General features: G+C 55.0%; 1 protein-coding gene across 1 annotated transcript; it reads left to right on the forward strand.

Annotated features, from left to right (window-relative positions):
• Nucleotides 1-2,228: 2,228 nt before the first annotated feature.
• LOC140192776 (adaptin ear-binding coat-associated protein 2-like) lies at nucleotides 2,229-44,726 on the forward strand (the record flags this gene model as incomplete). Its single annotated transcript, XM_072250262.1, has 7 exons — nucleotides 2,229-2,418; nucleotides 8,644-8,748; nucleotides 16,137-16,218; nucleotides 17,244-17,352; nucleotides 20,569-20,707; nucleotides 23,140-23,230; nucleotides 44,347-44,726. Coding segments are annotated over 7 exons (765 nt in total), but the record flags the coding sequence as incomplete, so codon positions are not given.
• Nucleotides 44,727-53,686: the final 8,960 nt, after the last annotated feature.

Below are 53,686 nucleotides of genomic sequence, written 5' to 3' on the forward strand. Positions count from 1 at the left end.
ATGTTGCGTGCTTCGATTTTCAGAAGGCCTTTGACAAGGTGCCACACATGAGGCTGCCAAACGAGCTACGAGCCCGTATTATTACAGAGAAGATGGATGAAGCAGTGGCTGATTGGCAGGAGGCAAAGAGTGGGACGAAAGGCAGCCTTTCCTGGCTGGTTGCTAGTGACTAGTGGTGTCCCACAGGTGTCTGTGCTGGGACTGGTTCTTCTTACGTTATATGTCAATGACTTCGATGACGGAATTGATGGCTTCACGGCCAAGTTTGCAGATGATATGAAGACGGGTGGAAGGGCAGGTAGTTTTGAAGAAGTACGGAGGCCACACAAAGACTGAGACTGGGAAAAGCGGCAGATGGAACACAGCGCTGGGAAGTGTATGGTCATGCAGTTTGGAGGAAGGAATAAAGGTGTAGACTATGTTATAGGCAGCCAGAAAATTCAGAAGTCTGAGGTGCTAAGGGACTGGAGTCCTTGTGCAGAAGTCCCTAATTTGGCCGAGTCGGTGGTGGGGAAGGCCAGCTCGTCTCAAGAAGAGTCGAATCAAATATTTAATGTCGAGGATTTAGTTAAGGCACCGGTGGGGCCCGGCTTGGGGTAAACCACTCAGAGGATGAATTAGCCGCGTTGGATTGGTGGAGGAGAATCCATGGGCCAAATGCGGTGAATCTGCGCCTGTGCGGTAGGGCGTTATAATGGAGGGGAGAGTCTGGCGAGGGAGAGGGAGCAGGACAGGGAGGGAGAGATAGAGGGAGAAAAAGGGAGAGGGAAATAGAGGGAGATAAAGGAGAGGGAGAGGTAGAGGCCGAGGGAGAGATAGAGAGGGAGAGAGAGAAGGGGAATAAGGGAGAGATAGTAGGAGAGGGAGAAGGGGAGAGGATGAGTGACAGATAGAGGGGGAGAGAGGGAGATGGAGAGATGGAGGGAACGGGACAGTGAAAGGAAGGGGAGGGGCTACGGCGGAAGGGTGGGATTGAAGCGTGAAGGGAGGAGGGAGTGACGAGGAGGGGCGGCAGAGGGAGAGGAGGAGCCGAACCTTGAGGGAGGTTCTGCCCGGGGGTGGGGGCTCTGTGTGCGAGGACGGGGAAGGGCTACACGGGGGGGGGGTGGAGTCGACTCACAGGACAGGAGGGGGGACCAGTACGTAGAGGGGAGGGGGGAGTGGCTACACAGAGAGGGAAGGAACTACGGGGGAATGGGCGGGGCTATGCAGGCAGGGGAGGGGATGCGCAGAGGGGGCGGGGCCACAGAGGGAGAGGGAGGGGCTATTCTTCGAGTGGTGGGGCTACAGGGGGAGAGGGAGGGGATACTCTGCGAGGGGCGGGGCTACAGGGGGAGAGGGAGGGGCTATTCTTCGAGTGGTGGGGCTACAGGGGGAGAGGGAGGGGATACTCTGCGAGGGGCGGGGCTACAGGGGGAGAGGGAGGGGCTACTCTGCGAGGGGCGGGGCTACAGGGGGAGGGGGGCTATCCTTCGAGTGGTGGGGCTACAGGGGGAAAGGGAGGGGATACTCTGCGAGGGGCGGGGCTACAGGGGGAGAGGGAGGGGCTACTCTAAGAGGGGCGGGGCTACAGGGGGAGAGGGTGGGGCCACTCTGAGAGGGGCGGGGCTACAGGGGGAGAGGGAGGGGCTACTCTGAGAGGGGCGGGGCTACAGGGGGAGAGGGTGGGGCTACTCTGAGAGGGGCGGGGCTACAGGGGGAGAGGGTGGGGCTACTCTGAGAGGGGCGGGGCTACAGGGGGAGAGGGTGGGGCTACTCTGAGAGGGGCGGGGCTACAGGGGAGAGGGTGGGGCTACTTTGAGAGGGGCGGGGCTACATGGGGAGAGGGAGGAGCTACTCTGCGAGGGGCGGGGCTACAGGGGGAGAGGGAGGGGCTACTCTGCGAGGGGCGGGGCTATATAGGGAGAGGGAGGGGCTACTCTGCCAGGGGCGGGGCTACAGGGGGAGAGGGTGGGGCTACTCTGCGAGAGGCGGGGCTACAGGGGGAGAGGGTGGGGCTACTCTGAGAGGGGCGGGGCTACAGGGGGAGAGGGTGGGGCTACTCTGAGAGGGGCGGGGCTACAGGGGGAGAGGGTGGGGCTACTCTGAGAGGGGCGGGGCTACAGGGGGAGAGGGTGGGGCTACTCTGAGAGGGGCGGGGCTACAGGGGGAGAGGGAGGGGCTACTCTGCGAGGGGCGGGGCTACAGGGGGAGAGGGTGGGGCTACTTTGAGAGGGGCGGGGCTACAGGAGGAGAGGGAGGGAGCGGCCGCGGAGCGTTTGGGGGAGGGAGGAGAGCCCCTTCGTGACACCCTCTCCCCGCCCCTCTCGGCCCACAGGGCCTCGGACTGGAACCTGGACCGGCCCGACTGGACAGGCCGCCTGCGGATGACCGGCAGGGGGGACCTGGTCTGCGTCCGGCTGGAGGACAGGATGACCGGTGAGTGTCCGACCCGTAATCCCCCCGCACAGGGAGGGAGGGGCGGTCGTGTACGGTGGAGGTCGGTCTCTGGCAGGGGGGACGGGCAGGTCGTGATTCCCTTCCCCCCCTCCCTCCCCCCCGCTCCGCGCTCCGGTTGGGATGTGCGCGCGGCGTGTAGTCGAAGGGGCAGGTGTATCTGCCCTCCAAATCTTCGTCATCATTGGAACATTCAAGGCGATCGCCGACACTTTCAAATCACCTGTAGCTCCCGACTCGTTGAAGGAAGGAAGTCGAATCGTTCTCACTCCTTCTGGCTTCTCCAAGCCTGAATCCCACAACCGTCTCTAGTAACACATTCCACAGATTCACCCACCCTACTCCTCATCTCCGTTCTACATGGATGCCCCTCCAGTCTGAGGCTGTGTCCTCTGGTCCCAGACTCCCGCACTGTAGGAAACATCCTCCCCACATCCACTCTATCTGTGTCCTCTGGTCCGAGACTCCCCCACTACAGGAAACATCCTCTTCACATCCACTCTATCTGTGTCCTCTGGTCCTAGACTCCCCCACAATAGGAAACATCCTCTCCACATCCACTCTATCTGTGTCCTCTGGTCCTAGACTCCCTCACAATAGGAAACATCCTCTCCACATCCACTCTATCTGTGTCCTCTGGTCCTAGACTCCCCCACTACAGGAAACATCCTCTCCACATCCACCCTATCTGTGTCCTCTGGTCCTAGACTCCCCCACTATAGGAAACATCCTCTCCACATCCACTCTATCTGTGTCCTCTGGTCCTAGACTCCCCCACTTTCGGAAACATCCTCTCCACATCCACTCTATCTGTGTCCTCTGGTCCGAGACTCCCCCACTACAGGAAACATCCTCTCCACATCCACCCTATCTGTGTCCTCTGGTCCTAGACTCCCCCCACTACAGGAAACATCCTCTCCACATCCACTCTATCTGGGTCCTCTGGTCCTAGACTCCCCCACTACAGGAAATATCCTCTCCACATCCACTCTATCTGTGTCCTCTGGTCCCAGACTGCCCCACTACAGGAAACATCCTCTCCACATCCACTCTATCTGTGTCCTCTGGTCCTAGACTCCCCCACTACAGGAAACATCCTCTCCACATCCACTCTGTCGAGGCCAGGTTTCAATGAAATCGTCCAGCTCGTACTCTTCTAAACTCCAGCGAGTTTGGGCCCGGAGCCAACAAGAATGCTCCTCCTGTGTTAACCCTTTCCTCCCTGGCATCTTTCTCGTGAACCTGCTCTGGACCCTGCCTGGTCTCAGCACATCCTTTCTGGGATCAGGGGCACAAAACTGCTCAGAGTACTCCCAAGTTGGGCCTCCCCAGTGCCTTATAAAGTTTCAACCTTGCCTCCTTGCTTTCCTGTTCTGGTCCTCTGGGAATGAATGCTAATCCTGCATTTACCTTCCTCTGTATAATATAAAGACAAGTGAACGCAGCAGGCCAGACAGCATCTGCAGGAAGAGGTGCAGTCGACGTTTCAGGCCAAGACCCTTCGTCAGGACTAACTGAAGGAAGAGTGAGTAAGGGATTTGAAAGTGGGAGGGGGAGGGGGAGATCCAAAATGATAGGAGAAGACAGGAGGGGGAGGGATGGAGCCAAGAGCTGGACAGGTGATTGGCAAAAGGGATACGAGAGGATCATGGGACAGGAGGTCCGGGAAGAAGGAAAAGGGGGGGGGGACCCAGAGGATGGGCAAGGGGTATAGTGAGAGGGACAGAGGGAGAAAAAGGCCAGAGAGAGAAAGAATGTGTGTATAAAAATAAATAACGGATGGGGTGCGAGGGGGAGGTGGGGCATTAGCGGAAGTTTGAGAAGTCAATTTTCCTGTCCAGCTCTTGGCTCCATCCCTCCCCCTCCTGTCTTCTCCGATCATTTTGGATCTCCCCCTCCCCCTCCCACTTTCAAATCTCTTGCTCACTCTTCCTTCAGTTCGTCCTGACGACGGGTCTCGGCCCGAAACGTGGACTGTACCTCTTCCTAGAGATGCTGCCTGGCCTGCTGCGTTCACCAGCAACTTTGATGTGTGTTGCTTGAATTTCCAGCATCTGCAGATTTCCTTGTGTTTGCGTGTGATATAATGACAATTCCTTTTAGTTTTATACGTTTTTCATACGATTATTTTACGGTTTTGCTATATATAAGGTAATACATTGTGGAAGTTATACAATATATGAGTTTTTTGCATGACCTTTTTTCTCGCTGTCTTGAATGTGCTGTGTACGTTTTGCACTTTGTCTCGATCAGCTGTGCCCACGTGTGCTCGAATGATAATTACATTTGATTGGATTTGATTCAATTGGCAGTATACAGCCGATTCCGGTTAATTGGGACCCATTGCGACCAGTGCGTCTTGGCTCAGTTGATCGGCCGCCCCAGAAGTTTCCTGGAGGTTGTTCAAAAGGTTTTAAGATGCCAAAGCTTAAGAAGGCTTATGGGGGGTTAGCTTTCATAAGTCAAAGGATAGAGTTTAAGAGTCGTGATGTAATGATGCAGCTCTATAAAACTCTGGATAGGCCACACTTGGAGTACTGTGTCCAGTTCTGGTCGTCTCACTATAGGAAGGATGTGGAAGCATTGGAAAGGGTACAGAGGAGATTTACCAGGATGCTGCCTGGCTTAGAGAGTATGCATTATGATCAGAGATTAAGGGAGCTAGGGCTTTACTCTTTGGAGAGAAGGAGGATGAGAGGAGACGTGATAGAGGTGTACAAGATAATAAGAGGAATAGATAGAGTGGATAGCCAGCGCCTCTTCCCCAGGGCACCACTGCTCAGTACAAGGGGACATGGCTTTAAGGTATGGGGTGGGAAGTTGAAGGGGGATATTAGAGGAAGGTTTTTTACTCAGAGAGTGGTTGGTGCGTGGAATGCACTGCCTGAGTCAGTGGTGGAGGGAGATACACTAGTGAAGATTAAGAGACTACTAGACAGGTATATGGAGGAATTAAAGGTGGGGGGTTATATGGGAGGCAGGGTTTGAGGGTCAGCACAACATTGTGGGCCAAAGGGCCTGTACTGTGCTGTACTATTCTCTGTTCTATGTTCAAACTGCTGTTTAATTAAGTGACACATTAGGTATTTGCAAGAAACAGAAAGCAACTTAGAACTCTACCAGGACTACAAATCTGTAATCATCATCATTACTTGCCGTGAGGCATGACATCATCACTGCGTGCCGTGTCATATGACGGAGGCAACCATGATTGTTCTTGGCAAAGTTTTTGAAAGAAGTGGTTGGATCGGGGGCGGGGGGGGGGCGTTGGTGGTGTGGGGGAGGTTAGCTAGCTGAGTTAGTTTTGGCTTAAACCTTCCCCAAGGGTGACCTGCAGGCTAGCGGAGAGAAGGAGAGCCTTACACCTCCTTTCCTATCTCCGGCCGCCCACCCATTGCTAGAAACCCGCATCTTAGTTCCTGATGCTTATCAGGGCTGCGTACTGTGTACCTCCTTTACCCCCTGTATGCCCCACGACCGTGTGGCCCCCCACGGCTCCGATCTGCTGATTAAATCTGCCGACGACACTACACCGATCGGCCTCGTCTCAAAACGATAACGAGGTGGCCCGCGGGGAAGAAATCATCTCTGTGACGCGGCGGCGTCAAGAAAACAACCTCTCCCTCAACGTCGCACGAACGAAGGAGCTGGTCGTGGACGACAGGGGGATCGGAGACGGGCAAACCCCTATTGGCATCAATGGCTCGGCGGTTGAGAGGGTGAACAGCTTCAAGTTCCTCGGCGTAAACATCACCGAAGATCTCGCGTGGTCTGTACGCACCGGCCGTGTGGGTGAAAAAGGCACCGGCAGCATCTCTTTCACCTCGAATTTTTCCTGGAAGTTTGATATGGGCCCTGAAATCCTCAGAACTTTCTGCAGGGGCACAACTGAGAGCATCCTGACTGGCTGCATCACTGCCTGGTACGGGAACCGTACCTCCCTCGATCGCAGGGCTCTGCAGAGGGCGGTGCGGACAGCCCGGCGCATCTGTCGACGTGAACTTCCCATAATTTATATTTATATTATGTAACACGCTGTGGAGATTCAGTTGCTAGTGAAATGGCTTCGCTGTACTGTTTCACTGCTGAGGGAATAGCGTTTTCTCTGTAGCAGCAATGTTTGGGTTGTGGCTGGAGATAACAGGATTGTGGTTGTGCACGTTGGCCAACCAGGATTTTGTTGCTCCGCCCTGTGGATCAGGAAGGAGACTTTTCGCGGTCTTCGGCCGGGGAGAAGACGCGAATGGAGGGAGTTGGTAGCCCGCCGGACGGGGTGGACTCGGAGCGTGGGTCTGAAGGGCGGCGACGGTCGGAGGAGGTCGATGGTGGACGATCGACTTACCAGTGAGGTCCAACTTTGCGCCACAGACTGTTTCATAAGATCGGGCCCTTACTTCTTCGTTTCTCTACTAACTATATCGTCATTGTGGCTATCCCTTGAGGTCGAGGACGACGGACTTCGTTTCGTTGACCTACTTACGGGCCCTCAAGTGCCTAACCATATAGTATGGTTCTGGAAAACGTTGTCTCATTTTTGCTATGTTCTGTACCCGGGTGAGAAGATGGCGGCACGAGGGCAGCGCGCGCGGCCTCTCCGGTGATGAATATCTGTTATCTGTCAGGTAGGGGACCGTGCACAATCCTGATTTGATGGAGACGGACGTGAGAGCGCGGGGCAACATCTGGAAAACTTCTGAAATGCCCGCTTGGCTGCCGCTGCTACTGTGTGGTAACCGGAATCTCCGGTGCAGAAGGCCCCGAAATCCTCGGCTTTGCGTGTTTCGGCGGCCGGGGACAGGTCGAAGGCGCTGGGCAGAGGATGGAGCTCGGGAGCCTGTATCGGAGAGGAAAGATGTCAACAAAATTGAGAGAGTACAGAGAAGATTTACTAGAATGTTACCTGGGTTTCATCTCCTAAGTTACAGAGAAAGGTTGAACAAGTCGGGTCTTTATTCTCTGGAGCGTAGAAGGTTGAGGGGGGACTTGATAGAGGTATTTAAAATTATGAGGGGGATTGATAGAATTGACGTGGATAGGTTTTTTCCATTGAGAGTGGGGGCGATTCAAACAAGAGGACATGAGTTGAGAGTTAAAGGGCAAAAGTTTAGGGGTAACACGAGGGGGAACTTCTTTACTCAGAGAGTGGTAGCTGTGTGGAACGAGAAGTGGTCGAGGCAGGTTCGATGTTGTCGTTTAAAGTTAAATTGGATAGATATATGGACAGGAAAAGAATGGAGGCTTATGGGCTGAGTGCAGTTCGTTCCTCGGGAGCCCAGCTGCAAAAAACATATGAAAGAACGAGAAGGAAAAGATAAAAACAAACACAATTCGCACAAGAAGACAGATTTTAGACCAAGTTTCAGAGTTCCTGGCTGCCCAGCTTGCAATACCATCAACCCGCCACTGGAGGGCAGCACTGACTGGACAATATTTATATACCTGCACGTTTATATAAAATAGTAATATATGTTATACGTGCATACACATATGTTTAATGAGCAGTTTAATTGTTAGCTTTTTTATATTGCTGTTAATAATAATTTTATTAATAATAGTGTTGGCACGTGGCCAAGTGGTTAAGGCGTTCGTCTAGTGATCTGAAGGTCGCCAGTTCGAGCCTTGGCTGGGGCAGCGTGTTGTGTCCTTGAGCGAGGCACTTAACCACGCATTGCTCTGCGGCGACACCGCGTGGGTCCTAGTGCCCTTCCCTTGGACAACATCGGTGGCGTGGAGAGGGGAGACTTGCAGTATGGGCAACTGCCGGTCTTCCGTACAATCCTTGCCCAGGCCCTGCGTCATGGAAACCTTCCAAGGAGCAAATCTGTGGTCTCACAAGACTAACGGGTGCCTCTAAATAATAATTTTAACGTTAAACAAAACTCCCTCCTTCTGTGACCCTTTCCCCCCCCCCCGCCCCGTCGTCCCTTTTGACTGCGAGGGGGCCAGGGGTCTCCGAGGGGAGGGTGGCGAAGGTGGAAGAGGGTCGGAGGCCGATCGTGGCGGGGTTTCCCCGCTGTCCGTCCCCTGGGGTGACGACAAGCCCCCTCCCCACCGGAGGGTGGATCGGCGAGGCGTGCGTGGGGACAAGTGGGGGAGGGGCGCGGAGAGAGCCTGGTTACACCCGGGGGAGCAGCCGCCTCTCCCCCCCCATTACCCCCCACCCCACTCCGGCCCTCCCGCTGACCGCCTGCTCTCTCTGTGATACAGGGGAACTGTTCGCCGAAGCCCCCATCGACACGTACCCTGGGATCGCGCTGGAGAGCGTCACAGACTCGAGCCGATACTTTGTGCTCCGCATCCAGGATGGAACTGGTAGGGAAGGAGGGAAGGAGAGGGGGGGGGGAGAAAGAGAGAGAGAGAGAGAGAGAGAGAGAGAGAGAGAGAGAGAGACACGGAGGGAGATAGAGTAGGACGGAAAGAGAGACAGGCAGACTGAGAGGATGAGAGAGAGAGAGTGTGTGTGTGTGAAAGGGAGGAAGAGTAAGTCAGAAGGAAGGAGGGGGAATTAAATCCTCGATATTAGGGAGCCGGGTCGAGCTGGCTGTTCGCCTGTTCTGTTCCGGTGCCTTCCAGTTGGCGTAGCAGGCCGTCGGCCGCCTAATTTCACAGCAGGGAGCCAGGCCCATCGACCCCTCTTCCCTGCGCCGTCCCGCACACCCATTCAAGACGATCCCCCTCTGCCCCTGTTTGTCCTGTCCCCTCTAACCCGGCCTCTCCCAACCTCTTTTGCCCCGGAAGGAACTCTTGATTTTCCAGGCCGGGAACCCCCGCGTAAAAAGAATTAGTGAATCTAAAGCTCCCCGTATTTCAGCGTGATCAGCAGGTAACAACATTCCTCCCCGCAAAAAAATCACCAACGCTCTTTTGAGCAGAGAGCGAACTTTTTACCGACCTTTCTTGGAAGCAAAAAAAAACAGGTAATTAAGCCTGGGCCTCCTGCCCCATGATCCTCTCGTATCCCCTTTGCCAGTCACCTGTCCAGCTCCTGGCTCCATCCCTCCCCCTCCTGTCTTCTCCTATCATTTTGGATCCCCCATAACCCTCCCGCTTTCAAATCTCTTACTCACTCTTCCCTCAGTTAGTCCTGACGACGGGTCTCGGTCCGAAACGTCGACTGTACCTCTTCCTAGAGATGCTGCCTGGCCTGCTGCGTTCGCCAGCAACTTTGATGTGTGTTGCTTGAATTTCCAGCATCTGCAGATTTCCTTGTGTTGGCGTAGTTAAATTTTGCTTATCTCCCCTTCAAAAATTTTAAAACCTCATCGGGCAAACCGGATGAATTCCTGTGAGGCCGAAATTGCGATTTAATTTTTTTTCTTCCGGACGAAAGCTTCCCTCCAATTTCCTACTGCACCGGTAGTTTTTTGGCTCCCAGATGTCGGTCGGCTGAGGGTAAGGGGAGGTTTGGCGGGGTGGGTGGAATTCGGGAGGGAGGGGCTGACGTCACGTCCGAAAATGAACTCAAGGTTCTGCCTGCCCTCCGTGCAATGCGGTGCTCACCGATTATCACCCGACCGTCCTCCCCTCCGGGCAATACAGCGCTCACAGACGCCTGACGAGATTGGTAACGGCTTGGTCACTCCCCAGCAAAGCGAACGCTGGGGTTCAACGGAGTTCGAAAAACTATGTTTTATTCTTCCAACCACGGTCTCTCTCTCAGAACCCCGGTTGACACACCCTGCTCCAAACCTCTCCTATCCGTGTCCCTGTCCGAGTGTCGTTAATGTACCTGCCTCGACCCCCTTCCCCCGGCAGCTCCTTCCACAGACGGACCACCGTATCCCTCTAAACCTCTCCTATCCGTGTCCCTGTCCACAGACGGACCACCGTATCCCTCTAAACCTCTCCTATCCGTGTCCCTGTCCACAGACGGACCACCGTATCCCTCTAAACCTCTCCTATCCGTGTCCCTGTCCACAGACGGACCACCGTATCCCTCTAAACCTCTCCTATCCGTGTCCCTGTCCACAGACGGACCACCGTATCCCTCTAAACCTCTCCTATCCGTGTCCCTGTCCACAGACGGACCACCGTATCCCTCTGAACCTCTCCTATCCGTGTCCCTGTCCACAGACGGACCACCGTATCCCTCTAAACCTCTCCTATCCGTGTCCCTGTCCACAGACGGACCACCGTATCCCTCTGAACCTCTCCTATCCGTGTCCCTGTCCACAGACGGACCACCGTATCCCTCTAAACCTCTCCTATCCGTGTCCCTGTCCACAGACGGACCACCGTATCCCTCTAAACCTCTCCTATCCGTGTCCCTGTCCACAGACGGACCACCGTATCCCTCTAAACCTCTCCTATCCGTGTCCCTGTCCACAGACGGACCACCGTATCCCTCTAAACCTCTCCTATCCGTGTCCCTGTCCACAGACGGACCACCGTATCCCTCTAAACCTCTCCTATCCGTGTCCCTGTCCACAGACGGACCACCGTATCCCTCTGAACCTCTCCTATCCATGTCCCTGTCCACAGACGGACCACCGTATCCCTCTAAACCTCTCCTGTCCGTGTCCCTGTCCGAGTGTCGTTAATGTACCTGCCTCGACCCCCTTCCCCCGGCAGCTCCTTCCACAGACGGACCACCGTATCCCTCTAAACCTTCCCTGTCCGTGTCCCTGTCCACAGACGGACCACCGTATCCCTCTAAACCTCTCCTATCCGTGTCCCTGTCCACAGACGGACCACCGTATCCCTCTAAACCTCTCCTACCCGTGTCCCTGTCCACAGACCGACCACCGTATCCCTCTAAACCTCTCCTATCCGTGTCCCTGTCCACAGACGGACTACCGTATCCCTCCGAACCTCTCCTATCCGTGTCCCTGTCCACAGACGGACCACCGTATCCCTCTAAACCTCTCCTATCCGTGTCCCTGTCCACAGACGGACCACCGTATCCCTCTAAACCTCTCCTATCCGTGTCCCTGTCCACAGACGGACCACCGTATCCCTCCAAACCTCTCCTATCCGTGTCCCTGTCCACAGACGGACCACCGTATCCCTCTAAACCTCTCCTATCCGTGTCCCTGTCCACAGACGGACCACCGTATCCCTCTAAACCTCTCCTATCCGTGTCCCTGTCCACAGACGGACCACCGTATCCCTCTAAACCTCTCCTATCCGTGTCCCTGTCCACAGACGGACCACCGTATCCCTCTAAACCTCTCCTATCCGTGTCCCTGTCCACAGACCGACCACCGTATCCCTCTAAACCTCTCCTATCCGCGTCCCTGTCCACAGACGGACCACCGTATCCCTCTAAACCTCTCCTATCCGCGTCCCTGTCCACAGACGGACCACCGTATCCCTCTAAACCTCTCCTATCCGCGTCCCTGTCCACAGACGGACCACCGTATCCCTCTAAACCTCTCCTATCCGTGTCCCTGTCCACAGACGGACCACCGTATCCCTCCGAACCTTTCTTATCCGTGTCCCTGTCCACAGACGGACCACCGTATCCCTCTAAACCTCTCCTATCCGTGTCCCTGTCCACAGACGGACCACCGTATCCCTCCGAACCTCTCCTATCCGCGTCCCTGTCCACAGACGGACCACCGTATCCCTCTAAACCTCTCCTATCCGTGTCCCTGTCCACAGACGGACCACCGTATCCCTCTAAACCTCTCCTATCCGTGTCCCTGTCCACAGACGGACCACTGTATCCCTCTAAACCTCTCCTATCCGTGTCCCTGTCCACAGACGGACCACCGTATCCCTCTAAACCTCTCCTACCCGTGTCTCTGTCCACAGACGGACCACCGTATCCCTCTAAACCTCTCCTATCCGTGTCCCTGTCCACAGACGGACCACTGTATCCCTCTAAACCTCTCCTATCCGTGTCCCTGTCCACAGACGGACCACCGTATCCCTCTAAACCTCTCCTACCCGTGTCTCTGTCCACAGACGGACCACCGTATCCCTCTAAACCTCTCCTATCCGTGTCCCTGTCCACAGACGGACCACCGTATCCCTCTAAACCTCTCCTATCCGTGTCCCTGTCCACAGACGGACCACCGTATCCCTCCGAACCTCTCCTATCCGCGTCCCTGTCCACAGACGGACCACCGTATCCCTCTAAACCTCTCCTATCCGTGTCCCTGTCCACAGACGGACCACCGTATCCCTCCGAACCTCTCCTATCCGCGTCCCTGTCCACAGACGGACCACCGTATCCCTCTAAACCTCTCCTATCCGTGTCCCTGTCCACAGACGGACCACCGTATCCCTCTAAACCTCTCCTATCCGTGTCCCTGTCCACAGACGGACCACTGTATCCCTCTAAACCTCTCCTATCCGTGTCCCTGTCCACAGACGGACCACCGTATCCCTCTAAACCTCTCCTACCCGTGTCTCTGTCCACAGACGGACCACCGTATCCCTCTAAACCTCTCCTATCCGTGTCCCTGTCCACAGACGGACCACTGTATCCCTCTAAACCTCTCCTATCCGTGTCCCTGTCCACAGACGGACCACCGTATCCCTCTAAACCTCTCCTACCCGTGTCCCTGTCCACAGACGGACCACCGTATCCCTCTAAACCTCTCCTATCCGTGTCCCTGTCCACAGACGGACCACCGTATCCCTCTAAACCTCTCCTATCCGTATCCCTGTCCACAGACGGACCACCGTATCCCTCTAAACCTCTCCTATCCGTGTCCCTGTCCACAGACGGACCACCGTATCCCTCTAAACCTCTCCTATCCGTGTCCCTGTCCACAGACGGACCACCGTATCCCTCTAAACCTCTCCTATCCGTGTCCCTGTCCACAGACGGACCACCGTATCCCTCTGAACCTCTCCTATCCATGTCCCTGTCCACAGACGGACCACCGTATCCCTCTAAACCTCTCCTATCCGTGTCCCTGTCCACAGACGGACCACCGTATCCCTCTAAACCTCTCCTATCCGTGTCCCTGTCCACAGACGGACCACCGTATCCCTCTAAACCTCTCCTATCCGTGTCCCTGTCCACAGACGGACCACCGTATCCCTCTGAACCTCTCCTATCCGTGTCCCTGTCCACAGACGGACCACCGTATCCCTCTAAACCTCTCCTGTCCGTGTCCCTGTCCGAGTGTCGTTAACGTACCTGCCTCGACCACTTCCTCTGGCAGCTCCTTCCACAGACGGACCACCGTATCCCTCTAAACCTCTCCTATCCGTGTCCCTGTCCACAGACGGACCACCGTATCCCTCTAAACCTCTCCTATCCGTGTCCCTGTCCACAGACGGACCACCGTATCCCTCTAAACCTCTCCTATCCGTGTCCCTGTCCACAGACGGACCACCGTATCCCTCTAAACCTCTCCTATCCGTGTCCCTGTCCACAGACGGACCACCGTATCCCTCTGAACCTCTCCTGTCCGTGTCCCTGTCCACAGACGGACCACCGTATCCCTCTGAACCTCTCCTATCCGTGTCCCTGTCCACAGACGGACCACCGTATCCCTCTAAACCTCTCCTATCCGTGTCCCTGTCCACAGACGGACCACCGTATCCCTCTAAACCTCTCCTATCCGTGTCCCTGTCCACAGACGGACCACCGTATCCCTCTAAACCTACCCTGTCCGTGTCCCTGTCCACAGATGGACCACCGTATCCCTCTAAACCTCTCCTATCCGTGTCCCTGTCCACAGACGGACCACCGTATCCCTCTAAACCTCTCCTATCCGTGTCCCTGTCCACAGACGGACCACCGTATCCCTCTAAACCTCTCCTATCCGTGTCCCTGTCCACAGACGGACCACCGTATCCCTCTAAACCTCTCCTATCCGTGTCCCTGTCCACAGACGGACCACCATATCCCTCTAAACCTCTCCTATCCGTATCCCTGTCCACAGACCGACCACCGTATCCCTCTGAACCTCTCCTATCCGTGTCCCTGTCCACAGACGGACCACCGTATCCCTCTAAACCTCTCCTATCCGTGTCCCTGTCCACAGACGGACCACTGTATCCCTCTAAACCTCTCCTATCCGTGTCCCTGTCCACAGACGGACCACCGTATCCCTCTAAACCTCTCCTATCCGTGTCCCTGTCCACAGACGGACCACCGTATCCCTCTAAACCTCTCCTATCCGTGTCCCTGTCCACAGACGGACCACCGTATCCCTCTAAACCTCTCCTATCCGTGTCCCTGTCCACAGACGGACCACCGTATCCCTCTAAACCTCTCCTGTCCGTGTCCCTGTCCACAGACGGACCAGCGTGTCCCTCTAAACCTCTCCTATCCATGTCCCTCTCCACAGACGGACCACCGTATCCCTCTAAACCTCTCCTATCCGTGTCCCTGTCCACAGACGGACCACCGTATCCCTCTAAACCTCTCCTATCCGTGTCCCTGTCCACAGACGGACCACCGTATCCCTCTAAACCTCTCCTGTCCGTGTCCCTGTCCACAGACAGACCACCGTATCCCTCTAAACCTTCCCTGTCCGTGTCCCTGTCCACAGACGGACCACCGTATCCCTCTAAACCTCTCCTATCCGTGTCCCTGTCCACAGACGGACCACCGTATCCCTCTAAACCTCTCCTACCCGTGTCCCTGTCCACAGACCGACCACCGTATCCCTCTAAACCTTCCCTGTCCGTGTCCCTGTCCACAGACAGACCACCGTATCCCTCTAAACCTCTCCTATCCGTGTCCCTGTCCACAGACGGACCACCGTATCCCTCTAAACCTTCCCTGTCCGTGTCCCTGTCCACAGACAGACCACCGTATCCCTCTAAACCTCTCCTATCCGTGTCCCTGTCCACAGACAGACCACCGTATCCCTCTAAACCTCTCCTATCCGTGTCCCTGTCCACAGACGGACCACCGTATCCCTCTAAACCTCTCCTATCCGTGTCCCTGTCCACAGACGGACCACCGTATCCCTCTAAACCTCTCCTATCCGTGTCCCTGTCCACAGACGGACCACCGTATCCCTCTAAACCTTCCCTGTCCGTGTCCCTGTCCACAGACAGACCACCGTATCCCTCTAAACCTCTCCTATCCGTGTCCCTGTCCACAGACAGACCACCGTATCCCTCTAAACCTCTCCTATCCGTGTCCCTGTCCACAGACGGACCACCGTATCCCTCTAAACCTCTCCTATCCGTGTCCCTGTCCACAGACGGACCACCGTATCCCTCTAAACCTCTCCTATCCGTGTCCCTGTCCACAGACGGACCACCGTGTCCCTCTAAACCTCTCCTATCCGTGTCCCTGTCTGAGTGTCGTTAATGTACCTGCCTCGACCGCTCCCCCCGGCAGCTCCTTCCACAGACGGACCACCCTCTGGGTGAAAAAGTTGCCCCTCGGGTCCCTATTAAATCTCTCTCCCCCCTCTCACCTTAAACCCTGTGCCCTCTGGTTCTCGATTCCCCGACCCTGGGGGGAAAGGTCTGTGCACGTTCACCCTATCCGTACCCCTCGTGGTTTTACACACCTCTGTAAGGTCACCCCTATGCTCTTAGGAATAAAGTCCCGACCTGCCCGACCCCTCTCCGTAACTCAGTCCCTCGAGTCCCGGCGACATCCTCGTAAATCTCCCTCCGCACTCTCTCCAGCTCAGCGGCATCTTTCATACAGCGGGGCGACCGAAACTGAGCACCGTACTCCGAGCGCGGCCTCACAGACGTCTCGTACGACTGCGACGACTCATTCGTTTTTCTCTCTTCCCCCCCGTCCCCGTCCCTCCCTTCTCTCCCAGGCCGGACAGCCTTCATCGGAGTGGGGTTCAGCGATCGGGGGGATGCCTTCGATTTCAATGTGGCTCTTCAGGACCACTTCAGGTAGGTCGGCCGAGGAGGGGCAGCGAGGGGGGAGTTGCCCGGGGGAGGGGGGTGGGTGGGAAGGGCAGGGGAGGGAAAACTTCTGAAAGGCCTGGAGGGAGTGGACGTGTGGGAGAGATATAGAGAGTGAGACAGAGAGAGAGACCAGAGAGAGACAGAGAGAGTGTGTGAGAGAGAGAGAGACAGCGAGAGAGACAGACAGAGTGTGAGAGAGAGAGGGGGAAGAGGGACAGAGAGAGAGATAGAGTGTGAGAGAGTGAGACAGAGAGAGTGACAGACAGAGACAGAGAAAGTGTGTGAGAGAGAGAGACAGCGAGAGAGACAGACAGAGTGTGAGAGAGAGAGGGGGAAGAGGGACAGAGAGAGAGATAGAGTGTGAGAGAGTGAGACAGAGAGAGTGACAGACAGAGACAGAGAGAGTGTGAGAGAGAGAGACAGCGAGAGAGACAGACAGAGTGTGAGAGAGAGAGGGGGAAGAGGGACAGAGAGAGAGATAGTGTGAGAGAGTGAGACAGAGAGAGTGACAGACAGAGGGAGAGACCAGAGAGACACAGACAGAGAGAGTGACAGACAGAGAGAGAGAGTGTGTGAGAGAGAGAGAGAGACAACGAGAGAGAGAGAGTGTGAGAGAGAGAGAGAGGCAGCGAGAGAGAGAGAGAGAGAGAGAGAGAGAGAGAGAAATAGTTAAGAGAGGAAGGAGAAGCAGAGAGAAGACGTGTGAGAGAGAGAAAGAGAGAGGGAGGGTCTTATAATCCCAGAGGACACAGCCTCAGAACAGAGGGACGTCCCATTCAGAATGGAGACGGGGAGGAATTTCTTTATCCGGAGGGTGGGTGAGTCTATGGAATTCGCGGCCGTGGAGGCCGAGTCGTTGGGAGTATTTAAAGCGGAGGTCGATGGGTTCTGGATTAGCCAGGACGTCAAAGGTCGCGGGGTTGAGAGGGATAGTAACCCAGCCGCGACAGGCCGAGTGGCCTCCCTCTGCCCCTCCACCTCAAGCTCTCGTTCCCCCCCCCATCTGACAGGTCGCTGAGGGGGGCCTCGGGGTCCCCCGCGAGGGGCAAGGAGGCCGAGCCCGAGCCCAGTTTGGACCTGGGCTTCAAGGAAGGCGAGACGATCGAACTCCATATCGAGGTAGGTCGTGGCCGGGGGGGGTGGAGCTGCGTCTCTGGCGCGGGCGGCGGGTGTAGACCGCGAGTCCTGGTTACGCGACCACTGGCGCCAGGCGGACAGTCTCCGAAGAGTTTTGACTGGGGCCGAGAGGGGGGTGGGGAGTCGCCGGTCTTGCGAAGTCACTGCCCAGAAGCTGCCGATGGTAAACTTGCTCGTGCAGAAAAAATTCGCCAAGGACGATCGCGGTCATTAGAAAACCGCGATCGTCAGCCCCCCCCCGGTCACATGGCATGGCATGTTAACGAAGGAACGAGACGGGGGCGGCGGGAGAGAGCGTTCGACAGGCCGGCCGTCGTCAGTCAGGGCGCGCAGTACGGGAGTCGGGGGGACACGTCCCGGTTGTGCGAGACGTCGGCTGGGAGTACGGTGTTCGGTTTTGGTCGCCCTGATGCCGCTGAGCTGGAACGAGTGCGGAGGGAGATTTACGAGGATGTCGCCGGGACTCGAGGGACGGAGTTACGGAGAGAGGTCGGGGCAGGTCGGGACCTTATTCCTTGGACCTTACAGAAGTGTGTAAGACCACGAGGGGCACGGATAGGGTGAATGTGCACAGACCTTTCCCCCCAGGGTCGGGGAATCAAGAACCAGAGGGCACAGGGTTAAGGTGAGAAGGGGTAAGATTTTTAACAAGACAGCTTATTCACCCAGAGGGTGGTCTGTCTGTGGAAGGAGCTGCCAGGGGAAGTGGTCGGGGCAGGTACATTAACGAGGCTCGGACTGGTGTTTGGTTAGCCTGGACATCAAAGGTCACGGGGCGAGCGCAGGAGAACGGGGTCGAGAGGGATAGTAGACTAGACCGACGGGCCGAATGGCCTAATTCTGTCCCCCCCTCGCCTCGTGGCCTAACATTGCTGCGACACGCAGCACTGTGAGCACTGAGAGATTAGTGACTTGGCTTCCGATGGCACTGGTTCCGACATCGAACGTCACCGAGGCTGTCCGGGATCACCTGGAGAGACGGAAGCGAGCGGGACGGGAGAAACCCGCAGAGGAACCGTGCGGGTTCTCGGGATAACCTACCAGCCCACCTTCTCTTCAAACCGTGCAACAGTGTGACCCCACAGAACCGACGCCGTTTTTAAAAGCAAATATTGAACTGACTTTGTCTCTTACATCCTTCACCTACACGAGGGGTAAAGACCTTTACGTTACCTCTCCGTCGAAATGTACGCTCTGCAACTTACTAGCAATTTGTCGTAAATGGTACGTACAACAGGACAATCTGGAGGAACAATTTCTATCATAGTGCATGCATTACTAAATGACAATAAAAGAGGACTGTGTGTCCTCATAATCTTAATCTAAATCAGTACAACACAGAGATGCAATTATGTCAACGTGCGTTAATCAGTCTGATGGCCTGGTGGGAGAAGCTGTCCCGGAGCCTGTTGGTCCTGGCTTTTACGCTGCGGTACCGTTTTCCCGGATGGTAGCAGCTGGGACAGTTTGTGGTTGGGGATGACTCGGGTCCCCAATGACCCTCCGGGCCCTTTTTACGCACCCGTCTCTGTAAATGTCCTGAATCGTGGGAAGTTCACGCCTACGGATGCGCCGGGCTGTCCGCACCCACTCTCTGCAGGGTCCTGCGATCGAGGGAGGTACGGTTCCCGTGCCAGGCAGTGATGCGGCCAGTCAGGATGCTCTCAATTGTGCACCTGTAGGAAAGGATTTGGGGGCCCACACCGAACTTCTTCAACCGTCTGAGGGGAGAGAGGCGCTGTTCTGCCTTTTTCACACACACAGCCGGTGTGCACAGACCACGCGAGATCCCCGGTGATGTTTATACCGAGGAACTAAAAGCTGTTCACCCTCCCAACCCCGGATCCATTGATGCCAATAGGGGTCAGCCCGTCTCCATTCATAGTCAAAGTCATACTTTATTGATCCCAGGGGGAAATTGGTTTTCATTACAGTCGCACCATAAATAATAAATAGTCATAGAACCATAAATAGTTAAATAGTAATATGTAAATTATGACAGGAAATAAGTCCAGGACCAGCCTATTGCCTCAGGGTGTCTGACCCTCCAAGGGAGGAGTTGTAAAGTTTGATGGCCACAGGCAGGAATGACTTCCTATGACGCTCTGTGTTGCATCTTGGTGGAATGAGTCTCTGGCTGAATGTACTCCTGTGTCCAACCAGTACATTATGTAGTGGATGGGAGACATTGACCAAGATGGCATGCAACTTAGACAGCATCCTCTTTTCAGACTCCACCGTCAGAGAGTCCAGTTCCATCCCCACAACATCACTGGCCTTACGGATGAGTTTGTTGATTCTGTTGGTGTCTGCTACCCTCAGCCTGCTGCCCCAGCACACAACAGTAAACATGATAGCACTTTCCCCTCTGAACCAGGCAGCATCCTGGTAAATCTCCTCTGTACCCTTTCCAATGCTTCCACATCCTTCCTATAGTGGGGCGACCAGAACTGGACACAGTACTCCAAGTGTGGCCTAACCAGAGTTTTATAGAGCTGCATCATTACATCGCGACTCTTAAACTCTATCCCTCGACTTATGAAAGATAACACCTTTCTTAACTACCCTATCCACCTGTGAGGCAACTTTCAGGGATCTGTGGACATGTACCCCCAGATCCCTCTGCTCCTCCACACTACCAAGTACTCTGCCATTTACTTTGTACTCTGCCTTGGAGTTCGTCCTTCCAAAGTGTATCACCTCACACTTCTCCGGGTTGAACTCCATCTGCCACTTCTCAGCCCACTTCTGCATTGTATCAATGTCTCACTGCAATCTTCGACAATCCTCTACACTATCCACAACACCACCAACCTTTGTGTCGTCTGCAAACTTGCCAACCCACCCTTATATTAGGGGAAAGTTTTTTCACTCAGAGAGTGGTTGGTGCGTGGAATACACTGTCTGAGTCAGTGGTGGAGGCAGATACACTCGTGAAGTTTAAGAGACTACTAGACAGGTATATGGAGGAATTTAAGGTGGGGTGGGTTATATGGGAGGCAGGGTTTGAGGGTCAGCACAACATTGTGGGCCGAAGGGCCTGTACTGTGCTGTACTGTTCTATGTTCTGTGAAAGCGCCTTCACTTCACGGGATTTCCTTTTATTCCGCCTCGCGCGCGCGCCCCGGATCGACTGTTGGTGATCGCCCATCCGACGTTAATTCTGTTCCTCTCCCCCCCCACCCCCACCCCCACCAGAGCCTGCGGAAGGGCGGCCGCTCGAAGACCCGGTCTACCGGCGGCTCGGGCTGCCTGGCCCCCCTACCCCCGCCCCCCTGCGGGAGGCCCAGGGGCGGGGACCCCTCCCCGGACACGAGGACCACCGACATTGGCGCAGGTACGGGACAGATTGTGCCGGGGTGGGGAGGGGGAGGGATGTGAGGGTTTCCTACCGCAGGCCCCTCCGACTCTCGCTCGTCCCCTTCCCCCTCCCACCTCCCTCCGCTTACCTCCCTCCCACGAGCCTCGTACCTGCCTTGGCCCCCCGACAGGGCGTCTCACACACACACACCCACCCACCGCTCTCTGTGTGGAAAAAAAACAGCTGACATCTCTTCCCCCCACCCCCACCCGCAAATACTCTTCTCCAATCACCAGGAAATTAAGCCCCCTGCGCTTCCCCCCTCGGAAAGAGTCTCTGACCGTCCCCCTGCGAGGGGAGGCTGTGGGAGAGGGGGCTTTTCTCTTTGGAGCGAAGGGGGGACCCCCCCACTTCTCTCTCTATCTCTCTCTCTCTCTCCTCTGCCAAGACCACAGGAACAGAATGAGGCCGTTCGGCCCACCGAGTCTGTCCCGCCATTCCATCGCGGCTGATTTACTATGCCGCTCAACAGCGTTCTCCAGCCTTCTCCCCGTGACCTTTCACACCCCTGACTAATCAAGAACCTGTCAACCTCCGTTTTAAATACACCCAACGACTTGCCCTCCCCAGCCGTCTGTGGCGATGAATTCCACAGATTCACCCACCCTCTGGCTAAAGAAATCCCTCCTCATCTCCGTTCTAGATGGATGTCCCTCTATTCTGAGGCTGTGTCCTCTGGTCTGAGACTCCCCCACGACAGGAAACATCCTCTCCACATCCACTCTATCTGTACCCTCTAGTCCGAGACTCCCCCACTACAGGAAACATCCTCTCCACATCCACTCTATCTGTGTCCTCTGGTCCTAGCCTGCCCCCACTACAAGAAACATCCTCTCCACATCCACTCTATCTGTGTCCTCTGGTCCTAGACTCCCCCACTATAGGAAACATCCTCTCCACATCCACTCTATCTGTGTCCTCTGGTCCTAGACTCCCCCCACTACAGGAAACATCCTCTCCACATCCACTCTATCTGCGTCCTCTGTTCCTAGACTCCCCCCACTACAGGAAACATCCTCTCCACATCCACTCTATCTGTGTCCTCTGGTCCTAGACTCCCCCACGACAGGAAACATCCTCTCCACATCCACTCTATCTGTGTCCTCTGTTCCTAGACTCCCCCCACTACAGGAAACATCCTCTCCACATCCACTCTATCTGTGTTCTCTGGTCCGAGACTCCCCCACTACGGGAAACATCCTCTGCACATCCACTCTATCTGTGTCCTCTGGTCCGAGACTCCCCCACTACAGGAAACATCCTCTCCACATCCACTCTGTCTGTGTCCTCTGGTCCTAGACTCCCCCACTATAGGAAACATCCTCTCCACATCCACTCTATCTGTGTCCTCTGGTCCTAGACTCCCCCACTACAGGAAACATCCTCTCCACATCCACTCTATCTGTGTCCTCTGGTCCGAGACTCCCCCACTACAGGAAACATCCTCTCCACATCCACTCTATCTGTGTCCTCTGGTCCGAGACTCCCCCACTACAGGAAACATCCTCTCCACATCCACTCTACCTGTGTCCTCTGGTCCGAGACTCCCCCACTATAGGAAACATCCTCTCCACATCCACTCTATCTGTGTCCTCTGGTCCTAGACTCCCCCCACTACAGGAAACACCCTCTCCACATCCACTCTATCTGTGTTCTCTGGTCCGAGACTCCCCCACTACAGGAAACACCCTCTCCACATCCACTCTATCTGTGTCCTCTGGTCCGAGACTCCCCCACTACAGGAAACATCCTCTCCACATCCACTCTATCTGTGTCCTCTGGTCCTGGACTCCCCCACTGTAGGAAACATCCTCCCCACATCCACTCTATCTAGACCTTTCAACATTCGATAGGTTTAAATGAGATCCCCTTCCTCATTCTTCTAAACTCCAGTGAGTACAGGCCCAAAGCCATCGAACACTCCTCATACGTTAACCCTTTCATTCCCGGGATCGCTCTTGCGAACCTCCTCTGGACCCTCCCCGACGCCAATGCGTCCTCTCCTGGAAATGGTGTCCAAATCTGCTGACAGTCTGCCAAGGGAGGTCTGACCAGTGCCTTGCGAAGCCTCGACATCACCTTCTTGCTTTGGCATTCCAGTCCTCTCGAAATGGACGCTGAAATTCGCAACTCTGCTCACCCAACCCGCAAGTTAACCCTCAGGCAGTCCTGTAGGCGGACCGCCAAGTCCACTCGCGACCCCCGATTTCTGAATTTTCACCAGCCCGCCGCCCCCACCGTTCCGCCTCCTTCCCGATCACCTGCAAAGCGCCCTCCAGCGGTTCGCGCGCACACGCCCTCCCTCGCAGGCCCCTGCGTACCGCAGGAGGATAATCGTCTGTTGGGGGGTTGGGGAGCTCGGTACCGTAATTGCAAGCGTAACGCTGTGCCCCTGCGTACGGCTGCAGGGGTTAACGCAGGAGACAAAGAAGGACCCCCCGTGTCGCAGGACGCTGGGCAGGGAGAGGACCTGTGGGAGCAGTTCGGCCCAGAGGGCAGGTAAGAAAATGTCAAGAGCGACCCGAGGGGCGCCTGCCGCGTCCCCGTACGCACTGCACGATCCGCGGAAACTTTTCAAACAGTCCCCCCAGAGCCCTGTGGACAACGGCGCAGTCCACAGGACCCACTGAAAATACAGACAGGCTCCTCGAGACCCCTGTAAATACTGACACACTCCCCGGGTTCCCCTGTAAATACTGACACACTCCCCGGGTTCCCCTGTAAATACTGATACACTCCCCAGGACACCCTGTAAATACAGACACACTCCCCGGGACCCACTGTAAATACAGACACACTCCCCAGGACACCCTGTAAATACAGACACACTCCCCGGGACCCACTGTAAATACAGACACACTCCCCGGGATCCCCTGTAGATACAGGCACACTCCCCGGGACCCCCTGTAAATACTGACGCACTCCCTGGGAACCCCTGTAAATACCCACACACTCCCCGGGACCCCCTGTAAATACAGACACACTCCCCGGGTTCCCCTGTAAATACAGACACACTCCCCGGGACCCCCTGTAAATACTGACACACTCCCCGGGACCCCCTGTAAATAATGACACACTCCCCGGGACCCACTGTAAATTCAGACACACTCCCCGGGACCCCCTGTAAATACTGACACACTCCCCGGGATCTCCTGTAAATACAGACACACTCCCCGTGAACCCCTGTAAATACCGAAACACTCCCCGGGACCCCCTGTAAATACAGACACACTCCCCGGGACCCACTGTAAATACAGACACACTCCCTGGGAATCCCTGTAAATACCCACACACTCCCCGGGACCCCCTGTAAATACTGACACACTCCCCGTGACCCCCTGTAAATACAGACACACTCCCCGGGACCCCCTGTAAATACAAACACACTCCCCGTGAACCCCTGTAAATACAGACACACTCCCAGGACCCCTGTAAATACAGACACAATCACCGGGATCCCCTGTAAATACTGACACACTCCCCGGGACCCCCTGTAAATACAGACACACTCCCCGGGACACCCTGTAAATACAGACACACTCCCCGGGACCCCCTGTAAACAGTGACACACACCCCGGGAACTCCTGTAAATACTGACACACTCCCCGGGACCCCCTGTAGATACTGACACACTCCCCGGGACCCCCTGTAAATACAGACACACTCCCCGGGACCCCCTGTAAATACAGACACACTCCCCGGGTTCCCCTGTAAATACAGACACACTCCCCGGGACCCCCTGTAAATACTGACACACTCCCCGGGACCCCCTGTAGATACAGGCACACTCCCCTGGACCCCCTGTAAATACAGACACACTCCCTGGGAATCCCTGTAAATACCCACACACTCCCCGGGACCCCCTGTGAATACTGACACACTCCCCGTGACCCCCTGTAAATACAGACACACTCCCCGGGACCCCCTGTAAACAGTGACACACACCCCGGGAACTCCTGTAAATACTGACACACTCCCCGGGACCCCCTGTAGATACTGACACACTCCCTGGGACCCACTGTAAATTCAGACACACTCCCCGTGAACCCCTGTAAATACAGACACACTCCCAGGACCCCTGTAAATACTGACACACTCCCCGGGATCCCCTGTAAATACAGACACACTCCCCGGGATCCCCTGTAAATACAGACACACTCCCCTGGACCCCCTGTAAATACTGACGCACAATCCCGAGACCCCCCTGTAAATTCAGACACACTCCCCGGGACCCCCTGTAAATACAGACACACTCCCCGGGATCCCCCTGTAAATACAGACACACTCCCCGGGACCCCCAGTAGATACAGACACACTCGCTGGGACCCCCTGTAGATACAGGCACACTCCCCGGGACCCCCTGTAAATACCCACACACTCCCCGGGATCCCCCTGTAAATACAGACACACTCCCCGGGATCCTCTGTAAATACAGACAAACTCCCCGGGACCCCCTGTAAATACAGACACACTCGCCGGGACCCCCTGTAGATACAGACACACTCGCCGGGACCCCCTGTAAATACTGACACACTCCCCGGGACCCCCCTGTAAATACTGACACACTCCCCGGGACCCCCTGTAAATACAGACACACTCCCCGGGATCCTCTGTAAATACAGACACACTCCCCGGGACCCCCAGTAGATACAGACACACTCGCTGGGACCCCCTGTAGATACAGGCACACTCCCCGGGACCCCCTGTAAATACCCACACACTCCCCGGGATCCCCCTGTAAATGCAGACACACTCCCCGGGATCCTCTGTAAATACAGACAAACTCCCCGGGACCCCCTGTAAATACAGACACACTCGCCGGGACCCCCTGTAGATACAGACACACTCGCCGGGACCCCCTGTAAATACTGACACACTCCCCGGGATACCCTGTAAATACTGACACACTCCCTGGGACCCCCTGTAAATACTGACACACTGCCTGGGACGCCCTGTAAATACCCACACACTCCCCGGGACCCCCTGTAAATACCCACACACTCCCCGGGACCCCCTGTAAATACCCACAGACTCTCCTGGACCCCCTGTAAATACAGACACACTCCCCGGGACCCCCTGTAAATACAGACACACTCCCCGGGATACTCTGTAAATACTGACACACTCCCCGGTACCCACAGTAAATACAGACACACTCCCCGGGACCCCCTGTAGATACAGGCACACTCCCCGGGATACCCTGTAAATACTGACATCCTCCCCGGGACCCCCTGTAAATACCGACATACTCCCTGGGATCCCCGGTAAATACTGACACACACCCCGGGATCTCCTGAAAATACTGACACACTCCCCAAGACCCCTGTAAATACAGACACAATCACCGGGATCCCCTGTAAAAACAGACACACTCCCCGGGACCCCCTGTAAATACAGACACACTCCCCGGGACCCCCTGTAAACAGTGACACACTCCCCGGGACCCCCTGTAAATACAGACACACTCCCTGGGACCCCCTGTAAATACAGACACACTCCCCGGGACCCCCTGTAAACAGTGACACACACCCCGGGAACTCCTGTAAATACTGACACACTCCCTGGGTTCCCCTGTAAATACAGACACACTCCCCGGGATCCCCTGTAAATACTGACACACTCCCCGGGTTCCCCTGTAAATACAGACACACTCCCCGGGACCCCCTGTAAATACTGACACACTCCCCGGGACACCCTGTAAATACTGACACACTCCCCGGGACCCCCTGTAAATACTGACACACTCCCCGGGACACCCTGTAAATACTGACACACTCCCTGGGAACCCCTGTAAATACCCACACACTCCCCGGGACCCCCTGTAAATACAGACACACTCCCCGGGTTCCCCTGTAAATACAGACACACTCCCCGGGACCCCCTGTAAATACTGACACACTCCCCGGGACACCCTGTAAATACTGAAACACTCCCCGGGACCCCTGTGTAAATACAGACACACTCCCCGGGTTCCCCTGTAAATACAGACACACTCCCCAGGATCCCCTGTAAATACTGACACACTCCCCGGGACCCCCTGTAAATACAGACACACTCCCCGGGATACTCTGTAAATACTGACACACTCCCCGGGACCCCCTGTAAATACAGACACACTCCCCTGGATACTCTGTAAATACTGACATCCTCCCCGGGACCCCCTGTAAATACCGACACACACCCCGGGATCTCCTGAAAATACTGACACACTCCCCAAGACCCCTGTAAATACAGACACAATCACCGGGATCCCCTGTAAATACTGACACACTCCCCGGGACCCCCTGTAAAAACAGACACACTCCCCGGGACCCCCTGTAAATACAGACACACTCCCTGGGACCCCCTGTAAACAGTGACACACTCCCCGGGACCCCCTGTAAATACAGACACACTCCCCGGGACCCCCTGTAAATACAGACACACTCCCTGGGAACCCCTGTAAATACCCACACACTCCCCGGGACCCACTGTAAATACAGACACACTCCCTGGGAATCCCTGTAAATACCCACACACTCCCCGGGACCCCCTGTAAATACTGACACACTCCCCGTGACCCCCTGTAAATACAGACACACTCCCCGGGATACCCTGTAAATACTGACACACTCCCTGGGTTCCCCTGTAAATACAGACACACTCCCCGGGATCCCCTGTAAATACCCACACACTCCCCGGGACCCACTGTAAATACAGACACACTCCCCGGGACCCCTGTGTAAATACTGACACACTCCCCGGGTTCCCCTGTAAATACAGACACACTCCCCAGGATCCCCTGTAAATACAGACACACTCCCCGGGACCCCCTGTAAATACTGACACACTCCCCGTGACCCCCTGTAAATACAGACACACTCCCCGGGATACCCTGTAAATACTGACACACTCCCTGGGTTCCCCTGTAAATACAGACACACTCCCCGGGATCCCCTGTAAATACAGACACACTCCCCGGGACCCCCTGTAAATACTGACACACTCCCCGGGACACCCTGTAAATACTGAAACACTCCCCGGGACCCCTGTGTAAATACAGACACACTCCCCGGGTTCCCCTGTAAATACAGACACACTCCCCAGGATCCCCTGTAAATACTGACACACTCCCCGGGACCCCCTGTAAATACTGACACACTCCCCGTGACCCCCTGTAAATACAGACACACTCCCCGGGTTCCCCTGTAAATACAGACACACTCCCCGGGACCCCCTGTAAATACTGACACACTCCCCGGGACACCCTGTAAATACTGAAACACTCCCCGGGACCCCTGTGTAAATACAGACACACTCCCCGGGTTCCCCTGTAAATACAGACACACTCCCCAGGATCCCCTGTAAATACTGACACACTCCCCGGGACCCCCTGTAAATACTGACACACTCCCCGTGACCCCCTGTAAATACAGACACACTCCCCGGGTTCCCCTGTAAATACAGACACACTCCCCGGGACCCCCTGTAAATACTGACACACTCCCCGAGACCCCTGTAAATACTGACACACTCCCCGGGACCCCCTGTAAATTCAGACACACTCCCCGGGACCCCCTGTAAATACTGACATACTCCCCGGGATCTCCTGTAAATACAGACACACTCCCCGTGAACCCCTGTAAATACCGAAACACTCCCCGGGACCCCCTGTAGATACAGGCACACTCCCCTGGACCCCCTGTAAATACAGACACACTCCCTGGGAATCCCTGTAAATACCCACACACTCCCCGGGACCCCCTGTGAATACTGACACACTCCCCGTGACCCCCTGTAAATACAGACACACTCCCCGGGACCCCCTGTAAACAGTGACACACACCCCGGGAACTCCTGTAAATACTGACACACTCCCCGGGACCCCCTGTAGATACTGACACACTCCCTGGGACCCACTGTAAATTCAGACACACTCCCCGTGAACCCCTGTAAATACAGACACACTCCCAGGACCCCTGTAAATACTGACACACTCCCCGGGATCCCCTGTAAATACAGACACACTCCCCGGGATCCCCTGTAAATACAGACACACTCCCCTGGACCCCCTGTAAATACTGACGCACAATCCCGAGACGCCCCTGTAAATTCAGACACACTCCCCGGGACCCCCTGTAAATACAGACACACTCCCCGGGATCCCCCTGTAAATACAGACACACTCCCCGGGACCCCCAGTAGATACAGACACACTCGCTGGGACTCCCTGTAGATACAGGCACACTCCCCGGGACCCCCTGTAAATACCCACACACTCCCCGGGATCCCCCTGTAAATACAGACACACTCCCCGGGATCCTCTGTAAATACAGACAAACTCCCCGGGACCCCCTGTAAATACAGACACACTCGCCGGGACCCCCTGTAGATACAGACACACTCGCCGGGACCCCCTGTAAATACTGACACACTCCCCGGGACCCCCCTGTAAATACTGACACACTCCCCGGGACCCCCTGTAAATACAGACACACTCCCCGGGATCCTCTGTAAATACAGACACACTCCCCGGGACCCCCAGTAGATACAGACACACTCGCTGGGACCCCCTGTAGATACAGGCACACTCCCCGGGACCCCCTGTAAATACCCACACACTCCCCGGGATCCCCCTGTAAATGCAGACACACTCCCCGGGATCCTCTGTAAATACAGACAAACTCCCCGGGACCCCCTGTAAATACAGACACACTCGCCGGGACCCCCTGTAGATACAGACACACTCGCCGGGACCCCCTGTAAATACTGACACACTCCCCGGGATACCCTGTAAATACTGACACACTCCCTGGGACCCCCTGTAAATACTGACACACTGCCTGGGACGCCCTGTAAATACCCACACACTCCCCGGGACCCCCTGTAAATACCCACACACTCCCCGGGACCCCCTGTAAATACCCACAGACTCTCCTGGACCCCCTGTAAATACAGACACACTCCCCGGGACCCCCTGTAAATACAGACACACTCCCCGGGATACTCTGTAAATACTGACACACTCCCCGGTACCCACAGTAAATACAGACACACTCCCCGGGACCCCCTGTAGATACAGGCACACTCCCCGGGATACCCTGTAAATACTGACATCCTCCCCGGGACCCCCTGTAAATACCGACATACTCCCTGGGATCCCCGGTAAATACTGACACACACCCCGGGATCTCCTGAAAATACTGACACACTCCCCAAGACCCCTGTAAATACAGACACAATCACCGGGATCCCCTGTAAAAACAGACACACTCCCCGGGACCCCCTGTAAATACAGACACACTCCCCGGGACCCCCTGTAAACAGTGACACACTCCCCGGGACCCCCTGTAAATACAGACACACTCCCCGGGACCCCCTGTAAATACAGACACACTCCCCGGGACCCCCTGTAAACAGTGACACACACCCCGGGAACTCCTGTAAATACTGACACACTCCCTGGGTTCCCCTGTAAATACAGACACACTCCCCGGGATCCCCTGTAAATACTGACACACTCCCCGGGTTCCCCTGTAAATACAGACACACTCCCCGGGACCCCCTGTAAATACTGACACACTCCCCGGGACACCCTGTAAATGCTGACACACTCCCCGGGACCCCCTGTAAATACTGACACACTCCCCGGGACACCCTGTAAATACTGACACACTCCCTGGGAACCCCTGTAAATACCCACACACTCCCCGGGACCCCCTGTAAATACAGACACACTCCCCGGGTTCCCCTGTAAATACAGACACACTCCCCGGGACCCCCTGTAAATACTGACACACTCCCCGGGACACCCTGTAAATACTGAAACACTCCCCGGGACCCCTGTGTAAATACAGACACACTCCCCGGGTTCCCCTGTAAATACAGACACACTCCCCAGGATCCCCTGTAAATACTGACACACTCCCCGGGACCCCCTGTAAATACAGACACACTCCCCGGGATACTCTGTAAATACTGACACACTCCCCGGGACCCCCTGTAAATACAGACACACTCCCCTGGATACTCTGTAAATACTGACATCCTCCCCGGGACCCCCTGTAAATACCGACACACACCCCGGGATCCCCGGTAAATACTGACACACACCCCGGGATCTCCTGAAAATACTGACACACTCCCCAAGACCCCTGTAAATACAGACACAATCACCGGGATCCCCTGTAAATACTGACACACTCCCCGGGACCCCCTGTAAAAACAGACACACTCCCCGGGACCCCCTGTAAATACAGACACACTCCCTGGGACCCCCTGTAAACAGTGACACACTCCCCGGGACCCCCTGTAAATACAGACACACTCCCCGGGACCCTCTGTAAATACAGACACACTCCCCGGGATCCCCTGTAAATACTGACACACTCCCTGGGAACCCCTGTAAATACCCACACACTCCCCGGGACCCACTGTAAATACAGACACACTCCCTGGGAATCCCTGTAAATACCCACACACTCCCCGGGACCCCCTGTAAATACTGACACACTCCCCGTGACCCCCTGTAAATACAGACACACTCCCCGGGATACCCTGTAAATACTGACACACTCCCTGGGTTCCCCTGTAAATACAGACACACTCCCCGGGATCCCCTGTAAATACCCACACACTCCCCGGGACCCACTGTAAATACAGACACACTCCCCGGGACCCCTGTGTAAATACTGACACACTCCCCGGGTTCCCCTGTAAATACAGACACACTCCCCAGGATCCCCTGTAAATACAGACACACTCCCCGGGACCCCCTGTAAATACTGACACACTCCCCGTGACCCCCTGTAAATACAGACACACTCCCCGGGATACCCTGTAAATACTGACACACTCCCTGGGTTCCCCTGTAAATACAGACACACTCCCCGGGATCCCCTGTAAATACTGACACACTCCCTGGGAACCCCTGTAAATACCCACACACTCCCCGGGACCCCCTGTAAATACAGACACACTCCCCGGGTTCCCCTGTAAATACAGACACACTCCCCGGGACCCCCTGTAAATACTGACACACTCCCCGGGACACCCTGTAAATACTGAAACACTCCCCAGGACCCCTGTGTAAATACAGACACACTCCCCGGGTTCCCCTGTAAATACAGACACACTCCCCAGGATCCCCTGTAAATACTGACACACTCCCTGGGTTCCCCTGTAAATACAGACACACTCCCCGGGATCCCCTGTAAATACCCACACACTCCCCGGGACCCACTGTAAATACAGACACACTCCCCGGGACCCCTGTGTAAATACTGACACACTCCCCGGGTTCCCCTGTAAATACAGACACACTCCCCGGGTTCCCCTGTAAATACAGACACACTCCCCGGGACCCCCTGTAAATACTGACACACTCCCCGGGACCCCTGTAAATACTGACACACTCCCCGTGACCCCCTGTAAATACAGACACACTCCCCGGGTTCCCCTGTAAATACAGACACACTCCCCGGGACCCCCTGTAAATACTGACACACTCCCCGAGACCCCTGTAAATACTGACACACTCCCCGGGACCCCCTGTAAATTCAGACACACTCCCCGGGACCCCCTGTAAATACTGACATACTCCCCGGGATCTCCTGTAAATACAGACACACTCCCCGTGAACCCCTGTAAATACCGAAACACTCCCCGGGACCCCCTGTAGATACAGGCACACTCCCCTGGACCCCCTGTAAATACAGACACACTCCCTGGGAATCCCTGTAAATACCCACACACTCCCCGGGACCCCCTGTGAATACTGACACACTCCCCGTGACCCCCTGTAAATACAGACACACTCCCCGGGACCCCCTGTAAACAGTGACACACACCCCGGGAACTCCTGTAAATACTGACACACTCCCCGGGACCCCCTGTAGATACTGACACACTCCCTGGGACCCACTGTAAATTCAGACACACTCCCCGTGAACCCCTGTAAATACAGACACACTCCCAGGACCCCTGTAAATACTGACACACTCCCCGGGATCCCCTGTAAATACAGACACACTCCCCGGGATCCCCTGTAAATACAGACACACTCCCCTGGACCCCCTGTAAATACTGACGCACAATCCCGAGACCCCCCTGTAAATTCAGACACACTCCCCGGGACCCCCTGTAAATACAGACACACTCCCCGGGATCCCCCTGTAAATACAGACACACTCCCCGGGACCCCCAGTAGATACAGACACACTCGCTGGGACCCCCTGTAGATACAGGCACACTCCCCGGGACCCCCTGTAAATACCCACACACTCCCCGGGATCCCCCTGTAAATACAGACACACTCCCCGGGATCCTCTGTAAATACAGACAAACTCCCCGGGACCCCCTGTAAATACAGACACACTCGCCGGGACCCCCTGTAGATACAGACACACTCGCCGGGACCCCCTGTAAATACTGACACACTCCCCGGGACCCCCCTGTAAATACTGACACACTCCCCGGGACCCCCTGTAAATACAGACACACTCCCCGGGATCCTCTGTAAATACAGACACACTCCCCGGGACCCCCAGTAGATACAGACACACTCGCTGGGACCCCCTGTAGATACAGGCACACTCCCCGGGACCCCCTGTAAATACCCACACACTCCCCGGGATCCCCCTGTAAATGCAGACACACTCCCCGGGATCCTCTGTAAATACAGACAAACTCCCCGGGACCCCCTGTAAATACAGACACACTCGCCGGGACCCCCTGTAGATACAGACACACTCGCCGGGACCCCCTGTAAATACTGACACACTCCCCGGGATACCCTGTAAATACTGACACACTCCCTGGGACCCCCTGTAAATACTGACACACTGCCTGGGACGCCCTGTAAATACCCACACACTCCCCGGGACCCCCTGTAAATACCCACACACTCCCCGGGACCCCCTGTAAATACCCACAGACTCTCCTGGACCCCCTGTAAATACAGACACACTCCCCGGGACCCCCTGTAAATACAGACACACTCCCCGGGATACTCTGTAAATACTGACACACTCCCCGGTACCCACAGTAAATACAGACACACTCCCCGGGACCCCCTGTAGATACAGGCACACTCCCCGGGATACCCTGTAAATACTGACATCCTCCCCGGGACCCCCTGTAAATACCGACATACTCCCTGGGATCCCCGGTAAATACTGACACACACCCCGGGATCTCCTGAAAATACTGACACACTCCCCAAGACCCCTGTAAATACAGACACAATCACCGGGATCCCCTGTAAAAACAGACACACTCCCCGGGACCCCCTGTAAATACAGACACACTCCCCGGGACCCCCTGTAAACAGTGACACACTCCCCGGGACCCCCTGTAAATACAGACACACTCCCCGGGACCCCCTGTAAATACAGACACACTCCCCGGGACCCCCTGTAAACAGTGACACACACCCCGGGAACTCCTGTAAATACTGACACACTCCCTGGGTTCCCCTGTAAATACAGACACACTCCCCTGGATCCCCTGTAAATACTGACACACTCCCCGGGTTCCCCTGTAAATACAGACACACTCCCCGGGACCCCCTGTAAATACTGACACACTCCCCGGGACACCCTGTAAATACTGACACACTCCCCGGGACCCCCTGTAAATACTGACACACTCCCCGGGACACCCTGTAAATACTGACACACTCCCTGGGAACCCCTGTAAATACCCACACACTCCCCGGGACCCCCTGTAAATACAGACACACTCCCCGGGTTCCCCTGTAAATACAGACACACTCCCCGGGACCCCCTGTAAATACTGACACACTCCCCGGGACACCCTGTAAATACTGAAACACTCCCCGGGACCCCTGTGTAAATACAGACACACTCCCCGGGTTCCCCTGTAAATACAGACACACTCCCCAGGATCCCCTGTAAATACTGACACACTCCCCGGGACCCCCTGTAAATACAGACACACTCCCCGGGATACTCTGTAAATACTGACACACTCCCCGGGACCCCCTGTAAATACAGACACACTCCCCTGGATACTCTGTAAATACTGACATCCTCCCCGGGACCCCCTGTAAATACCGACACACACCCCGGGATCCCCGGTAAATACTGACACACACCCCGGGATCTCCTGAAAATACTGACACACTCCCCAAGACCCCTGTAAATACAGACACAATCACCGGGATCCCCTGTAAATACTGACACACTCCCCGGGACCCCCTGTAAAAACAGACACACTCCCCGGGACCCCCTGTAAATACAGACACACTCCCTGGGACCCCCTGTAAACAGTGACACACTCCCCGGGACCCCCTGTAAATGCAGACACACTCCCCGGGACCCCCTGTAAATACAGACACACTCCCCGGGATCCCCTGTAAATACTGACACACTCCCTGGGAACCCCTGTAAATACCCACACACTCCCCGGGACCCACTGTAAATACAGACACACTCCCTGGGAATCCCTGTAAATACCCACACACTCCCCGGGACCCCCTGTAAATACTGACACACTCCCCGTGACCCCCTGTAAATACAGACACACTCCCCGGGATACCCTGTAAATACTGACACACTCCCTGGGTTCCCCTGTAAATACAGACACACTCCCCGGGATCCCCTGTAAATACCCACACACTCCCCGGGACCCACTGTAAATACAGACACACTCCCCGGGACCCCTGTGTAAATACTGACACACTCCCCGGGTTCCCCTGTAAATACAGACACACTCCCCAGGATCCCCTGTAAATACAGACACACTCCCCGGGACCCCCTGTAAATACTGACACACTCCCCGTGACCCCCTGTAAATACAGACACACTCCCCGGGATACCCTGTAAATACTGACACACTCCCTGGGTTCCCCTGTAAATACAGACACACTCCCCGGGATCCCCTGTAAATACTGACACACTCCCTGGGAACCCCTGTAAATACCCACACACTCCCCGGGACCCCCTGTAAATACAGACACACTCCCCGGGTTCCCCTGTAAATACAGACACACTCCCCGGGACCCCCTGTAAATACTGACACACTCCCCGGGACACCCTGTAAATACTGAAACACTCCCCGGGACCCCTGTGTAAATACAGACACACTCCCCGGGTTCCCCTGTAAATACAGACACACTCCCCAGGATCCCCTGTAAATACTGACACACTCCCCGGGACCCCCTGTAAATACTGACACACTCCCCGTGACCCCCTGTAAATACAGACACACTCCCCGGGATACCCTGTAAATACTGACACACTCCCTGGGTTCCCCTGTAAATACAGACACACTCCCCGGGATCCCCTGTAAATACTGACACACTCCCTGGGAACCCCTGTAAATACCCACACACTCCCCGGGACCCCCTGTAAATACAGACACACTCCCCGGGACCCCCTGTAAATACAGACACACTCCCCGGGATCCCCTGTAAATACTGACACACTCCCTGGGAACCCCTGTAAATACCCACACACTCCCCGGGACCCACTGTAAATACAGACACACTCCCTGGGAATCCCTGTAAATACCCACACACTCCCCGGGACCCCCTGTAAATACTGACACACTCCCCGTGACCCCCTGTAAATACAGACACACTCCCCGGGATACCCTGTAAATACTGACACACTCCCTGGGTTCCCCTGTAAATACAGACACACTCCCCGGGATCCCCTGTAAATACCCACACACTCCCCGGGACCCACTGTAAATACAGACACACTCCCCGGGACCCCTGTGTAAATACTGACACACTCCCCGGGTTCCCCTGTAAATACAGACACACTCCCCAGGATCCCCTGTAAATACAGACACACTCCCCGGGACCCCCTGTAAATACTGACACACTCCCCGTGACCCCCTGTAAATACAGACACACTCCCCGGGATACCCTGTAAATACTGACACACTCCCTGGGTTCCCCTGTAAATACAGACACACTCCCCGGGATCCCCTGTAAATACTGACACACTCCCTGGGAACCCCTGTAAATACCCACACACTCCCCGGGACCCCCTGTAAATACAGACACACTCCCCGGGTTCCCCTGTAAATACAGACACACTCCCCGGGACCCCCTGTAAATACTGACACACTCCCCGGGACACCCTGTAAATACTGAAACACTCCCCGGGACCCCTGTGTAAATACAGACACACTCCCCGGGTTCCCCTGTAAATACAGACACACTCCCCAGGATCCCCTGTAAATACTGACACACTCCCCGGGACCCCCTGTAAATACTGACACACTCCCCGTGACCCCCTGTAAATACAGACACACTCCCCGGGATACCCTGTAAATACTGACACACTCCCTGGGTTCCCCTGTAAATACAGACACACTCCCCGGGATCCCCTGTAAATACTGACACACTCCCTGGGAACCCCTGTAAATACCCACACACTCCCCGGGACCCCCTGTAAATACAGACACACTCCCCGGGTTCCCCTGTAAATACAGACACACTCCCCGGGACCCCCTGTAAGTACTGACACACTCCCCGGGACACCCTGTAAATACTGAAACACTCCCCGGGACCCCTGTGTAAATACAGACACACTCCCCGGGTTCCCCTGTAAATACAGACACACTCCCCAGGATCCCCTGTAAATACTGACACACTCCCCGGGACCCCCTGTGAATACAGACACACTCCCCGGGATACTCTGTAAATACTGACACACTCCCCGGGACCCCCTGTAAATACAGACACACTCCCCGGGATACTCTGTAAATACTGACATCCTCCCCGGGACCCCCTGTAAATACCGACACACACCCCGGGATCCCCGGTAAATACTGACACACACCCCGGGATCTCCTGAAAATACTGACACACTCCCCAAGACCCCTGTAAATACAGACACAATCACCGGGATCCCCTGTAAATACTGACACACTCCCCGGGACCCCCTGTAAAAACAGACACACTCCCCGGGACCCCCTGTAAATACAGACACACTCGCCGGGACCCCTGTGTAAATACAGACACACTCCCCGGGTTCCCCTGTAAATACAGACACACTCCCCGGGATCTCCTGTAAATACTGAAACACTCCCCGGTACCCCTGTGTAAATACTGACACACTCCCCGGGACCCCCTGTAAATACTGACACACTCCCCGGGACCCCCTGTAAATACAGACACACTCCCCGGGATACTCTGTAAATACTGACATCCTCCCCGGGACCCCCTGTAAATACCGACACACACCCCGGGATCCCCGGTAAATACTGACACACACCCCGGGACCCCCTGTAAATACAGACACACTCCCTGGGACCCACTGTAAATACAGACATACTCCCTGGGAACCCCTGTAAATACAGACACACTCCCCGGGACCCCCTGTAAATACAGACACACTCGCCGGGACCCCCTGTAGATACAGGCACACTCCCCAGGACCCCCTGTAAATACTGACACACTCCCTGGGATACCCTGTAAATACTGACACACTGCCCGGGACCCCCTGTAAATACAGACACACTCCCCGGGATCCCCTGTAAATACTGACACACTCCCTGGGATCTCCTGTAAATACAGACACACTCCCTGGGATCTCCTGTAAATACAGACAGACTCCCTGTGAACCCCTGTAAATACCGAAACACTCCCCGGGACCCCTGTGTAAATACAGACACACTCCCCGGGACCCCCTGTAAATACAGACACACTCCCTGGGACCCACTGTAAATACAGACACACTCCCCGGGATCCCCTGTAAATACTGACACACTCCCTGGGATCTCCTGTAAATACAGACACAACCCCTGGGATCTCCTGTAAATACAGACAGACTCCCCGTGAACCCCTGTAAATACCGAAACACTCCCCGGGACCCCTGTGTAAATACAGACACACTCCCCGGGACCCCCTGTAAATACAGACACACTCCCTGGGACCCACTGTAAATACAGACATACTCCCTGGGAACCCCTGTAAATACTGACACACTCCCCGGGATCCCCTGTAAATACAGACACACTCCCCGGGACCCCCTGTAAATACAGACACACTCCCCGGGACCCACTGTAAATACAGGCACACTCCCCGGGATCCCCTGTAAATACCGAAACACTCCCCGGGACCCCTGTGTAAATACAGACACACTCCCCGGGACCCACTGTAAATACTGACACACTCCCCGGGTTCCCCTGTAAATACAGACACACTCCCCGGGGCCCCCTGTAAACACTGGCACACTCCCCGTGATCCGCTGTAAATACCGAAACACTCCCCGGGACCCCTGTGTAAATACTGACACACTCCCCGGGTTCCCCTGTAAATACAGACACACTCCCCAGGATCCCCTGTAAATACAGACACACTCCCCGGAATCTCCTGTAAATACTGAAACACTCCCCGGGACCCCTGTGTAAATACTGACACAGTCCCCGGGACCCCCTGTAAATACAGACACACTCCCTGGGAACCCCTGTAAATACCCACACACTGCCCGGGACCCCCTGTAAATACAGACACACTCCCCGGGACCCCCTGTAAATACAGACACACTCCCCGGGACCCCCTGTAAATACAGACACACTCCCCGGGACCCCCTGTAAATACAGACACACTCCCCGGGATACTCTGTAAATACTGACACACTCCCCGGGACCCCCTGTAAATACAGACACACTCCCCGGGATACTCTGTAAATACTGACATCCTCCCCGGGACCCCCTGTAAATACCGACACACACCCCGGGATCCCCGGTAAATACTGACACACACCCCGGGATCTCCTGAAAATACTGACACACTCCCCAAGACCCCTGTAAATACAGACACAATCACCGGGATCCCCTGTAAATACTGACACACTCCCCGGGACCCCCTGTAAAAACAGACACACTCCCCGGGACCCCCTGTAAATACTGACACACTCCCCGGGACCCCCTGTAAATACTGACACACTCCCCGGGATACCCTGTAAATACTGACACACTGCCCGGGACCCCCTGTAAATACAGACACACTCCCCGGGATCCACTGTAAATACTGACACACTCCCTGGGATCTCCTGTAAATACAGACACACTCCCTGGGATCTCCTGTAAATACAGACAGACTCCCCGTGAACCCCTGTAAATACCGAAACACTCCCCGGGACCCCTGTGTAAATACAGACACACTCCCCGGGTTCCCCTGTAAATACAGACACACTCCCCGGGATCTCCTGTAAATACTGAAACACTCCCCGGTACCCCTGTGTAAATACTGACACACTCCCCGGGACCCCCTGTAAATACTGACACACTCCCCGGGACCCCCTGTAAATACAGACACACTCCCCGGGATACTCTGTAAATACTGACATCCTCCCCGGGACCCCCTGTAAATACCGACACACACCCCGGGATCCCCGGTAAATACTGACACACACCCCGGGACCCCCTGTAAATACAGACACACTCCCTGGAACCCACTGTAAATACAGACATACTCCCTGGGAACCCCTGTAAATACAGACACACTCCCCGGGACCCCCTGTAAATACAGACACACTCGCCGGGACCCCCTGTAGATACAGGCACACTCCCCAGGACCCCCTGTAAATACTGACACACTCCCTGGGATACCCTGTAAATACTGACACACTGCCCGGGACCCCCTGTAAATACAGACACACTCCCCGGGATCCCCTGTAAATACTGACACACTCCCTGGGATCTCCTGTAAATACAGACACACTCCCTGGGATCTCCTGTAAATGCAGACAGACTCCCTGTGAACCCCTGTAAATACCGAAACACTCCCCGGGACCCCTGTGTAAATACAGACACACTCCCCGGGACCCCCTGTAAATACAGACACACTCCCTGGGACCCACTGTAAATACAGACACACTCCCCGGGATCCCCTGTAAATACTGACACACTCCCTGGGATCTCCTGTAAATACAGACACACTCCCTGGGATCTCCTGTAAATACAGACAGACTCCCCGTGAACCCCTGTAAATACCGAAACACTCCCCGGGACCCCTGTGTAAATACAGACACACTCCCCGGGTTCCCCTGTAAATACAGACACACTCCCCGGGATCTCCTGTAAATACTGAAACACTCCCCGGTACCCCTGTGTAAATACTGACACACTCCCCGGGACCCCCTGTAAATACTGACACACTCCCCGGGACCCCCTGTAAATACAGACACACTCCCCGGGATACTCTGTAAATACTGACATCCTCCCCGGGACCCCCTGTAAATACCGACACACACCCCGGGATCCCCGGTAAATACTGACACACACCCCGGGACCCCCTGTAAATACAGACACACTCCCTGGGACCCACTGTAAATACAGACATACTCCCTGGGAACCCCTGTAAATACAGACACACTCCCCGGGACCCCCTGTAAATACAGACACACTCGCCGGGACCCCCTGTAGATACAGGCACACTCCCCAGGACCCCCTGTAAATACTGACACACTCCCTGGGATACCCTGTAAATACTGACACACTGCCCGGGACCCCCTGTAAATACAGACACACTCCCCGGGATCCCCTGTAAATACTGACACACTCCCTGGGATCTCCTGTAAATACAGACACACTCCCTGGGATCTCCTGTAAATACAGACAGACTCCCTGTGAACCCCTGTAAATACCGAAACACTCCCCGGGACCCCTGTGTAAATACAGACACACTCCCCGGGACCCCCTGTAAATACAGACACACTCCCTGGGACCCACTGTAAATACAGACACACTCCCCGGGATCCCCTGTAAATACTGACACACTCCCTGGGATCTCCTGTAAATACAGACACAACCCCTGGGATCTCCTGTAAATACAGACAGACTCCCCGTGAACCCCTGTAAATACCGAAACACTCCCCGGGACCCCTGTGTAAATACAGACACACTCCCCGGGACCCCCTGTAAATACAGACACACTCCCTGGGACCCACTGTAAATACAGACATACTCCCTGGGAACCCCTGTAAATACTGACACACTCCCCGGGATCCCCTGTAAATACAGACACACTCCCCGGGACCCCCTGTAAATACAGACACACTCCCCGGGACCCACTGTAAATACAGGCACACTCCCCGGGATCCCCTGTAAATACCGAAACACTCCCCGGGACCCCTGTGTAAATACAGACACACTCCCCGGGACCCACTGTAAATACTGACACACTCCCCGGGTTCCCCTGTAAATACAGACACACTCCCCGGGGCCCCCTGTAAACACTGGCACACTCCCCGTGATCCGCTGTAAATACCGAAACACTCCCCGGGACCCCTGTGTAAATACTGACACACTCCCCGGGTTCCCCTGTAAATACAGACACACTCCCCAGGATCCCCTGTAAATACAGACACACTCCCCGGAATCTCCTGTAAATACTGAAACACTCCCCGGGACCCCTGTGTAAATACTGACACAGTCCCCGGGACCCCCTGTAAATACAGACACACTCCCTGGGAACCCCTGTAAATACCCACACACTGCCCGGGACCCCCTGTAAATACAGACACACTCCCCGGGACCCCCTGTAAATACAGACACACTCCCCGGGACCCCCTGTAAATACAGACACACTCCCCGGGACCCCCTGTAAATACAGACACACTCCCCGGGATACTCTGTAAATACTGACACACTCCCCGGGACCCCCTGTAAATACAGACACACTCCCCGGGATACTCTGTAAATACTGACATCCTCCCCGGGACCCCCTGTAAATACCGACACACACCCCGGGATCCCCGGTAAATACTGACACACACCCCGGGATCTCCTGAAAATACTGACACACTCCCCAAGACCCCTGTAAATACAGACACAATCACCGGGATCCCCTGTAAATACTGACACACTCCCCGGGACCCCCTGTAAAAACAGACACACTCCCCGGGACCCCCTGTAAATACTGACACACTCCCCGGGACCCCCTGTAAATACTGACACACTCCCCGGGATACCCTGTAAATACTGACACACTGCCCGGGACCCCCTGTAAATACAGACACACTCCCCGGGATCCACTGTAAATACTGACACACTCCCTGGGATCTCCTGTAAATACAGACACACTCCCTGGGATCTCCTGTAAATACAGACAGACTCCCCGTGAACCCCTGTAAATACCGAAACACTCCCCGGGACCCCTGTGTAAATACAGACACACTCCCCGGGTTCCCCTGTAAATACAGACACACTCCCCGGGATCTCCTGTAAATACTGAAACACTCCCCGGTACCCCTGTGTAAATACTGACACACTCCCCGGGACCCCCTGTAAATACTGACACACTCCCCGGGACCCCCTGTAAATACAGACACACTCCCCGGGATACTCTGTAAATACTGACATCCTCCCCGGGACCCCCTGTAAATACCGACACACACCCCGGGATCCCCGGTAAATACTGACACACACCCCGGGACCCCCTGTAAATACAGACACACTCCCTGGAACCCACTGTAAATACAGACATACTCCCTGGGAACCCCTGTAAATACAGACACACTCCCCGGGACCCCCTGTAAATACAGACACACTCGCCGGGACCCCCTGTAGATACAGGCACACTCCCCAGGACCCCCTGTAAATACTGACACACTCCCTGGGATACCCTGTAAATACTGACACACTGCCCGGGACCCCCTGTAAATACAGACACACTCCCCGGGATCCCCTGTAAATACTGACACACTCCCTGGGATCTCCTGTAAATACAGACACACTCCCTGGGATCTCCTGTAAATGCAGACAGACTCCCTGTGAACCCCTGTAAATACCGAAACACTCCCCGGGACCCCTGTGTAAATACAGACACACTCCCCGGGACCCCCTGTAAATACAGACACACTCCCTGGGACCCACTGTAAATACAGACACACTCCCCGGGATCCCCTGTAAATACTGACACACTCCCTGGGATCTCCTGTAAATACAGACACACTCCCTGGGATCTCCTGTAAATACAGACAGACTCCCCGTGAACCCCTGTAAATACCGAAACACTCCCCGGGACCCCTGTGTAAATACAGACACACTCCCCGGGACCCCCTGTAAATACAGACACACTCCCTGGGACCCACTGTAAATACAGACATACTCCCTGGGAACCCCTGTAAATACTGACACACTCCCCGGGATCCCCTGTAAATACAGACACACTCCCCGGGACCCCCTGTAAATACAGACACACTCCCCGGGACCCACTGTAAATACAGGCACACTCCCCGGGACCCCCTGTAAGTACTGACACACTCCCCGGGACACCCTGTAAATACTGACATCCTCCTCGGGACCCCCTGTAAATACTGACACACTCCCCGGGACCCCCTGTAAGTACTGACACACTGCCCGGGACGCCCTGTAAATACAGACACACTCCCCGGGACACCCTGTAAATACTGACGCACTCTCCGGGACCCCCTGTAAGTACTGACACACTGCCCGGGACGCCCTGTAAATACAGACACACTCCCCGGGATCCCCTGTAAATACAGACACACTCCCCGGGGCCTTATGTAAATACTGACACACTGTTAAGATCGACCTATACGCTGCAGAGTTTTTCCTGTTTCTTCTAGTCTCTTCTCTTCTCTTGTCTGCTGTGTGATTGTGGCCTGTCTCCTTCTCTCTCACTTAAGGTGTGCCTCGGACGAGACGTCCGCTCAGACAGGCTGGGTCCAGTTCTGAACCTTGGCCGGCTGCCTGTCGAGAACGACCCCCGTCTCGCTTTCTGCCCTCTGCTCCCTGCTTCGTGACTCCAGCTCTTTGTCTCTGCGTGTGGCCAGCTTGAGATCTGTGACCTTGCATCATCTTGTGCACCTCTATCACGCTGCCTCTCATCCTCCTTCGCTCCAAACGGAAAAGCCCGAGCTCGCTCACCCTTCCCTCATGAGACACGCTCTCCAATCCAGGCAGCGTCCTGGTGAATCTCCTCTGCACCCTCTCTAATCCAGGCAGCATCCTGGTGAATCTCCTCTGCACCCTCTCTAATCCAGGCAGCATCCTGGTGAATCTCCTCTGCACCCTCTCTAATCCAGGCAGCATCCTGGTGAATCTCCTCTGCACCCTCTCTAATCCAGGCAGCATCCTGGTGAATCTCCTCTGTACCCTCTCTGATCCAGGCAGCATCCTGGTGAATCTCCTCTGCACCCTCTCTAATCCAGGCAGCATCCTGGTGAATCTCCTCTGCACCCTCTCTAATCCAGGCAGCATCCTGGTGAATCTCCTCTGCACCCTCTCTAATCCAGGCAGTATCCTGGTGAATCTCCTCTGTACCCTCTCTGATCCAGGCAGCATCCTGGTGAATCTCCTCTGCACCCTCTCTAATCCAGGCAACATCCTGGCGAATCTCCTCTGCACCCTCTCTAATCCAGGCAGCATCCTGTTGAATCTCCTCTGCACCCTCTCTGATCCAGTCAGCATCCTGGTGAATCTCCTCTGCACCCTCTCTAATCCAGGCAGCGTCGTGGTGAATCTCCTCTGCACCCTCTCTAATCCAGTCAGCATCTTGGTGAATCTCCTCTGCACCCTCTCTAATCCAGGCAGCATCCTGTTGAATCTCCTCTGCACCCTCTCTAATCCAGGCAGCATCCTGATGAATCTCCTCTGCACCCTCTCTAATCCAGGCAGCATCCTGGTGAATCTCCTCTGCACCCTCTCTAATCCAGGCAGCATCCTGGTGAATCTCCTCTGCACCCTCTCTAATCCAGGCAGCATCCTGTTGAATCTGCCTCCAGCTTGACCTTGCAAAGTGAACCAGTCCTCACTTTGAACTGCATCTGCCACCTCTCGGCCCAGCCCTGCGTCCGGTCTCTGTCTCGTTGTCACCCACGACAGCCGTCCGCCCTCTCTCCTCAACTCCACCGACCTCCGTGTCGTCTTCCTAAGTTACCGACCCGCCCCTCCCCTTCCTCAACCCAAGTCGTTTGTGAAAACCGCAAAAGACGGACAGGTTCCCCCCCGGAACAGCAGCGGTCACCGACCTCCGGGCAGAATACGCCCCAAGTACAGCCGTCTGAGGGCAAACCAGTTCTGTCCCCACCTTTCCTGGGATCTGGTGCCTCCTGATCTTCTGAAGGAGCCTTGTCCAACGGCGCATTAACCCTCCACCTCCGCTGCGCTGCCTTCTTCGACGGGCCTTGTGGCGTCCTCAAAGATTTCAGCCAGGCTCACCGGACACGAGCTGCCCCTCAGGAAGCCAGGCTGACCCTCGTCACCAGACCGTCTCTCTCCAAATGAAAGTCCGATTGCTGCCCTTGTTCTCTCTCTCTCTCCTCACTGACTCCCCCATCTTCTCCCCTCTCTCCACCTCTCCATCTCTCTCTACATCTCTCCCTCCCCCTCTCTCTCACAGTCTCACAGCACAGCCGACCCTCCATCCCACTCATCCCATGGTACCCCACTGACCCCTTCTTCAAGACCACAGTCCCCATCACACACACACTCACACACACACACTCTCACACACACACTCACACACACACATACACACACAGAGTCACACACTCACACTCACTCACACTCACACACTCACACACACACACACACATACACTCACACACTCACACACACTCATACTGACACACAGTCACACACACACACATGCGCACACTCACACACACACTCACACTCACACACACACACAGTCACACACTCACACACTCACACTCACACTCACACGCACACACGCACACACACTCACACACACACATACACTCACACACAGTCACACACACACACACAGACACACTCACACACACACTCATACTGACACTCACACAGTCTCACACACACACATGCGCACACTCACACACACACACACACACTCACACACACACACACACACTCTCACTCTCACACACTCTCTCACACACACACACACTCACACACACACACTCACTCACACATACTCTCACACACACACACTCACACTCACACACACACGCTCACACACGCACACACACTCACATACACTCACACACACGCTCACTTACACTCACACACACGCACTCACACACACACGCACTCACACACTCTCTCACTCTCACACACTCTCACTCTCTCACACACGCACACACTCACTCACACACACTCACACACACTCACACTCACACACACACACTCACACACACTCTCACACAGTCTCACATTGACACACACACACACTCACTCTCTCACACTAGATCCCTGGATCTAACCCCTGTCTCCGAAGGGACCCCTCGTTCCCTCTACCCCGGTTCGTGGCAGCTCCCCTGGGATCCTTGGTGGCGATCGGCGGTGTCCTCTGTTCTGGCTATGTGGGGTAGGGAGTGGGGGTGGGGGGGTTATTGGGAGAGTGAGAGGGGTGGGTAGGGTCGCCAGTACAAAGCCTCCCCTTCCCACCCCACAACGGTCGCCCTGTGCCCCCGTGCCCCCGTGTCCCCGACTGAATCACGCCCAGATCCGTACTGGGATGAGGCATATTTAGAAGCACAAGCCCCCGAGGAAAGGGCGTTGAATTATTGATCTGCCTGTCGATGTACATAATCTTGTCAACTGAAGTGAGTAAAGTGTGTCAACGTTGTCACATCGTGTCTACGGCAGTGAATATTTCAACTCAGTTTCTGCTGGTGCCTTCACAGTGGAAACTAGGACCTGTTATTCTGTATATAAACCCCACGAGTCCCTGGGTTAGATCCCAGTCTCCAACCCACTCCCAGGGACCTGCTATTCTATATATAAACCCCACTAGTCCCTGGGTCAGATCCCAGTCTGTAATCCACTCCCGGGGATCTGTTATTCTATATATAAACCCCCCACCCAAACCCCTGGATTAGATCCCAGCCTGAAACCCACTCCCGGGGATCTGTTATTCTAAATGTAAACCCCCGGACCCCTGGATTAGATCCCAGCCTGAAACCCACTCCTGGGGATCTGTATTCTGTATATAAATCCCCTGAACCCCTGGATTAGATCCCAGCCTGTAACCCACTCCCAGAGATCTGTTATTCTATATATAAACGCCACTGAACCCCCAGATTAGATCCCAGTCTGTAACCCACTCCTGGGGATCTGTTATTCTGTATATAAACCCCCCGAACCCCTGGATTAGATCCCAGCCTGTAACCCACTCCAGGGGACCTGTTATTCTATATATAAGCCCCCCGAACCCCTGGATTAGATCCCAGCCTGTAACCCACTCCTGGAGATCTGTTATTCTCTATATAAACCCCCCCGAACCCCTGGATTAGATCCCAGCCTGTAACCCACTCCCGGGGATCTGTTATTCTATATATAAACCCACCGAACCCCTGGGTTAGATCCCAGCCTGTAACCCACTCCCGGGGACCTGTTATTCTATATATAAACCCCCTGAACCCCTGGATTAGATCCCAGCCTGTAACCCACTCCGGGGGATCTGTTATTCTGTATATAAACCCCCCGAACTCCTGGATTAGATCCCAGCCTGTAACCCACTCCCGGAGATCTGTTATTCTATATATAAACCCCCCGAACTCCTGGATTAGATCCCAGCCTGTAACCCACTCCCGGAGATCTGTTATTCTATATATAAACCCCCCGAACCCCTGGATTAGATCCCAGCCTGTAACCCACTCCCGGAGATCTGTTATTCTATATATAAACCCCCTGAACCCCTGGATTAGATCCCAGCCTGTAACCCACTCCCGGGGATCTGTTATTCTATATATAAACCCCCTGAACCCCTGGGTTAGATCCCAGTCTGTAACCCACTCCCGGGGATCTGTTATTCTATATATAAACCCCCCGAACCCCTGGGTTAGATCCCAGCCTGTAACCCACTCCCGGGGACCTGTTATTCTATATATAAACCCCCCGAACCCCTGGATTAGATCCCAGCCTGTAACCCACTCCCGGGGATCTGTTATTCTATATATAAACCCCCCGAACCCCTGGATTAGATCCCAGCCTGTAACCCACTCCCGGAGATCTGTTATTCTATATATAAACCCCCTGAACCCCTGGATTAGATCCCAGCCTGTAACCCACTCCCGGGGATCTGTTATTCTATATATAAACCCCCTGAACCCCTGGGTTAGATCCCAGTCTGTAACCCACTCCCGGGGATCTGTTATTCTATATATAAACCCCCCGAACCCCTGGATTAGATCCCAGCCTGTAACCCACTCCTGGGGATCTGTTATTCTCTATATAAATCCCCCGAACCCCTGGATTAGATCGCAGCCTGTAACCCACTCCGGGGGATCTGTTATTCTATATATAAACCCCCCGAACTCCTGGGTTAGATCCCAGCCTGTAACCCACTCCCGGAGATCTGTTATTCTATATATAAACCCCCCGAACCCCTGGGTTAGATCCCAGTCTGTAACCCACTCCCGGGGATCTGTTATTCTATATATAAACCCCCCGAACCCCTGGATTAGATCCCAGCCTGTAACCCACTCCCGGGGATCTGTTATTCTATATATAAACCCCCCGAACCCCTGGATTAGATCCCAGCATGTAACCCACTCCGGGGGATCTGTTATTCTATATATAAACCCCCCGAACCCCTGGATTAGATCCCAGCCTGTAACCCACTCCTGGGGATCTGTTATTCTCTATATAAATCCCTCGAACCCCTGGATTAGATCGCAGCCTGTAACCCACTCCGGGGGATCTGTTATTCTATATATAAACCCCCCGAACCCCTGGATTAGATCCCAGCCTGTAACCCACTCCTGGGGATCTGTTATTCTCTATATAAATCCCTCGAACCCCTGGATTAGATCCCAGCCTGTAACCCACTCCGGGGGATCTGTTATTCTATATATAAACCCCCCGAACTCCTGGGTTAGATCCCAGCCTGTAACCCACTCCCGGGGACCTGTTATTCTATATATAAACCCCCCGAACCCCTGGGTTAGATCCCAGCCTGTAACTGGGTTCCGGCGATTTGTTTATCGGTGTGTCACCAAACCCCTGAAGCGCTCAATAAGTTCCCAAAATGTCCTAAAATCTCACCCCGCCACCTCCGTCCTTGCCGCACTCTCCTCCCTGCAGTTCACACTGCTGACCACCCGATGGCGGTATGGCGCCACCTCCGACAGGCTCCCGCTCAGAGACGGGGGCTGGGCTGAGAACTCAGAGTATCCATTGGAATTAAAAATTGCATTTAATTTTCGATCGATGCAGGGTGTTGCGTGTTGGAAAGACCAGCCAGGGTAGGACTTACACAGTAAATGGTAGTGCTGTGGAACGGAGGGACCCAGGGGTACAGGGAGACGGTTCTCTGTAAGTGGAGTCACGGGTAGACAGGGACCCTGGGGAGTGTTGTAGAACAGAGGGACCCAGGGGTACAGGGACAGGGTTCCCTGAAAGTGGGGTCACGGGTAGACAGGGCCCCTGGGGTGTGTTGTGGAACAGAGGGACCCAGGGGTACAGGGACAGGGTTCCCTGAAAGTGGGGTCACGGGTAGACAGGGCCCCTAGGGTGTGTTGTGGAACAGAGGGACCCAGGGGTACAGGGACAGGGTTCCCTGAAAGTGGGGTCACGGGTAGACGGAGACCCTGGAGAGTGTTGCGGAACAGAGGGACCCAGGGGTACAGGGACAGGGTAGATGGGGACCCCGGGGAGTGCTGTAGAACAGAGGGACCCAGGGGTACAGGGACAGGGTTCCCTGAAAGTGGGATCACGGGTAGACAGGGCCCCTGGGGTGTGTTGTGGAACAGAGGGACCCAGGGGTACAGGGACACGGTTCCCTGTAAGTGGAGTCACAGGTAGACGGAGACCCTGGAGAGTGTTATAGAACAGAGGGACCTAGGGGCACAGGGACATGGTTCTCTGAAAGTGGGGTCACAGGTAGATGGGGACTCTGGGGAGTGTTGGGGAACAGAGGGACCCAGGGGTACAGGGACAGGGTAGATGGGGACCCCGGGGAGTGCTGTAGAACAGAGGGACCCAGGGGTACAGGGACAGGGTTCCCTGAAAGTGGGGTCACGAGTAGATGGGGACCCCGGGGAGTGTTGTAGAACAGAGGGACCCAGGGGTACAGGGACACGGTTCCCTGAAAGTGGAGTCACGGGTCGATGGGGACCCTGGGGAGTGTTGTGGAACAGAGGGACCCAGGGGTACAGGGACACGGTGCCCTGAAAGTGGAGTCACGGGTAGACAGGACGGTGAAGAAGGCATTCGACACGCCGGCCTTCATCAGTCAGGACACTGAGTACGGGAGTCGGGAGGTCACGTCCCAGTCGTACGAGACGTCGGTGAGGCTGCGCTGGGAGTACGGTGTTCGGTTTTGGTTGCCCCGCTGTCGGAAAGATGCCGCTGAGCAGGAGAGAGTGCGGAGGGAGATTTACGAGGATGTCGCCGGGACTCGAGGGACTGAGTTACGGAGAGAGGTCGGGCATGTCAGGACCTTATTCCTTGGAGCGTAGGGGTGACCTTACAGAGGTGTGTAAAACCACGAGGGGCACGGACAGGGTGAACGTGCACAGACTTTTCCCCCAGGGTCGGGGAATCGAGAACCAGAGGGCACAGGGTTAAGGTGAGAAGGGGAGAGAGATTTAATAGGGACCTGAGGGGCGACATTTTCACCCAGAGGGTGGTCCGTCTGTGGAAGGAGCTGATGGGAGAAGCGGTCGAGGCAGGTACGTTAACGACACTCAGACAGGGACACGGATAGGAGAGGTTTAGAGGGATACGGTGGTCCGTCTGTGGACAGGGACACGGATAGGAGAGGTTCAGAGGGATACGGTGGTCCGTCTGTGGACAGGGACACGGATAGGAGAGGTTTAGAGGGATACGGTGGTCCGTCTGTGGACAGGGACACGGATAGGAGAGGTTTAGAGGGATACGGTGGTCTGTCTGTGGAAGGAGCTGCCAGGGAAAGTGGTCAAGGCAGGTACATTAACAACACTCAGACAGGGACACGAATCAGATAATTGCTCAGAACATCGAGGTAGAACAAGGTCAAATAGTAACAGTACGCAGAATAAAGTGTCACAGTTACTGACAGAGTGCAGAGCAGGCGGACGATGAGGCGCAAGGGGGCTGCGGCGGGGTAGATCGTGAGGTCAGGGGTCTATCTGATCGTCCCAGGGGACGGTCCGATAGTCTGATCACAGCGGGGTAAAAGCCCTCATTGATCCTGGTGGGATGTGCGTTCGGGCTTCTGTATCCCCTGCCTGATGGGGGGGGTGGGAGAGAGAATGTCCGGGGAGGGTGGGGGTCTTTACCCCAGCCAGCGGGAGGTGTGGACAGAGTCTGCGGAGGAGAGGCTGGGGACGTGCCGGGCTGTCTCCGCGACACTCCGTCACAACACAAGGCAGGGTTTATGCAACCCTGGTTGTCGGGAGATGTCAAGGCCCTGGTTCAGGAGAAGGAGGTGCCCGGCGGGTACCGTCAGGCCGGAGCAAACGAGGGACTCGAGGGGGAGAAGTAATGCAAGAGGACAGTCTGGATGGAAATCAGGAGGGCGGAAAGAAGGCGTGAGGTCGCTCGGGCGGACAGGGTGAAGGAACATCCTTCAGTACCCAGAGCCTGGACTGACACCAACCTACTGTGCCCTCTACCGTGCCTATTGTCTTGTTCGTTAATTATCGCAATGCCCGCACTGTTTTGTGCACTTTGCACAGTCCTGGGTAGGTCTGGGTAGTCCCGTGTAGTTTTTGTGTTGCTTTAAGTCGTTCAGGGTAGTTCTTGCGTCGTTTCACGTAGCACCATGGTCCTGAAAAACGTTGTCCTGTTTTTACTGTGCACTGCACCAGCAGTTATGAATTGAATTGAATTGAATTGAACTGAACTGAACTGAACTGAACTGAATTGAATTGAATTGAATTGAATTGAATTGAACTGAACTGAATTGAATTGAATTGAGTTCAATTGAATTGAACTGAACTGAACGATATTTATTGTCATTCTACATAGGTGCAATGAAACTCTGTTTGGCTTCCCCTCTGGCAACTAAATAAAGCGGTAGATGAAAACATATAGACCGGTTAGCCTAACGTCGGTGGTGGGGAAACTGCTGGAGTCAGTTATCAAGGATGTGATAACAGCACATTTGGAAAGCGGTGAAATGATCGGACAAAGTCAGCATGGATTTGTGAAAGGAAAATCATGTCTGACGAATCTCATAGAATTTTTTGAGGATGTAACTAGCAGAGTGGATAGGGGAGAACCAGTGGATGTGGTATATTTGGATTTTCAAAAGGCTTTTGACAAGGTCCCACACAGGAGATTAGTGTGCAAACTTAAAGCACACGGTATTGGGGGTAAGGTATTGGTGTGGGTGGAGAATTGGTTAGCAGACAGGAAGCAAAGAGTGGGAATAAACGGGACCTTTTCAGAATGGCAGGCGGTGACTAGTGGGGTACCGCAAGGCTCAGTGCTGGGACCCCAGTTGTTTACAATATATATTAATGACTTGGATGAGGGAATTAAATGCAGCATCTCCAAGTTTGCGGATGACACGAAGCTGGGTGGCAGTGTTAGCTGTGAGGAGGATGCTAAGAGGATGCAGAGTGACTTGGATAGGTTAGGTGAGTGGGCAAATTCATGGCAGATGCAATTTAATGTGGATAAATGTGAAGTTATCCACTTTGGTGGCAAAAATAGGAAAACAGATTATTATCTGAATGGTGGCCGATTAGGAAAAGGGGAGGTGCAACGAGACCTGGGTGTCATTATACACCAGTCATTGAAAGTGGGCATGCAGGTACAGCAGGCGGTGAAAAAGGGGAATGGTATGCTGGCATTTATAGCGAGAGGATTCGAGTACAGGAGCAGGGAGGTACTACTGCAGTTGTACAAGGCCTTGGTGAGACCACACCTGGAGTATTGTGTGCAGTTTTTGTCCCCTAATCTGAGGAAAGACATCTTGCCATAGAGGGAGTACAAAGAAGGTTCACCAGATTGATTCCTGGGATGGCAGGACTTTCATATGAAGAAAGACTGGATGAACTGGGCTTGTACTCGTTGGAATTTAGAAGATTGAGGGGGGATCTGATTGAAACG

The sequence above is a fragment of the Mobula birostris genome, unplaced genomic scaffold, assembly GCF_030028105.1.
Source record: "Mobula birostris isolate sMobBir1 unplaced genomic scaffold, sMobBir1.hap1 scaffold_2601, whole genome shotgun sequence".
In the NCBI taxonomy this organism is placed as follows: domain Eukaryota; kingdom Metazoa; phylum Chordata; class Chondrichthyes; order Myliobatiformes; family Myliobatidae; genus Mobula; species Mobula birostris.